The sequence below is a fragment of the Gymnoscopelus microlampas genome, assembly GCF_963454915.1.
Source record: "Gymnoscopelus microlampas genome assembly, chromosome: 23".
Classification (NCBI taxonomy): domain Eukaryota; kingdom Metazoa; phylum Chordata; class Actinopteri; order Myctophiformes; family Myctophidae; genus Gymnoscopelus; species Gymnoscopelus microlampas.
The window spans coordinates 9938241-10010329 of NC_139960.1; the positions used below are offsets into that span (position 1 = coordinate 9938241).

The following is a 72089-nucleotide window of genomic DNA, read 5'->3' on the forward strand; positions in this document are numbered from 1 at the left end:
TCTTCAGCCGGACGGACCTCAGCAGGACCTGCTTCTGAGGCTTCTCTGCATTCTCCTTGTTGCTGGTGCACTCCAGCATCTCCTGGGCCATGGGATCATCGTCCGAGATCACGCCCAGCTGGTCATAGACGCTCACCCGGTGGACGCGCCCGTCGATCTCCATCTCCACCATGCGCTTGGCCTCGGCGAACGTCAGGATCTGCTTGTTGGGCGACGGCATGATGGGCGACGGCGACCTCTGGGGTGCCGGGGCCCGGTGATGCCGAGCTTTCTTCCTCATCTTCAAGAGCCGTGGTGTCGCTGTGGAGAGAGATGCGTTAACAGGCGGTAAGGATTTTTTTTTTTCTCACAAATCCATCCATCTCCTACCAGCTGAGGTGTCACGTAACTCACGTTACAAGTTTTTGTTTACATGGCGCCTTCCATCTTTTAAAATGTAAAAGGCTGTGTTGCTGGTCTTTAAGGCTGTCCCTTTAACCTCTAAAGCCCCATTCATACTTTGTCATGTGATGGTGTCATGCTGCGGAAATAGACGATCTACAAGCGTGTAGATCTGCTATTTTTTGCCTATTATGACATTCCTAAAATAGGGACACCTGGTTGAAAGTGGTTAATACAACCATGACCACCACGTACTCACCAAAATGAAAGCCTACGTTCACAAAGCACCAATACATCGAGCCAGCACAGACGGGCCATCATAGATATTACGGTGCAGGTTTGCGGACACTAAACACACACACTGCTTGCATAGCGCTAAATTTGTCACAAAACAAACATGTCAGGGGGGTAATTAGAGGGCTGAGAGCTTAACTTGTGTTCAGAAGATAAGAACAGGTTGCCCACGGTGACAGCGAGATAAGACCAGCCACGATGCATGAAGTGCATGCTGCTGTCGACTTAACAAAGGAATGACCTTTTTCTGCATGAGAATTTACGCTTTGGTGTAAATCATCACGACCGGCCATTGCACTTGTTTTTCATTGAGTCAGAACAATAGAACATTACTTGTTTATCTTATCCTGACATAGATTACAAGCTGGCCTCAGCTCACACCAAACATACTTCCTAAACGCAGGCAATGAGAGTTGCATGCAACTTTATTTGTTGATGAAGGAAGTGTTTTTAAACATATATAATGTCTGCTGTGGTCTAATCAGTTGTGACCACTACATAAACTTTATTTCAGAAATGCACATCCACTCCAGTGAATCAGGTACGGGACAAACAGAAGGTCTGTGTAAAACAATAACAACAGACTGTTTTCGGCTAGATCAACATTTGATGATCCATTGAAGAAATGTTGACTGTATTATCTTTGATACAGAATGAGAAATTCACACTTGCCACCAGGCAAATGCTGGTGGATTTTTGACAGCAGTTTATAAAGTCTGACTATTTTGTCTCATCTGCTTAAGAAAGTAGGTAGCTGATATATTGCACTTTTACCTTAGCACTAGGTATACTCTTGGTTGCTTGTTTTTACAGAAAATGCACTTAAGACTTCTGGTGATTAGTAGTTTTGTTCCCTACCTATGTTGAATGCACTTATTGTAAGTCGCTTTGGATAAAAGTGTCTGCTAAATGACTGTAATGTAATGTATCCAATCAAACGTAGGCAGATATCCAACACCATTAAAGTGTTTCATGTTTTAAATCATATATATATATATATATATATACAGTATATATAGATATAGATATTAATATATATTGTCAGATTCTTACAGCAGCAGGTGGTGAAATCTGTTAAAAGCATTAGCAGGCGCTTTGGCAGGGGGCCAAAAAAGAAGTTGCGTTTCCTGTAACTGTAACCGTCAGCAGCAACTTGGTTAGTAGTATTTTATCAATGGGTTGCTGAGGCATTTAAACATCATAGAAGGAAGGAGGAGGAGGCCACCACCCACACTAGTACTATAGCAGTGGTTCTCAAAGTGGATTCCAGGCTCTCTCTGGGTTCCTTTCGGGGGTCTAAATTGACCTTTCCAAGTCTGTAACTCTGACAGTATGCAAATGGGACCATTTGGTACCATTTGCATACTGTCAGAGTTAAGGGGAGAGCTCGACATTTAAAAGTTTGAGAAGCATTGCTATACAGAGTAGTAACTAGTGTTGGTGCTGAGCCATTTGGTGGAGAGAGGCTGCAGAGGCTGTTGTTATAAAGCAATTATAACCAGTATGACAGACTGCTGGTGGCCCCAGTAGCTAAAGCTTAATTACGGGGCCACAAAGTACAGACCTACAGCTTTTGAAAAACTTGTAGATCTGTTCTTTTTTTTTTTTAACACAAGCGGCCACCATCGCACTGAAGAGTAGCCTATAAACTGTGGGCTCTTTAACAATAACATTAGCGGAGCGGCTAGTGTACTAGCCTCCCCTTCCCCTTCCCGCAGAGCAAATGGCGTCCAAACAAAAACAAAATTAAAACAATTCAACCAGCTCTCTCTTCCTTTCCTTTCCTCCCTGCATGCATTTTTTTGGGTTTGTTTTGCAGAACGCACTCCTCCAGGATCAATGCAACAACAACAGACAAGAGGCACGAAAAGTCACACACACAGCCATAAGAACCCAACAGAACTCCTTCCAACGATGAGATCTACCCCGAAAACAAGCGACCGACCTGGGCTGTGGTTCTCCTAGTGCAGCGGAGGCGGAGCGGTGGTGGTGGGCCCCGCGGCGGCAGCAGCAGCAGCGGAGCAGCGGCCTCCTCCTCCTCCTCCTCGGCCTCGGCGGTGGCGGGTGGCTCCGTACACCGTGTTCTCATCCGCCCAACAAGGGGCTGCTCCCTCCGCGGCTCTTCTCTCTCTCCCACACAACGAACGAACGGGAGGCCGGGGGGACGAGAAGCGGCCTCGGCCGGGGGTTCGACTGTACAGTGTTGACCGTAGAACGGCGCTCTCTTCACGGGAGCAGCAGCGACAGACAGGGGCTTCTCCTTCTTCTTCTTGTTGTTCTCTCTCTGTCCCGCCCGACAACAATGTAGTGCAGGCTGAAGAGCAGCAGCACGGTGGAGCCACAGAGCTCCAGCAGCGGTAGTGTGTAGTGGTGGTGTATGGTGTGTAGTGTGTAGTGGTACGTTATGTTTGTTCTGTTCTTTCTGACTCCTGGGTGCTGCTCATCCCCCAACCAACCAACACAACAATCGGTGTTGCCAGATTTTTTTTGAGAGAGAAACAAGCAACCATGTCACATGCAGTGGTGTGATCAAGTAAGGACATTTACTTAAGTACTGTACTTATAAGTACAATTTTGAGGTATTTGTTTGTACTTTACTTCAGTATTTCTAATTTCCAATACTTTTTACTTCTACTCCACTACATCTCAGAGGCAGATATTGTACTTTTACTCCACTACATTTACTTGAAAACTTAGTAGTTACTTTTCAGATGTAAGTTATGATATAATGAAACATACATTAACCACTTTAAACCTATTTTATACCTAGGCTATTTGAAAATAGCCGATCTACAAGCTCACAACGCGTCGCATCGCGACGTATTGTGAGCTTTTCAAATATTTAGTACTTTTACTTTTGGTACTTTAAGTACATTTTGATGCCAATACTTTTGTACTTTTACTCAAGTAGATTTTTAATTCTGGACTTTTACTTGTAACAGAGTATTTTTATATTGCAATATTGGTACTTTTACTTAAGTAAAGAATTTGAGTACTTTTTCCACCACTGACCATGTCTAGGAAAACAAGCTCCAAAAGAAGCGACTAGTCCGCATGCATGAGCACTTTATCGGCTATTTGAAAATAGCAGATCTACAAGCTCACAACTCTTGGATTAAAATGTGGAACATTTGGAAAAAACTTTTTTTGAAACATTCTTCTAACAACACCAATGCACCTGGGCACAAAACATTTTCATGAAAATGTGAGAGCCACTGGTTTGAATAATAATAATAAAAATACATTTGGAAGCAAGCCTAAATAAGCAACTATACTTTAGAAACAAGCCCAACAAAAACGCAACTAACCAATATTTACAAGCAACTTTACAGAAAAGCCCAAAGTCGCTTATAAAAGGCCGACATGGCAACGCTGACAACAATGCGTCCCACCCGACGCGACGTAACGTAACCAACGTAACGTAAAACGACTTGACGTCTAGCCACCACCAAGCCCCCCCCCCTCCAGTACGGTGGGGGCTCGCTCTGCGCTTAAGGGGCTGAGGTGGAAAAAGTACTAATTTATTTTACTTAAAGGACAACTTTGTTTTTTTACAACCAATGTTTATGTTTTAGATTGTAATTAAAGTAAATAAGATGAGTGTTAAAAAAATTAAATTTACTGCTTTCTATAGTTTTAGCAATTTTCACAATCTTTTTTTACAGTGTTTTCACAGTGGGCGGGGGCATTCTGTCCGGTGGCTAAATATGTATTTTTTTAACACATTAACCCGGCGTTTTCTTTATTATTATTTACAGTAGCTCTTCTAGCCCCCAATAACTCACATCTGGCCATCTCAGACAGCCGGACCTTTTTTATTGTGTAAAAAAGGCATATTTAGCCACCGGACAGAATGCCCCTGCCCACTGTAAAAAATATCGCAAAAAATGCTAAAACTTTAGAAAGCAGTAAATGAAAAAAAAAAATACACTCATCATTTATTTACTTTAATTACAAGCTAAAATATAAACCTTGGTTGTAAAAAACCAAAGTTGTCCTTTAAGTAAAAGTTAAAGTATCAATACTGCAATGTAGTAATGTCTGTTACAAGTAAAAGTACGGTAATTAAAATGTAATTTTGATTGATTGATTGAATACTTTATTAACAGTTTACAAAAAGGCACAGAAAGTACAGTTCTACTCAAGGTCTGCTAAAAGGATTGAATCCAAGAAAGCACTATGGCTTGTTTCCATTGGGGACCCCAAGTAAGTACAGGACCCCAATTTAGGGTCCTGTACTTGAGTATAAGTACAAAAGTATTGGCATCAAAATATACTTAAAGTACCAAAAGTAAAAGTACTCATTATGCATAATATCACCTTTCACAAGGTATCATATGTATAAAATGTATACAAATCTTTTGAAAATAGCCAAAGTTTAAATAGGGCCGAAGTGGTTAATGTATGTTTTGTAAATAATTCAAATCTACAAAGTAACTATTAACTAAAGTTGTCAAATAATTGTATTGGAGTAAAGTGCATTATTTGCCTCTGAGATGTAGTGGAGTAGAAGTAAAAGTATTGAAAATGGGAAATACTCAATTAAAGTACCTCAAAATCTTACTTAAGTACAGTACTTGAGTAAATGTAATTAGGTACTTTCCACCATTGTCAGTGTCTATGGGTCTGTGGCTTGGTAGCTGGCTTGCAGATAAGTTGAAAATTGCATAAAACCCAAACATGGCTTTATTTTTTGCTTTACAGCCACCATTATAATAATAATACAATCATAATAACATGATGAATGATCAAACATTAGTTAGTTGAAGTTTCTCAACCTACAATAGCTGCTGCCGTTTATTTCAACACTGTTTGAGTCTTTGTTTTTTTATGAATAAAATGTACACACAAAAACGTATTATCATTATTTATTTATTTATTGTTATTGTTATTTTTACACAAATGCCACCCTCATTATAAACACAAGAAATGTGTGAATACACTTACAAATTCAATAAAGGTTTGACATGATCTTTATTTTCAGGCCTTATGGTTTGGTGTGCATGTGTGGGTGGGAGACTGCTTGTCAAACATGCAGGCCTAATGGCCTATGCAGGGTCATCATTAATGGATACACAGGTCACAGGGGGACCAGAAAACACCAATTAGACTATAAATACATGTCTAACCTGACGGGTCTATGGTACAATATTTCAGCATTTTTTTCACCAGAACACCCCCCCCTACATATTGGCCTACATATTTTTCTTACTGGTTTATATGATGTTTTTGCATAGTATGTTTCGATGAATTGAATACACAGGACCCCAAAGGGAACAAGCCATTGTTGCTTTCTTCGGTTTAATCCTTTTAGCACAGGGGTCTTCAACCTTTTCAGGCCAAGGACCCCCTAGCTGAGAGAGATGGGGGAAAAGAATCACACAAAACTGTTAATAAAGTATTCAATCAACCAACCAAACAAATGGTAAAGTGAACAATTAATGACAATAAGGTTGTTGTTGTTGTTGTTGTTTTTTTTACAGACACCCTTGACCACCAGAGGGCCCCTGAGAGAGGACCTTCGTGTCAAGAAACCCCGTCGGTTTATTTTAAATAAAAAAATAACATTTATGTTTTTAATTAAAGCTCAGCCACTACTAGCCCACTCATCATTAGGGCGATCCAGCAGTGCTCCAGCAGCGCGTTTCTAACCGAGAAGGAATGATTTTTTTCATGTGTGTTTAATAATTTGTTTTGTTTTCTTTTGATTTCCCTGTTCCTCTCGCCATGTTGAAGACCCTACACCCCGGTGACGTCATAAAATAGAAGAAAAAAAAGAAAAACATATTCCTTCCAGTGTTGCCAGATTCTGTGAGAGAAACAAGCAACAAGGTCTAGGAAAACAAGCCCAAATGAGGCGACTATGGGCAATGAGCACTTTAAACATATAGACCAATTATTTGTTTACTAACATTTAGACTGGGCGCACAGGTGATTGTTTCACGCAATCAATTTCCAACCTGTTTTTTCGGGGTGCCCTGGTTTCAGCACACCCCAACCCCCTCTTGTGTGTTGGCTAGTGAGGCGCGTCCTAGCGAGAGCTGATAGAATGGGTTTCATTGCGCGCATACTGGTTGCGCGCAAACTGGTTCTCATCAGTGTGACGTCGTCTGTTAAGGGGTCTATACATCGGCTATTTGAAAATAGCCTATCTAGAAGCTCACAACCCTATTTTCAAATAAAAAAGGAACATTTTCTAACAACGCAAATCTTGTATGGGGAGCCCAGGGGGTCCCACTCCCTAGCACAATATAATTTTAATATGTAATATTTAATATGTATTATGGGTCCTTGATTGACATGAACATGTTTTAGAGCCACTGGTTTAAACAACATTAGGAAACCAGCCCAAATAAGCAACCACACATAAGAAACAAGCCCAAAAACCGCAACCCGCAAACTACCAATATTTACAAGCGACTTAACAGTAAGATAAGCCCAAAGTCGCTTATAATAAGCGGACATGGCAACACTGGTTCCTTCCGTCCGACGCTGTTCACGAAAATGCGTCAAGTTAGCCACAGCTAGACCACATGACCACCCAACAGACACCTTCACTTCAAAATAAGATACACTAACAATAATATTGAAATTCAAATCACATCATGTTACGCAGGTTAACAAATGTGTACCATGGTATACCGTATTTAGTTTAGTGTACCTATATATTTACAATGTCAAATTCCTGTTGTAAATGTGTGGTCTATTACAAACATTACAGAACATGTGTGTAATAATGGATATTCAACGTTGTTATTGGCTCTCATTTACAGCCATACTGTCCTTTTATTGAAGGTCCATTCTGTATAGTGTATATCTGTCTGTCTCATATGTCATCATGATTTGTGTGCATGGGGATCTCATCTTAAACAAGCTAAGTGAGCTATCCAGTTTAGTAGACCTTGTATTGTGAATTTGTACTTCCATGTACTGTTATGTACTGTCATGTACTGTTCTCGTGTCTTGCTAAATAAAGTACATCATACATACATACATGCATACATAACGCCCGGGATTCGAACCTGGGTCTCCCACGTGGAAAGCCAACATTTTAACCATTAAGCCAAAGGGATATTCCGATTGCTTGGGGGGGAGATATTATACTTTCAGGCCATGTGTACAAAACTCTCTCTATGTGTAACAATTAATTGTGAAATGTATCTTTTACACCAGTCTCATAAAAGTGGGGTTTAACAACTTCAACTCTAATTCATATTTCAGCTACTCAAAATTAGTGTTACCCCGCTATAATGATCAACAGGCAGGACTCAAGTATAGTAGAAAAATATACAATCTTTATTAGCATTTAGTAAAAATAAGGAATTTCAATAAAACATAGTTTTATTCCAAATTCATTTAAAATCCGAAGTGAGCAATGACAACAACATATAACATTTCCCCAAATGCTTCCCACAAAAAACAGCTTGCTTGTGCTCCACTCCTGATGGCTGCAGGCTTAGAGAGGGGAATCAAATGGGTGAAATCACACGATAACACAGCACCTTACACTTGACCTCAAGGCCAACATTGCAACCAACACTGCAACTCTATAGAGCACAACAAACGAAAAGGCCCAATGCCCTGTTTGCACACGGCAGTCCAAATAGTGTACAAAGCCCCTCACCTATGGCAGCCTAATACAAAGGGAGTTCAAGCAGAGCTGGGTTACGTGTGTTAGCTACGATGGGGAAGATGGTTTCTCAAACAAATAACAAATAAACAAATAGAAATTTGGTCAAACCAGCCAACCAGCTCCGCACTCTACTTATCACCATAAGTCTAACTCTAGGAGCAAAACCATGCTCGATTGCGGTAGCCAGCCAGCTGATTTGTGCCATGTACTCAAACGACAAAGGAAACACTATCAAGAAAAAGGAACAGCGGTCAAACCTAGGCCGCTCACTCCACATGACCCTACAAACAAATGCCAAACACAGTTAACTCATAATACACACATACTGTATCCAAATAACAGTGTGATATTAAAAGTAAAGATAAAACAAACTACTTTACCATGTGACTCTGTAAGGTTGCATGAGTGACTTGGTTCACATTTGCCACACTTCCTCAACTGCAGGTGTACACTGAATGTCAGCACATAAACATGTAGAATGTTACACAGAATCACACATCAGACATCACATGCAGAAATGTATAAAGCTCTTTTCCATGTACATAGAATTATACTCACATTTCATATCCAGTTTACATGCACAATTTCCTGGAGAGACAACACTCCTTGCATGTCTCAAACACATGAACGGTACACACCTGATGATATAATAAACATTTTCCATTTTCCATGTATAACAACAATAGTAAACCAACACACTGTAAAAACAATAAAACACCAAACAGGCTTACCACTCTTCAAGTTGGCACTCAAACAAAACCTCCTCCTCTCACAACACAGTAACCGGCATGGTGTTGTGAGGACCCACAGATTGGCAGCCTCGTACCTGCCTGTTCAGAAAGGCCTTATATACCTGTGTCACTTATGACATCATATAATCTATGCCTCCCTCTAGGTGCTACATTCGCTGATCTACAAGCTCCCAAAGCATCGCATCGTGAGTGACGCGCTGTGAGCTTGTAAATCGGCAATTTTGGTCTTGCATTTTTAACACAAATCGTCTGGCACAAAATGTTTTCAGATAGGGGTCTGTGGTCAAATACATATCACATTTGGTGGTCCTTGACATGAAAATGTTTGAGAACCACTGGTTTACACTCGTCATCTTCTTTCGGCTAATTCCCATCGGGGTTGCCACAGAGGATCATTGGTTTTCATCTGGTTCTGTTTTCTGCGTCTTCCTCTGTGACTCCTGCCATGTTCCGTCGCTCCTTGAGGGCAGACGTGTTCTGAAGCAGCTCAGCAGTTTACCCTTTCTTTCTTAATCTATTACATTCTTCTTTTCTTTCTCTGCCTGTGACTCTTTTGGCCAGGCATGTTTGCAGTCATAGTTTTTCTTTGCACATAGTGGATTAATCCTTGTATTGCTGTACACAACAGTGCTTTGTCTTTTCATTACTCTTTTCCTGTAACTCTGTAACCATAACTGCTGTGCCGCCTCTGGGCGACTGAATTTCCCCCGTGGGATAATAAAGGTATCTATGTATGTATGTATGTATGTATGTATCTATCTATCTATCTATCTATCATCTCAACCTCGCCTCTCTTGCGGGGGTCATTGCCATGTTGGCATGTGTTTGTGGTGGACATTTTTGTCAAATTTGTATTTTTGCCACAGTCAAAATGAAACACATAAAGAGCTAGCCCTGAATGACCATAACATGTCTGTAACTCTGAGAGGGTACAAATGGAATTTGTGCCATTTGTACACTTTGCCACAGACACATGTTTCTGTGTGCGGACATATTGATGACCCTGCTCTCTTGCTTTATCCCCAAACCCTCTTGGACATATTGATGGCCCCTGCTCCCTTGCTTTATCCCCAAATCCTCTAGGTCAGGGGTCTTCAACCAGGGGTCCGGGACCCCTAGGGGGTCCTCAGAGTTACTACAGGGGGTCCACCAAATCTTTGTGTGATATGATTTTTTTTTTTTTTTTACTGTACCTTACTTTTTACGTTACCTTGAATCCTAGCATCCTTTTTCTGAGGAGAACTTTAGTCAAAAATAGCCGATCTACAAGCTCACAACGCCTCACAGCGCGGTTTGGTGTAGAGGGAAAAAAGAGCAGACCAAGTAAAAAAACGTTTATCTGACACAATTTTATACAATTGTATACAATATAGAGGGGGTCCCTGCTTCATCTCTCTCTCAGCTAGGGGGTCCTTGGCCTGAAAACGTTGAAGACCCCTGCTCTAGGTTCACACAATTATTTTTTATTTTTGAGGAGCCATTTCCGGTGTGTTGGCGTCCTGCCACGTGCAACTTTACGCACAGTCTCCCTTTACGACGTCAGAACGTGAATCTCCAGCAGCAGGCAGCCTAGTGTTCACACAGAGAGACAAAGCAACAAAGTGAAATCCCCCTCCTCCTCCTCCTCCTCCCTCCTCGCTGTGGATCAATCAAATGTGTCATATTTTAACCGTTTAGGAGCCAAAACCCCGGTGGTCCCGACCGGATCACATCGATCACGGTACGTATTGTGTGAATGTACACATGATCCACGGTTCTGGGGGGTCTTTAAACCGGCACCAGCTACTGGTCTGGTCCAGATCTGGTCTGGTCTGGTCCAGATCTGCTGTGTGTGTGTGTGGTTCAGTGGGGTTCTGCTGCCTCGCCAGGTTAGCTTCTGTATGTCCGGTGTGTGTGTGTGTGTGTGTGTGGCCTTGTGTTCCGACCTGGACCAGACCAGACCAGACCCTGAGACCCAGAAGAACCCGAACCCAATATGTTTTTGAATGTCGGACGGGCATCGTTGGTCCTCTTTTAGGTGCGATTGACCATTAGCTGGTTCTGGGCTGTTTGTTGGGCTCATGTTTTGTGACAGATTAACGGGTTAAACCCCGGGTCTTGTTTTGTGTGTAAGGACTTTAGTTAGCATTAGGCTAAGCTAGTTAGCTCTGTGAGGATAGCCACCCTGTCTCTCTGACCGTGGAGCTTTATTATTAGCCCCCCCCCCGGCTGATAGAAATGTGAATTATTGTTGTTTGCGGTGTTTTCTTATTTTTTTTAAATGTCTGATACCGAGGTGTTTTTTTTTTAATACAGTGCGCGTGTGTACAGGCACCGTGCGCGTGTATAGACAGTGTATGTGAGTGAGTTGGTGTACCAAGCCAGTGTTGCCAGGTTTTGAGAGGGAAACAAGCAACCAGGTGTATGAAAACAAGCCCAAAAGAAGCAGGCCTCAGGAACACTTTAAAACCTATATACCTCAGCTATTCCAGATCTGCTATTTTCAAAGAGAACATTTTAAAAGAATGTTTTTGAAACATTTTAAATACACAAATAGGGGTCCCTGGCGGCTGGCGCACAATATTTTCAGATCTGTGGCCAAGTTATGTAGGCTAGGCTACATGAAAAGGTTAGAGAACCTCTGGTTCATACAACATTAGAAAACAAGCCCAAATAAGCAACTACACTATTATAGAAACAAGCAGTCAAGCACAAAAAACTGCAACCCGTAAACTACCAATATTTACAAGCAACTTTACAGAAAAACAAGCCCTAAGTAGCTTATAATAAGCGGACATGGCAACACATTGGTGTGGCAGCAGTTGTGGATATCTGCTGTTGTCCTCTCTCTTCTTCAGCCAGGCACACAAACCCGGAACACAGTGTTAATAATAATGATAATTATGATAGTAATAATATATAACTGGTGGATCCTCTAATAATAATAAAAAAAAGTTAATAATGATAATAAATATTTAGAAACTAATGGATCCTGTGGCAGGTAGCCTATCATGTACACATTTATAATATGTGCTGGACTGTTTTCCATAATAAAATGCAAAGAACATTTAGACATTCGTTGTTGTAACAGTAAGTTTGTTCTACATTTTTCTTTAAATAAAACAACTGACTTGATGATATAGCACTTGTGGTTGACCAGACCGATCAGACCTGTCTGTCTTTAATAATAATAATAGGGCTATAATTTAATAAACACCACATCATATCTGCTAGAATATGATCTACACTAGATATTAAGTCACTGAGATGCAAAAAAAAAAAATTGGTTAGGGGTCAAATCAGAAAATTAATCAAATAAAATTGTAGTCAAATGAAATCAAACGTCATGCAACTCCATGCACTCAACAGTAAATAATGATAAAACAACGTAAATAAACTAATAATAATATGATAATAATATAACCGGTGGATCCTCTAATAATAAATAACTTAATGAATTATAATAAAGATTCAGAAACTGGTGGATGCTCTGGCAGGTAGCCTATCATGTACACATTCATAATATGTGCCATTGTAATGCTGGACTGTGTTCTATAATACAATGCAAAATGTTATATATAATATTATAATATTGGATTAAGTCATTTCAAGATGTTTTGTTCGGATTCTGAAGATTACTTGTGCTGTGAGCATTTCACATCATTTTGTTCTTTATTAACTTATTTATGGTCTAATTTGATGATTGCGTAGTAAGTGTGTGTGTGTGCTGTAAAGCCGTTTGAACCAAAATAACCTCTAATGAAGAGTTGATATTACATGAGATTACTTTGTATTAGGGCTGCATGGTCATGGCTAAAATTATCATCCAGATTATTTATTGTGATTATTGATAATTATGTTTGGTGTTATTTGTGCCAAATGGCATGTAGCTGGGATGTTACTGTTCTGTTCTGATCTGATGGATGGACAGATGGGTAGTACAATGTCCTAGCGTCCCTATTCTGGGCATGTTATAGTGGGCGAACATAGCAGGTCTACAAGTTCTTTTGGGTTATTCTTTTGTCACTGTACATGTGTACCTATGTGAAATTTGTCCTCTGCATTAAGACCTGGAACACATCTGTGTCAGTTTAGATTTCTTTGGCTATTCAAAAATAGCAGATATACAAGCTCATAGCGTGGCACCGAGTGCCATGCTATGAGCTTGTAGATCTGCTATTTTAGAAAAAACTGTTAGGATTTAGAAAACATTTTTAAGAATCGCCTCAGGTCTTAATGGGTTAACCCATCCTAACTATTAGGAGCAGTGAGTGTTATTAATACATAACCCATGGAGCAGTTAGGGGTTAAGTGTTTTGCTTAGGGCTCACTTCCACACAAACGTTGGTGGACTGGGGTGCAAACCGGGTTCCTTTGGATTCCCAGGCGGCCTCTCTCTCTACCCAAGCTAGCTATGGTGTCCCCATTTGCAATAAAAATCTTAAGTATACAGGGCTTTCTTGTGTAATGATGAAGAGATGAGGGCCAGGTTCAACCACATAACCACATAAGATGTTTGAATTGATTGCACAAGTTTCATTGCACAACGGAAGCGTAAAATCATGATTTTCGATGATTTGTTTGATTAATCGCGTGGCACTAGTTTCAGTAGTTTGTACTGAAGCCAGCAGATCTTGTCGGCGTTTAGGAAATGGTTTGCGGTGCTTGTGGTCAGGTTGCTGTTATGTCGCACGTTGTCTCATTTCACTATTTGGTGATTGAACAAGTAGGCTAGGTATAATAGTGGACGTTACTGTTACGAGTTGTATGTTGAACACTGATGTCATTGATTTTGGGGCTGGGTAATTTGCTCCAGTTCAAAATTAAGAGTTTGTTTGTTTGTTCTATTGGGAGGCGCTTATTATAAAGACATAAGTATATTAATTTACATTCCACGATAATCTTAATTGGCTTTCTTCCTTCGCCATGCATATAGTTTCCTATGACAATTTTAGCCTGAAGTAGGACATTTGGGGGCAGGTAGACTGAAAGACACCAGAGTTTTTAACCTCCCTTCCCTCAACTCTCTCTCTCTCTGTCGATCTCCCTGCAGGTCCTGTGAGGCGAGGAGGAACCATTCCCATCCTAAATGGAGGAGAAGGACAGACGGGCTTCCTGCGTTCTGGACGGCCACGCACGCACAACGACGACAGCCGCTTGAGAGCTGCAACATCCATGACTACTCCTGGACGGATCACAGACGACGTTTGACAGAGCAAACTTGATTACCCTGCGGAAGGAAATCCTCAGGCTGCCGCTATGGACGGCGAGGAAGAGGTGTCCCATGCGAGCGAGGACATGGTCACTGAACCCGGCGGCTCCGTAGAAAGTAAGAAGAGGGAAGCGAAAGGGACGTGTCTGAAAATCGACGGCCAGGACGGCTACGTGTTCAAGTCCTACACTGTTGCCCCTCACGACACTGCAGGCGAGACGTCCTCTCCCCCTCCCTCGGTAACACTGGTGAACGACACCTGCCCTTCCGTTGAGGGGGCAGCACAAGATTTATCTTCTCAGGTCGACAGACAATTGGAGTCGGAAAACGCGAAAGACGCACATCCGGCTTCTCCGGCTCTTTCAAACAAAGGCATAAACACTGACATGGAGATGAGCATAGAGAATGAACAGTCCGAAAATGGCAACCAAGCAACAATACATATCAAACAGGAGGAGGAGGAAGAGGAGGAGGAGGAGGAGGAGGAGGGGGAGACAAACGGCATGGAGGCGGAAGCACCGGAAGAGGAGAGGTTAGGCCTGCCATTTGAAAGGTTACCGTTTGAAAGCTTCCCGGGCCCGTTTGTCACCCGAGACAACGACGACTACAGCAACCTGCTGAGCGGATACACAAGCACCCTGTACGACGTGGCCATGGACGCCGTCACGCAGAGTCTGCTGTCGTCCATGAGGAGCCACGCTACCCCCAGGAAGAAGTCCCCCGCCTGGAACCACTTCTGCATATCCCCACGAGACAGTACCAAAGCAATCTGTTTATACTGCATGAAAGAGTTCAGCCGCGGCAAGAACGAGAAAGACCTGAGCACGAGCTGTCTGATGAGGCACGTGCGACGGGCTCACCCCACTGTGCTGTTGCAGGACGCGGGAGACGCCTCCTCAAACAACTTGACAGGTCTCCCCCCTTTGTCACTGATACCTCCCTACCCAAGCTCACCAAAAAACGGAGACCTCACGAGCAGCGCCGTCGCTCTTGCATCAAAGAACACTTTACCGTCCACCTCAGCAGCTGAAATCACAGACCCATCATCCAAAGAAACGGTACCCAAAGTCGAGCCAAATCTCGATCTGTGTGCCAACGTCGACGACAGCCCCGGCGGCGCACTCACAACCTCACATTCCAATGAAATCAACAGCGAAGAGGCAGCAGACGGGGGGCTCGAGCGCCTGCCCGGGACCCCGAAAGGTTCGAGTTCGCGTCGGAGATCCGCGGTGTGGAAACACTTCTACCTTTCACCCGCTGACAGCTCCAAAGCGGTGTGCATACACTGCATGAATGAATTCAGCCGGGGCAAGAACGGGAAAGACCTGGGCACGAGCTGTCTCATTCGTCACATGTGGCGGGCCCACAAGGAGGTGGTCATCGAGGAAAATGGACAGGGCAACCACATTCCCCCACCTTACACAAACCCGCCCTCACTCCTCTCCCGCACAATCCTGCAGGACTCGCTGGAAATAAAAAAAGAATCCCCCCTCCCTTCTTCCTCACCAGAAACCATATCAGATGAACTGCCCCAGAGCATAGAGGAGAGCATGGAGGTGAAAGAGTTGTCTGACACAGCCCTGAACCTTTCAGGACACGACTCTTCCCCCAATCTCTCCTTTCTCATTCAGGGGGAGGATCACACGCCTTTGACTTCCTCGCCGTGTGATCTGTCAGAGGGCCCCAGCCTCAGTCAGGAGCATTCTGTTTTCCAGCAAAACAAGAAAATCATGAAACGGGTGAAATCCGAAGTGTGGCACCATTTCATTGTCTCGCCGGTTGACCAGCTCAAAGCACTGTGCCGCTACTGCCCCTGCGTCATCAGCAGGGGGAAGCGGGGTGACTTCGGAACAAGCTGCCTTATGAGGCACCTCATGAGGCGCCACCCAGACGTCCTCAAAAACCAAAAAAGCACCGATGACAAGGAGCCCTCCCCTCACCTCTATACTGCTCTCACTGCAACCGATGCGGTTTCAGCCAAAGAAACTGACAGCCCCGCCAGTGAGAAAAAGCCACACCCGTTGCCTGTGTTCAGTAAAAAGACATCAAAGCTGTGGAACCATTTTTCCATTTCCCCCACTGACCCCACAAAGGTGGTCTGTTTGCACTGTAGCCGCACAATAAGTCGAGGTAAAAAGACTACAAACCTCGGCACCAGCTGCCTCTTCAGGCACATGCAGAGGTTCCATGGACACGTTCTTGAAAGTAACAATAGTAGTATCTCAGGTGATGTGCCGTCTGCTGAAGTTCACGTCAAACAAGAACTCATGGAAACTTCCGCGTTCGAGGAGAACGCCGAGAGGTTCGACGAACACCACCCGGTTGCCAAAAAAATCACCAAACTCATCGCAGAAATGCTTGCACTGGATCTTCAGCCATCAGCCATGGTGGAGAATACGGGCCTGAACAGACTGCTAGAGTACCTCCAGCCTCAGTATTCTCTGCCCCCCTCTTCTTATTTCACCAGCACTGCCATACCGGACATGTACGAACGGGTGAAGGAGGTTGTCCTCACACACCTCAAGGAGGCCGAGGGAGGCATGGTCCACTTCACAACCAGCGTTTGGGTCAGCAGCCAGACAAGGGAATACCTGACCCTCACCGCCCACTGGGCCTCGTACGAGTCGATCGTCAGACACCAGGGCCAGGAGTCGGACTTCCACTGTTCGGCTCTGCTCAGCATCTCGCAGATCGACTGTGACCACGACATGCTGAGCATCCAGAAGCAGCTGGAGTACCTGTGGGACTCGTGGATCGCCTCGTCAGGCCTGAGGAAGGGCTTCACGGTCACCGACGGCAACGCCATCCGGCTGGCCCTGGAGGACAGCGAGCACGTCGTCGTGCAGTGTTTCGGACACACCATAGACCTCATCGTGAGCGAAGCCATAAAGAGCCAACGGATGGTGCAGAACCTGCTGAGCATTGCGCGGAAGATCTGCGAGCGAGTGCACCGCTCGGCGAGGGCCAAGGAGAAGCTCGCCGAGCTCCAGCGGCTCCACCAGCTCCCCGAGAACCAGCTGGTCCAGGACGTGCCGTCCAAGTGGAGGACATCCTTCTTCATGCTCGAGCGGCTGGTGGAGCAGCAGAAAGCCATCGACGAGATGTCGATCGAATGCAACTTCAGGGAAATGATCAGCTGTGACCAGTGGGAGGTGATGCTGTCCGTCTGCAACGCACTGAAACCCTTCGAGGTGGCGTGCAGGGAGATGAGCACCCGCACGGCCAGCCTGGGGCAGGTTATACCTCTCATCCACATCCTCAACAGGAAGATCGACCTGCTGTTCGACGAGACGGTGGGCATAGACAACATGCTCAAGTCTCTGAAGGAGGCGCTGGTGAGCAGGATGTCTTCCACGCTGCACGACCCGCGGTACACCTGGGCCACCATGCTGGACCCGCGGTACAAGACGTCACTGTTCACGGAGGAGGAGGCCGAGCGGTGCAAGCAGGACCTCATCCGTGAACTGGATCTGTCCTTAGCTACCTCAGTCCCACCCAGGCCCCCCCTGCCGCCGCCGCCGCTGCCCAACGGGTGCGGCGAGGCCACCGCCGCCTCGTCCAACAGCGGCCACTCAAACAAGGACAACCTCTGGTCCCTCATGGCCGACATCCGACACAAGATAAAGCAGGAAGACAAGCCAAAATCCTCCGAGCTGACGGTGCTGGAGTACCTGGAGGAAGACATTCTGGATCAAAGCTGTGACCCCCTCGACTATTGGAACATGAAAAAGTTCCTGTGGCCGGAACTCGCCAAAGTGGCCGCCCGCTACATGGGCTGCCCCCCCAGCATCGTCCAACCGGAGACTCTGTTCAGCACGGCCGGCACGATCTGCGCCCCCAATCAGCCCAGGCCTTTACTGGAAAACATGGAGGGCCTGCTTTTCCTCAAGGTCAACCTCCCCATGATTTATTTTCAGTACTAAGTGAGGGGCCATGGAGCATTCATTTGCAAACCCTTTATTGAGGACTGGAGCTTGATTTATACTAAAGGTCTGTACACACCAGAGAGTGTTTATTTCGTACGATGAATTTGTGTTAATCTGAAATGTTTTTTTGTGTCATGAGTACATCCACACAGAACGCAAATATTATGTTCTGACAAAGTGACTTATCTTTTTTCTTTTTCCGAAACGAGGTTGGGGATGTTATTAATAAATAAAAAGCATCAACCTGAATGAACAGTTTTACGCTCCCGGTGTGTAAAGACCTTATAAGTCGTACAATGGTGTCCCGTGCCGAGAATATCAGATCTATAAGCTTATAGATCTACTATTTTCAGTGCGGGATTCCGTCATATGATGGAGTATACATTTTGCATGAGTTGTATAGCTGTGAAATCGGGTATTTTCTGTTGGGCAAACTACGATAGATATCAACATTATACACCGATGTGTGTATTCTTTCTCAATGCAAACCTTGGAGCTTTTATAGAGTTCAGTGTGTACTACTGTTAAAACACTTTGGAGCTGATAATGGTTCACAAAGAAGTGTATCAGGGAGGGAGGGTTTCTCTAGCTGTAGGGGTTAATTGTTTTGCTGTAAATTTGTTTTTTTCTTTTGTTTTTCGTGTGTCTGCTCTCTCCTTGTGCCTTATCCAATACTACTTCAGGTCAAAACGCTGTACATATTTTTATTTTTTAAGTTGAGAAAATCAGTTCAGGAGTATTTTTTTTTTTTGATTAAAAAAAATAGAGGCCGTTTGTTTTCTGAATGACGAAAACATGGCACAAAAAGAAATGCTGTGACTGAAAGATGTTAACTTTATGTTATTTAATAATGCTTACATTGTGAAATTGTGGTTCATGGTACTGTCAGTTAGAAATAGTTTTTTTTTCCTTTTTTTTTTACTGGCAGAGATGTTTTTGAGGTTGTGTAAAATATTGCTGTATTTTCAGATTAAGCCGTTTGTTTGGAATGTCCTATTTGTCTCTTAAGCACAATTTTTAAGTTTATTTCCAAGGGATTAAATTATGGGTTTATTGTTGAGTAAAACAATTGTACTGTACATTTTTATATAAATGACTTCTGAACCTAATTTGATAAATGTTTTAGCTCTGAGACTGGAACCATGGAGTGTGGTCATTTGTAAATAAAGGTTTTCCTTATGTAACATTTGTTTCTTTATTGTCCATTCAGTATATAACACTAATAGATCAGTAATGAATGCACACTAGGAAAACCAAATACTCCTTCATTTCAAAAAGTGATCTATACAATCTACAAAAAACATCAAACAAATACATTGTTTTGTGACACGGAATGCCTGCCATGTTCCCAGAAGATGTAACATTTTTATGGTCTAATAAATGGATATCTATTTATCTTCCTGGCTACGCATGAGTAATAACATTGCAATGGATAATTGGCCCTTTAAAGCACACATTCCTTTAAACATGAAGGAACCAGTAGAACTACTTTACAAAGAATGATGGAACATTGTCACTCCAGTGGAATTACATTCATCTCTCAGAACCGGTTCTCACCACCGGTCCTTGATGGGGTTCCCCAGCTAAATGAATCCTAGGGAATAAGAACCAAATGAACCGTTATGGATCTGTAAAAGGGGGCGTAAGTGGTGTTTTTCTTTTTTGATAAAATGCACACACTGATTTTTGAAAAGTCGTGAAAATGTGTGCAAACATTTTCTAACAAATCTTTGCTTCTGGGGGTCCCTGGAACAAAATGTTGAGATGGGGGTCCTTGACATGAAAAAGTTTGAGCACCACTGATATAGAAGTTTTTCAGAATACTTAATATTTAGAGGACATTTGTAGAACCGGCTTCAGGTCTTAATGGGTTAAATGTATTTGTGTTAATATATATACTGTAGAGTTGCTTGTATTTATTTTGTATCTTCAGAGAGGTGTATTAGTAGTAATCATTGCTATAGAGTTTTTCTCCAGCCCTTTAGTAAACAGAAGACACATTTTGAAGTCGGGACACTAGTTTGATCCAATCAGTAGAGAGAACTCATGCACGATAAAGACAAAGGAACGGAAACACTTTAAAATTGAAGCCGATAAATAATCTTTGTGCTGGTCTCTTTCCAGATTGGATGAAATTTGTGTAACCCACCTGAAAATGTCTGTTTACTAAAGAGTTGGAAAGACGAGGAGACCCCTGTTACTGAACAAAATACTCAAGCAGTGATTACTATGAGAAAATACAGCTATAACCTTCTAACAGAAACTCACACCCCCTTTAAATGAACACTGAGGATTTCACAGTAGATACAAATATCAAAAGGGGGTCTGTGGCCTAATGCCTGGCCTAACGCAGCGCGAGGCGTTGTGAGCTTGTAGATCAGCTATTTTTGGCTAAAGTTCTCCTCAGAAAAGGGATGCTAGGGTTCAAGTGGTTAATGTAAAAAAAAAATCCTATCACACAAAGATTTGGCGGACCCTCTGTAGTAACTCTGAGGACCCCCTAGGGGTCCCGGACCCCCTGTTGAAGACCCCTGGCCTAATGCATAATCTGGGGGTCTTTTAAATTAACCACTTGAACACCATATACTAAACTGAGTTGACAATAGTTCTTACTTCCTCTTTTTTATTTGATCTCTTCACCAAAAATAGCTGATCTAGACGTAGATAGTCTACTTTTGCTGAATGTTAACCTATTATGACATGCCCAGAATAGGGACGCTAGGGTTCGTGTGGTTATGGGGGTAACCGGAAGAGTGGACAGTGGGCACCTAAATATTGTGGGAACCTCAATGTTAAATTGGCTATTGAATTTGGAAAATGGTCTGACATTAAGTATACATGATTTGAACATGCTTGAACATTTGACATTTAAGACTTTTGCTACAAAACCTGTCATTTTCCATTAAATACATTTTCCACGATTCTTTTTACATTTTGGAAGAAATAGCCAGTTTAACATTGAGGTGACCACAATATTTAGGTGCCCTCTTGTGTCCTGTATCCGTTATAAGGGGTGCTAATCACTGTCATTTGCACATCAGCTTATCATGGCAGAAGCTGTGTCGTTCAATGTGTGCGTGCTGCCGTCTCTAAGGTCATACTTATAGAGGAAGCACTGTTTATAACACAAACATGCCGCCCTCTGACAACACTGACGGATATTACATAGCAACATCAGCTTTGGTCTGTTATTTTTGGTCACTGGAAGAGAAAATACCAGATATTAAAGAGCCAAACAGCAGCAGCTGTAGGATGTGTTCAGTCTTTCTCTTGGCTGGGGTGGTTCTTTCGTTCCATCAGTAGGGCTTTGTTCTCCAGTCGCACAGTGAAGGGGGGGAACTGCAGCGTGTTCAAGACTATGTTACTGTAACCTTCGATGAAGGCCAGGGGCTGGTGCGTGCCTCTCAGGAGCTCCATCTTGGTGACGTTGGCCTCCATCAGAAGGTGCGTGTAGGTCTTCATGTCTGGATGCCCGGGGCCTAGGTCTTCTCGCTTGTCGTATCTGTTTTTTGGGGGGATATTTCACACAAAAGGTTGAGTCCTTGGAAGTACAGTAGGCTTTTACAGTAAAGGGCCAGATAAGTGGCTATTTTACTTGACTGAAACTAAAATAAAAACTAGAGATCAGAAAAAGGAAAACTCAATAAAAACTAAAATAAGCAATGAAAAACTAACTGAAAGGAATCGCACATATGTTCATCTTGGTTTGTTTTTTTCAATCCACCATCATATATCTGAATCTGCAATTATTTCAATCCACCTTCTACAGCTTCAATAAATCAAGGCTTTCCTCATAACCTGAAAAACTCAAACTAAATAAAAACTCCAGAAGTAGAGCCAGACCGCTTATATTCAGTCATATTCGGTCATTATTTGACTCGGTACCTGGAATTATGTAGCCAATGTGTCCCGCTTTTTAACCACTTTAAACCTGGTGTCCATATTTTGGCCATGTCATTATAGGCAAACATGTTAAAAAATTGCAGATCTAAAACGTGTATATCGGCTATTTTGGGGAAACAAATGTGGTTAAATAAAGTATCATTTGTGTTTATTTGTTATCCATCAAAACCTTTTTCGTGTTCATTTGTATTTGTCCAAACGTGCAAAATCTTCTAATCAATTTGAAAAACTTCATTTTTACTACTTAGAAGCAAACAAACTAATGGGTGCAATCTGTGATCTAGGTTTCTCCAGAATGGGGATCAGCACCAAAAATGTGTCATTGGGTCAGGCTCTGTCAGGAAGGCAGATGAACCCGCTCACCTCCAGTTCCTGTTCTGCTCCAAGAAGCGAGACACTCCCGTTTCAGCGGTGTAGGTATCGATGTGGACAAATACATCTGAGGGGATAAAAAATATTATCAGTATGATTATGGGCAGGGGGCTGTAAATCAGTGGTTCTCAAACTTACATTTCAAGGACCCCCCAGTTTGATATCAATTAGGCTACAGACCCCCATGACTCGGTGTACAAATGGAACCAAATGGACCCGTAAAGGTCCATTTGGTTCCATTTGTACACTCAGAGTTACAGACAGCTACGGGTCCATTTGGTTCCTAGCTACGGATCATGTAGCTGGGGACCCCCTGGAACCTCCTCAAGGACTCCCGAGGGTCCCCAGACCCCACTTTGAGAGCCACTGCTGTAATTGTATGGAATTTTAACTGTTTTCCAGACCTGAAAAAATATGGACATTTGGGTGAAATTCTTGAAAAGGGCTGGACGTTTTGCTCATAGTAATACATATGAAAATATGACAACGTGCAAAAGATATAAAATAATAAATGAATTTAAAAGAAAAGAAACCCATACATTGTCCAAAGGTGCACTCTAGTGTTCATTGTGAGAACTGCCTGAATGTCAGCTTTCAATTAGAGAAACATTTCTAATTCAAGAAAAGGACTGCATGCATGGTATTACTGCATTTAGTGAAGTGATACAATAATGGTTTAATCGTTCCTGGGTCGGCATTGTGCAAACATTGGCCTAGTAGACTGGAAATATATTTGTGAAAATGGGTTGTTAATTGTTTTCGAGCTTGTAGCTCAAACTTGAAACATTTTAACGACATAAATCTTGTATGGGGTCCATGGCACAAAATATTTGCAGACACATTATTAATTTGTTTTGTTTTTCTACATGAAAAAGTTTGAGAACCACTGGTCTAGTGAGATACATCTTGTTCTTTCCAATTATCTTCACAAAGTGAAGAGAGGTCAGTTCAGTCTCATTTTATCTCAGTGTAAAAATAGTTCCTTACTCATCACATTTTTCAGTGTACAATAGAACCTTATGGATATGCATAAAACCTGGATCGCTCAAAAACTAACTGGACATAAAACATGCAAGTGTCCCTGCCAGTGCTTTGAGATTATCACTTGTGATCAAAAGGTCTACTACACTAATACAAAAAATAGAGATATTATATAAACAATCATCAGTTTGAAAAAAAGTCTGATTATTTGGGAGAAGGGGAAGCACCCTGTATACTTTATGTGGGTGTGTTTTTAGGCAAGTGTACGTGTTTAGTGTAACTAAACTAAATTATTAACCCAGAGACAAATGTGTTCAGAGGAGAAAATATGCTGTATAATTGACCCTTTTCACTACAGCCATTTTTATATGAAATAGTAGGGTAAACCCAGGTGTTACCAATGCTACCAACTCAAACAGAGTCAGGTGTGCTGCACGTTAGCTCACTGGAAAGGTTCTTAGAGAAAGAAAAATATGTTTTCAAATCGATTTTGCACAATTGTCAAAAATGTCATGTCTCAGTCTCACAAAGCAATACCAACCCACTGTGGCTGGCACCAGCCTGTGTAGCTCTCGCATCGCTCGGCCTCCTGGGTAATTGTGGTGGGAGACGTACAGAGAGATGCCAGAGTACGCCGCGTTGGTCAGCAGATGTCCAACCACCACCAGAGAACCCAACTTATACATCCACGACTTCTGGTAGTTGTTCAGGCTACGGCACACACGCGCGCGCACACGCGCACACACACACACACACACACACACACACACACACACACACACACACACACACACACACACACACACACACACACACACACACACACACACACACACACACACACACACACACACACACACACACACACACACACACACACACACACACACACACACACACACACACACACACACACACACACACGCACACACACACACAGTTTGCAGTTAACTTAAGAATGATTTATAGTTACTCCTACGATGTGTTCCACGCCTAAAATAGCCGGTCTACAAGCTCACGTGTTCTTTTCAGCACGCTACAAACAATGCCAATACTTTAAAAAACCCAGAATCAAACTGAATTTAGCATTGCTGAGATTGTCTGATATTATTACAGGAACCCAAACTGTACATGATATAATATATACACATTTCAGTTTACGTCAAGTATATTCATATGTAAAAAAGCCTGGGCACAATGAAGTTTCCAAAATATTTTGTTCTTTCAACATTGTTATTCACAAAAATCAGTGTCTCTGTCATTTCCCCACAGACTTATGGAGGCAATTAGCCATTCCGAACCATGAGGCCCATTGGGGCATAGACCTAAATCTAACTAACCTATTATTAATTTGATTAGCCAGCCAGTACACTGTGAGGTAAGCAACACAACTGCAGCTAATCAAATTAATCAGCCTAATGCCTGCCATGTTTTTAATCTGCTGTAGTAAGACCTGAAGCAGATTCTACAAATGTCAACAGTTTTCTGAAAAACGTATGATCCTATATCAGTGGTGCTCAAACTTTTTCATGTCAAGGACCCCCAAAATGATATGTATTTGACCGCGGACCCCCATCTCAAAATATTATGTTCCAGGGACCCCCAAGAAGCAAAGATTTGAGTTAAAAATGTTCGCTTTAAAAGAATATATATTCAAAGATTTGCACACATGTTCACGATTTTTCATAAATAGCAGATCTACAAGTTTGTAGCGCAGCACTCGGTGCCGTGCTATGAGCTTGTATATCTGCTATTTTTGAATAGCCAAAGTGTAAAATAATGCTTTTTTAGCTCAAATCAAAAAGTGACACAGATGCGTTCCAGGTCTTAATGGGTTAAACAAATCTGAACTGGAAAACAACAACCTAGGGTTTCATGCCCTTTTCACAGTGGTGGAAGAAGTACTCAGATATTTTAATTAAGTAAAAGTAGCAATACCACAATATAGAAATACCCTGTTACAAGTAAAAGGCCTGTGTTCAAAATGTTACTTGAGTAAAAGTACAAAAGGCAAAAAAAAAGGCAAAATTGGCATCAAAATATACTTTAAGTACCAAAAGTAAAAGTACTAAAAATGTTTGAAAATAGAAAATCTACAAGCTCACAACGCGTCGCGATGCAAGCCTATGTATAAAATAAAACAGGGCTGACGTGGTTAATGTATGTTTTATAATATAATAATTGAAATCTGCAAAGTAACTAGTAACTAAAGTTTTCAAATAACTGTAGTGGAGTAAAAGTACAATATTTGCCTCTGAGATGTAGTGGAGTAGAAATAAAAGTATTGAAAATTGTAAATACTCCAGTCAAGTAAAAAAATACATAAAAATTACAGTACTTGAGTAAATGTACTACTTAGTTACTTCACACCACTGCCTTTTCATGGTCTTACATCGGTGGTTTTCAACCAGTGGTCCGGGGACCACCAGTGGTCCTTGAGGGGGTACCAGGGGGTCCCCAGCGAAATTAGTTAAAGGAGGAGTTCACCCAAAAAATTACTTATTTTCTATCAATTGCACACCCTATGAAGCCTTGAACCCATGGATTCTTTTTTGCTTTTGTCGCATTCCTAAGCTAATAATTTGATTCCCGTCTCCTACCGGCTTATGTATCCGGTAGGAGACACAAAGTAGATTATTTGTGTCTCCTACCGGAAATACACACAGTCATCAAATTATTGTTTTAGGAATGCCACAAAAACTAAAATAAATCCATGAAATCAAGGCTTCATGGGGTGTGTAATTGATAGAAAATAAGTCATTTTTTGGGTGAACTCCTCCTTTAACATAGCGTCACAATCATTTTAGCCGCTTAGCTTAGGCTGTTCAAAAATAGCAGATATACAAGCTCATAGCGCGGCACCGAGTGCGCTATGAGCTTGTAGGTCTGCTATTTTTTGAAAAACCTTGAAAAGGTGTGCATATCTTTGAATATTCATATTTTTTTAAAGCGAAAATTAACTGATATCTTTGCTTCTGGGGGGTCCCTGGCACAAAACATTTTCAGATGGGGGTCCACAGCCAAATGTATATCAATTTAGGGGTCCTTTTGGCATGAAAAAGGTTGAAAACCACTGTCTTACATGAAAGAGCAGCCGCGGGCGGCCACCAGGTTGAGCACGGGGACGGTGTAGATGATGAACCGCAGCTCTTTGTGCGGCAGCAGTGAGTAGAGGAGGATGAAGCCCGCGGCGGGCGCCAGCAGGACCCTCATCCTCCTGTCCAGGAGCCCCAGGGGAACCAGGAGCAGCGTGCAGCCCAGGGCCCGCGGCACCGCCGAGTAGAAGTACCACAGGAAGGGAGAGGTTTACTGGGCGGACCAGAGTCAAGGAGAGCTAGCCTCGGAAACCCATGCAAGGGGCAGCGGATGGAAGCATTAAGCATAGATATAAAAACCTAGATACCTCATTGGCCGCTCGCTGCAGTTCATTGGAGCGTCCTGTATCGCGGCCGCCATTTTGGAGAAGGCGAGCTTCTTGACTACTGGCCAATCACAGCTCGTCTTTTCCGGTATTGTCAGAATCTAGTTGTATAAAATTTTATATATATTTTTATACAACTAGATTCTGCCAAGTACCGGGAAAGACGCGCTGTGATTGGCCAGTAGTCAGGAGGCTAACCGATGCCGTCAGAAAAGTCAAATAATGTTGATGTATTAGCCAAAAAGCATATCAATCAGGCTCTTCTTTTGAACATTTAGCTCAAGCTGACTCTAATCTGCAACGAATAAAGCCTGATTAATACTTAGTTACGTGGCAGTGTTGTGTGCGAAAATAGCTGATCTACCAGCTCAATAGAATGATTGTGGATTACATTACAAATAAGTGATAGGTATAGAAATTAAAAAGGGTAAATGATGGACACAATGTACATAATCTGCATAAAGCAGACTCAGAGGAAAGGCAAATCCATACCAGCAGAAGTACTGTGACATGACATAATCACATACATGTTCCTCTGCTCACATAAGAGACAAACCCTCAGCAGAGGCGGAGCAGACACAGAGTTGTACTGATCTAAAGCAGTGGTTCGCAAACTTTTAAAGGTCAAAGACCTCCATAACTCTGAGAGTTACAGATCTGTAAACGTCCATTTGTAACGCCCTCAGGGAACCCCGAGGGTCCCTGGACCCCACTTTGAGAACGACTGATCTAAAGCAGGGGTCTTCAACGTTTTCAGGCCAAGGACCCCCTAGCTGAGAGAGAGATGAAGCAGGGACCCCCCTCTATATCGTATAAAATTGTGTTTCAGATTCAACTTTTTTTGTTTACTTAGTCTGCTCTTTTTTCCCTCTACACCTATGCCTCTTTGCCAAAAATAGCAGATCTACAAGCTCACAACGAGGCGTTGTGAGCTTGTAGATCTGCTATTTTTGGCTAAAGTTCTCCTCAGAAAAGGGATGCTAGGGTTCAAGTGGTTAAGGTAAAATAATAATCAAATCACACAAAGATTTGGTGGACCCCCTGTGGTGACTCTGAGGACCCCCTAGGGGTCCCGGACCCCCTGTTGAAGATCCCTGATCTAAAGAAATACTTTTCATCACACAGATTGTGTGATGGCCCGGGCATGTGTGTGTGTTCATTTCTACGGAAGGATATTCCCCAGTTGGAGCTCTTGTTGAGGATGGTGTTGTACCACAGAACCTGGCCTTCGGGCCACAGCCACTTCCTCCAGAAGAACGAGTCCACGGCGACAGTCAGAGCTGCAGGACGTGATCGAGAGAGTGGATTTTTATTAGTATTAGGTGTAAATGTCAGCGCACGTGTGTTTGTTTGTGTCGTGCAGTGGTGGAAAAAGTACTCACATTTTTTCCTTAAGGAAAAGTTTCATTACTGCAATGTATAAATACTCTGTTACATGTTCGGAATTCAAAATTTACTTGAGTAAAAGTACGAAGGTATTGTTATTAAAATGTACTTAAAAGTACCAAAAGTTATGCAGAATGTCCCATTTCACAAGTTTTCAAATGTATAAAATGTATTAAAATCTTTTGAAAATAGCCGATCTACAAGCTCACAATGCGTCGCGATGCGACGCATTGTGAGCTTGTAGATCGGCTATTTTCAAATGGCCGAAATGAATATAGGGCTGAAGAATATGTTTTGTAATAATAATCCAAATCTACAAAGTAACTAGTAACTAAAGTTTTAAAATAAATGTAGTGGAGTAAAAGTACAATATTTGGATCCGAGATGTAGTGGAGTAGAAATAAAAGTATTGGAAATTGGAAGTACTCAAGTAAAGTACAAATACCTCAAAATTGTACTTAAGTAAATGTACTTAGTTACTTTCCACCACTGCTGCTCACCTAGACACAAAACCCCGGCTGGCACGGCGTGCGAAAACAGCCCCATCAGCCCCAGCCTCCTGCTCAGCAGTGACATCATCAACATGAGACCCAGGAAGAGGCAGAGTTCAGAGCGGAACACGATGATGACCAACGCGGAGAGGCTGATGAAGGAGCCGTTCTTCTGAGCCATCCAGGATGTGAAAGCCAAGAGAACTGTGGAGATAAATGGAGTGGCAGACATCATGCTTGTTTGTTGCTTTTGGGGCTTGTTTACACAGCAGCAGCTTGAAATCAAATCGAATCGATGGAAATCAGCTGCTTTTGAAGCCATGTCTTTGGACATATTCTGTCTCCGACATTGCTGTCAATGACTTGGTTTGTGGTAAAGTTAACACTAGCCAAAAGCCAAATGTTGATCGAGTTTGACTGGCTGGTAAGTAGGCCTGTGAATCGTCTGCTATCTCTCGATTCGATTCCGATTCTTGGGGTCACGATTGCGATTTTTTTCAGATTTTTTCAAAACAAACGATTCTCTATTCAAAAAAGTTTTTTTCCATTATACAAAAATACAAATATATATATATATATATATATATATATATATATATATATATATATATATATATATACACACACATACATATATATATTATTTTTTATCGTCCAACATGATTTTTTTTCCCACACCCCTACTGGTAAGTTTGTAAACCCAACCTGCAACTTTGCCAGGTAACCAGACATCATCACTGAGAAACATTTTATAGCATTTGGTTTCTAAAATATGACATGATAAATTAGTGTCCCGTGAATTTTGGAATGTATTAGTCACTGTGGCTGGTGGACAAATAAAGTTGATTTGCATACTCCAATAAAATGTATCTCCTTGTGAGCTGTTACTGTATATAGTGGAGTTATAACTTGCTATTGTCGCCAAGAGCTTGCCCATGGGGGAATTGGTGGGTCTCTGTAGACTAGACCAGTGGTTCTCAACCTGTGGGTCGGGATCCCCACATGATTTTGGAGGGGTCCCAGATGACAGTTAAGTGACAATTTAAGACCTTTTTAATACCAAAAAAAAAAAAAAAAAACATAACTGCATCTAAAGTAATCAACAAACTATACAATAAAAACTGGTCAAACATTGGCCAAATTGTCAAATAATATAAGAGGCAACATAGCCAATCTACAAGCTCACAACACCTCGCAACGTGAGGTGTTGTGAGCTTGTAGATCTGCTATTTTGCACAATATTCATCTGTGGAACCTAGTCAAACTAAATGTAATGCCTCAACTCCTACAATTCCAAGTGCTTGTCAGGGTGGGAGGTCCCCAGTTCAAATATGATTATTTTGGGGGATCACGGCCTGAAAAGGTTGAGAACCACTGGACTAGACCATGGTCTTAACCTGCTCTACATGTAAAGTGTCTTAAGGCAACTTGTTATGATTTGGCAATGCATAAATAAAAAGCAAAAGCAAAACAATCCCAAGAGGTCACTTCAGTCTATGTACCATACCTATGGGCAGTGCAAATACATTGGGCAGTGTCCTGGTGCTGTAGAACATGAGGTGAAATTGCGAGGCGCAGGTGAGACAGAACAAGCCAGCGACCAGGGAACCAAACTGCTTCCGCACCTCTCTCTGCATGTGCCACAGCGCTCCGATGACGCACGCGCCCAGACAGCCTCGCACTGCACGGGACACACAGCAACAAGTCAGTCTCGTGCACCGGAAGGTTGCAGATAATAGTTACCACGAGGTTTATCAGAGCGTATTTGTTGCACAAAATTTGATTAAGTTCTGTCTAGTGAAAGGATCTGGTGGTACTGTATGCAGGTATCAGCGATTGCACAGGGCAGATATGACAAATAACTGAAATATACTAATAAATGACTTACATATTTAATAATTTTACACTTTAATGACACTCTATGACATTAAACTGAATATCTTTGGGTTGTGGTCAAAAAAAGACCTTTGATCAAGAAAACAACCGACAGATTAAGTGGAAAAAGAAAATAACCGTTAGTTACGGCCGTAATGATTGTCTCCGCCAGGAGACATTGTTTTCACTTTCCGTCCCCCCCCCCTCGGCCAAGCTAACATTGGTCAAGCCTCACGTGACACGTGACAATACGGTGAAATAGTGTCATCTGATTGGCTAGTGACGTATAGCGGCCTATAAATACATGTGTCACTTTGAAAGAGTCTTAGCCTCTTTCAAAGTGAGGTAAGACAGGAATAATCACGAAATGGCTGAGAAATGGCGGATACTGTAACAATTGGATAGGACACTTACACAGACAGGACAGATAGGACACTTACACAGACAGGACGGATAGGACACTTACATAGACAGGACGGATAGGACACTTATACAGACAGGACGGATAGGACACTTATACAGACAGGACGGATAGGACACTTACACAGACAGGACGGATAGGACACTTACATAGACAGGACGGATAGGACACTTATACAGACAGGACGGATAGGACACTTATACAGACAGGACGGATAGGACACTTATACAGACAGGACGGATAGGACAGTTATACAGACGGATAGGACACTTGTGTCATGTTACTATGACACAGTAACATGTTCTATTTTTTGTAAGAATTAGAACATAAGAATTAGAACATTCCCAACACAAGTCTGCTGGCGGAGACTTGTGCTCCGAGGAGCACTTTTTCTAGTTAACATTGATTTCAGAAAAGGTTTCACAGTACAACGAGTACATTCAGTGACAACAGTGCTGTATGAGAGGCGTTGATCAGATAGATAGATACCCATCAGCTGGGTGTAGAACTTGGGGACGTCCAGGAGGGTTGCCAGACACACAGCGGGGGAGGAGAGGGCTGCAAGGACCAGGGGTCCCAGGAAGGTCCGTGGAACAACACCAGGGAACTCCAGATGGTCATACTGGAGACAAACACAGACACACCAATAATAATAATTAGGCTGTTTTCAGCTTCACCCAGCTGATTGCTGCCCACATATTCAGACTTGGACTAACTAACTAAAACAAGCTTTTAGTTAGGTTTAAAGTGTAGTTTATGGGAAAACTTGTATATTTTGTATCAGTAGTACTATTATTCATAATAATAACGTATTTGTATAATTATTGTATTATTAATATTCCCTTTTATTTTGATTGTCTTATTGTAATATATTTTCTTATCTTATGTTTTTATGCCATTATTAAATCTAATGTTATTATTAATATGTGTTCTTGTCACATAATATGAGCCTTGCCTATTATTTCCTTTTTTGAAATTGATCTATATGTCCTGACTCCTGTCACATGAAATGTCCTTCATATCAGTGGTTTTCAACCAGTGGTCCTTGAGGGGGTTCCAGGTGGTCCCCAGCCAAATTAATAGTTAGGAACCAAATTGACCCTTATGTGTCTGTAACTCTAACAGTGTACAAATGGAACCAAATGGACCCTTACAGGTCTGTAACTCTGAGAGTGTACAAATGGAACCAAATGGACCCACATTTGTACACTCTCAGAGTTAAATGAACACTGATGATGGTGATACGGTGTAGATTTGGACCCCCAAGAAATCTAAATGGTTGAGTCCCTGGCATATCTTTTCAAATGGGGGTCCCTGGGCTAATATGTGTCAATTTGGGGATCCTTGACGCGAAAAAGGTTGAAAACCACTGAGCTATATAAAACAAAACAGAATAAACTTGACTTGAACAGGCCTGGCTGTCTGTGTGTAGCATGCAGTGGTCACAGGTGTAAAGTAACCAAGTACATTTACTCAAGTACTGTACTTAGGTACAATTTTGAGGTATTTTTTTACTTACTTAGTATTTCCAATTTTCAATACTTTTACTTCTACCCCACTACATCTCAGAGGCAAATATTGTACTTTTTACTCCACTACAATTATTTCACAGCTTTAGTCACTAGTTACTTTGTAGATTTGGATTATTATTATTATCTGCTATTTTCAAAAGATGTATTATACATTTTGAACTGGTTCATTCTGCACAGTACTTTCTACTATTGATACTTTAAGTCTATTTTGATGCCAATACTTTTAGTCAAGTACATTTCTGAATACTGGACTTTTAAGTAGTTCTATGGACTTGCAGTATTGATACTTTTACTTAAGTAAAACTTGGGAAACAAGCCATATAACTTTTTTGGGTTCAATCCTTTTAGCATCGTATTTGTATTAAACTGTACTTTCTGTGCTTTTTTGGGGAGGGGGGCCGGCTGTTAACAAAGTATTCAATCAATCAATCAATCAATCATCACTGGTATTCACTGGTAGTAGCATGTTAGCTTAGCACAACAACAACAACAACAAATGAATGAAGTCCTCTTGTTGTAACCTGGTGTGTGGTCAGCCTGTGGACCAGGATGTCGTGGGTCGCCTGCAGGTTGAAGCTCTCCTCCACCTTGGTGAAGGGACAGATCAGAAGGTGTGACAGACTGACCAGGAGCAGCAACAACAGCAGAGGAACAGAGGAGATCATCCTCTTCTCAGCCATGACACCTGTATCAGCTTCTCTCACAAAACCTGGCAACACTGCTAGGGCAGGAGCAGTGTTGCCAGGTTTTGTGAGAGAAATAAGCAACCGGATCTATGACTACAAGCCTTTGAAAGTATCTGTCTTTGAAATTATCTATGAAAATCTCAGTATCTATGAAAGTCTACAAGCTTACAACGCGTCGCGATTGTGAGATTGTAGATCTGCCATTTTCAAGAAAGAAAATTTTGGATCAAATTTGAAAAAATGTGGATTTGAAACAACACAAATCTTGTAGCCTATGGGGGAACTCCCTGGTATAACATTCTTTCATGGGGGTCTGCAGACAAATACATATTAATTTGGGGAACCACTGGTTTTGACAACCCCTAAATAAGCAATTACACTAGAAACAAGCAAAAAAAAAACTGCAACCTTACAGAAAAACAAGCCCAAAGTCGCTTATAATAAGCAGACCTGGCAACACTGGGCAGGATGTTGACGTTTGTTCCACTTCCGGCTCGGCTTCAGACGGATGGAACACGTGACACGGTCACATGATGAATGTTTTAAAGATATTTAATTGATGTTAGATCTGAAGATAAACGTTTAATTAATGTGGTACATTTATAAAGCGTTTTAAAAATATTATTATTTGCTATATACAACTTTAAAGTTAAACATTAATGTTATGTATAAAAGGAAAATATTTAATTTAATATTGAATAATAGTGACATTTTAAAATACTTTATTTCAAGTTATTTCAAGACTATTCCCAGAATATTCTGATTGTGTTCACTGTCCTATGCAATAGGAGAGATGATTCCATTGAAATGCTGCTCTTGTTCATAAAAAACAAATCCTCAAATATGTATTTCTTTGTCTTTATCATAGACTAAAATATGTCTTTATTCATATAATGTATGCATGAATGGAAAAGTAAATTATGAACTATCTATTTTGACACCACATATACACATTATGATTATTCATAGCGTCATTATAATCAGTGATGTAAAGTAACTAAGTGTACTCAAGTACAAGTATCATTTTGAGGTCCTTTTATTTTTACTGTAGTATTTCCAGTTTTCAATACTTTTACTTCTACTCCACTACATCACAGAGACACATATTGTACTTTTACTCCACTACAATTATTTGAAAAATTCAGTTACTAGTTACTTTGTAGATTTTGATTATTATTACAAAACATGCATTAACCACTTCAGCCCGCATACTTGCCATTTGAAAATAGCAGATCTACAAGCTCACAAAGTGTCCCTTCGCGACCCGTTGTGAGCTTGTAGATCTGCTATTTTCAAAGCATTGTGAAATGGGACATTCTGCAAAAGGAGTACTTTTACTTTCAGTAAATTGAATTTATAATTGTATATTTCAATCAATGTGAATACTTTTGTAATCAAGTAAATTTAGAATTCCGGACTTTTACTTGTAACAGAGCATTTCTACATTGCAGCATTGATACTTTTACGTAAGTAAAACATGCGAGTACTTTCTCCACCACAGATTAATAATTAAATTCAGTATTTTATCACTCCACGTCTCGGCTGATAGGATATTGCCTAGCCCAGGGGTCTTCAACGTTTTCACGTCAAGGACCCCCTAGCTGAGAGAGAGATGAAGCAGGGACCCTCTCTATATTGTATAAAATTGTGTTTCAGATAAACGTTTGCTGCATTTTTCCCTCTACACCTATAACTCTTTGCCAAAAAATAGCAGATCTACAAGCTCACAACGCCTCGTGCTGCGAGGCGTTGTGAGCTTGTAGATCTGCTATTTTTGTCTAAAGTTCTCATCAGAAAAGGGATGCTAGGGTCCAAGTGGTTACTGTAAAAAAAACATATATATCACAAAGATTTGGCGGACCCCCTGTAGTAACTCTGAGGACCCCCTAGGGGTCCCGGACCCCCTGTTGAAGACCCCTGGCCTAGCTCCTATGGAACCTCTCCCTCCGCTGTAGAGCTCCGAGATGAGGTTCCTCGTTTGATTGGGACATTGTCGCACATTTTCCACTTTACATGTTTCTTACCCCTTTCTGCACATCCTATCCAAAAAGTAAAGCATTTACGCCATTCTCTCAGATGTTTTAAGTTCTAGCGCACAATAAAAGCTATCCAACGAAGTATTTAATTCGCCTCTGTCCTCATCCGGTTACATGTTTTTAAGACATTGCGCAAGAGCTGCGCCCGTAGAGATAACATCACTGATTCCCCTACTGGTCAAATGTTGAATTGCATCTTCTAATGCAAAATATTATGGAACCGGATAAGGACAGAGGCAAATTAAATACTTTCTTCAACTCGTTGGATAGCTTTTATTGTGAACTTTATTTTTATTATTTATTGTAGAACTTAAAACATCTGAGAGAATGGCGGAAATGCTTTACTTTTTGGATACAATGTGCAGAAAGGGGTAAGAAATATGTAAAGTGGAAAATGTGCGACAATGTCCCAATCAAACGGCAGAGACAACGAGGAACCTCATCTCGGAGCTACACAGCGGAGGGAGAGGTTCCGTAGGGGGCGGGGCTAGATATTGCCCATTGTCCCGCGCGTGGCGGATTCGGATTGGTCACGGTTTGATTGACGGGCGTGCCAGCCAACCGCAGCGAGCCACAGTACTGCCTACGAGCATGACGCGGAAGTGTAAAAAACCAACACGCTTTAAATGTCCTCCCATTAAAACCGGCTCCAGCATTATGTATGTAAATATGACTGTATGTATGATCTAATGACGAGCCGTTCACATGCACGCGGACCGCGTTCACCTTCATAGTGGTTGTAAACCTACTGGCGCGTGGCTAACGTGCGTGCGCGTGTGTGTCTGTGTGCGCGTGTGTGTATTGATATGAAACTTTGTATATGAATCGATCGAGCCGGTGGCATGGTGATGATGATGATGGAGAGGAAGATGGTGTTGTTGTGGTGTTGTTGTGTGGTTGTGCTCTTACAACAACACACTGTGTCTGCTGCTAGACAACACAGAGATGTGAAGAGCCTGTGTGTGACGTGCGGGAAGATCACTGAGGACTTCAACAAGGTGAGTCTGTCTGTCTGTCTGTCTGTCTGTCTGTCTGTCTGTCTGTCTGTGTGTGTGTGTGTGTGTGTGTGTGTGTGTGTGTGTGTGTGTGTGTGTGTGTGTGTGTGTGTGTGTGTGTGTGTGTGTGTGTGTGTGTGTGTGTGTGTCTCTCTCTCTGTGTCTGTCTGTCTGTCTGTCTCTCGTTTTCTCTGTCTGTCTGTCTGTGGTTTTCTCTCTCTGTATGCCCCCCCCCTCCCCCTCCCCCTCCCTCCAATTGAGCCACTTCTCTCTATCATAGAGATATCAACCTCACACTGTGTTGTTGTTGTTATTATAGCGGAGGACTTCACAAGATGGCACCACTTGTCCATTTAACTCGATGTACGGGGGGGGGGGGCACCACCTTGTGAGGTTGTCTCCTCTATTATGGCTTGACATACTCAGTTGTGTCGCGTACCAGAAATAGCAGACGTACAAGTTCACGTGCCGGGCTGCAATGTGTCTCCAACTACCCCAACCTCCCCCCATCTGTCTCTCTCCAGCTCTCCACCTGAGCACTCTCTCTTTCTGTCTCTCTCTCCCCCGCTATCCCCTTCTCAACATGAATCCGAGACTCGCTGTACTCATAATTATGTGTTGTGTGTGTGTGTGTGTGTGTGTGTCAGGGCTTCCAGAGGACCGCCAAGCAGAACTTTGGTGGAGGGAACACAGCCTGGGAGGAGAGAGCACTGTCCAAATACGAGACAAGGTGGGAGACGCGTGCGTCCCTGTAGAGCCAGTCAGGTCACCCTGACACAAAACAAACGCTCCTTTTTCAGTTTGTTTGCTTTTTGTCAGCACCAGAGGTCACTCGCTCTGTAGTCTGTACAGTCGGACAAGATGAACAACTCTTTATACACAGTAAAATCCTGAGCTTTAATTTAAAGGTACTATGCAAAAACATTCCAGTGCAAGCGGTGCAGGGGAGAAGTCGCACAGGTAGATGCAGCCGAGCAAGAGGGGCTTGTAGTAGACGGGGAGACATATGAGGTGGTGGACAGTTTCTGCTACCTGGGAGACATGCTTAACACTGATGGGGGGGTGGACCTAGCGGTGACCACAAGGGTGAGAAGTGGATGGAAGAAGTTCAGGGAACTTATGCCCTTCCTAACATCCAAGGCCCCATCCCTGAAGATGAAAGGGCAAGTGTACTCAGCCTGCGTCAGAAGTGGCATGACATATGGAAGTGAGACATGGGCCCTGAGGGTGGAGCATGAAGAGAAGCTGAACAGAGCAGAGATGAGGATGATCAGATGGATGTGCGGTGTATCACTGAGGGAGAGAAAGACCAGTGCAGAGCTGAGACAGAAGATGGGAGTAGAGGCCATAGTGGATGTGGTGAGGAGAGGCAGACTGCGATGGTACGGACACGTTGTAAGGAAGGAGGAGAATGATTGGGTGAAGAAAGTAATGTCGATCAACTTGGAGGGGACAAGACCCAGTGGCCGGCCTAAGAAGACCTGGCAGATGACCGTGTTAGCTGACATGAAAGCACTCGGCATCAATCACGAGATGGCCATGGACCGTTCCCGGTGGAAGAAAGCCATAGCGAGAACCCAGTCCAACCCAGCGGAGCCTGGAAAGCGGACTTTAAACAGATGATGATGATATGCGGAACTAATTTCAATGAATAAAATATTATTTTAACTTATCTGTATGGTACAGCAGGGGTCTTCAACCTTTTCAGGCCAAGGACCCCCTAGCTGAGAGAGAGATGAAGCAGGGACCCCCTTTATATTGTATAGATTGTGTTTCAGATTAAACTTTTTTTTGGTTTACTTGGTCTGCTCTTTTTTCCCTCTACACCTAAACCTCTTTGCAAAAAATAGCCGATCTACAAGCTCACAACGCCTCGCAGCGCGAGGCGTTGTGAGCTTGTAGATCTGCTATTTTTTGCTAAAGTTCTCCTCAGAAAAGGGATGCTAGGGTTGAAGTGGTTAAGGTAAAAAAAAATCATATCATACAAAGATTTGGCGGACCCCCTGTAGTAACTCTGAGGACCCCCTAGGGGTCCCGGACCCCCTGTTGAAGACCCATGTGGTAGAGAATGTTAATGCAATAGAACTAATACATTTACAGTGGTAAAGTATGTTGATACAACTAGTACATGTACAGTGGTTGGAGGTAGCCTCGCGTAGCCAGACAACTATTCCACAATCTCCGAATGCCATGTAGAGTCTGGAACTACACCTCCCCAAAAGCAGAGACTCTTCCATTGAGACATTTAGACCGTGGTGTTGGGTAGGACCAAGTAGTGCTTCCTGAAGCTGATAAGATCCCCTCTGGCCAAGAGGGACCTTCCTCTTGCTTGAGTGGTAGAAATGTCATTTTGGGAGACCCCGGTTCGAATCCTAGGTAGGACATAAAAAGTTACCGATTGCAGCTCTAAGTGAACAAATGAACCCGTAAAATGGATACATTTAACACAGAGGATAAATTCCATATCACATGAATAGAGAATGAAATATTGTAAGCATGATTGTGTTAAAAAAGATTGTAAACAATAATTTCCGTTTCAAACAGTCCTCTCATCTGTTTTCATGGTTTCCTCTGTGTGTCACACAGTGAGATCCGTCTGGTGGAGATCGTGGAGGGACTGTGTGACAGCAGCAGCTTTGAATGCAACCGCATGGTGGAGGAGAACGAGGAGCTCTTTGAGACCTGGTGGTTCAAGAGGTACGTGTGTGTGTGTGCGTGTGCGTGTGTGTCCTAATCCTCCCGCTCAATATTCGCCGCTGACGGGTGCCGCTCCAGCCCGTAGGAGTACGTGCAGTGACAAATATCATCCTCCCCGCCCGACAATTGTGTCCGTATACGAGTGGTTTTCAACCTTTTTCTTGCCAAGGACCCCTAAATTGATAAACATTTGGCCGCGGACTCCCATCTGAAAACGTTTTGTGCCAGGGAGGGACCCCCACAAGTAAAGATTTGAGTTAAAAATGTTCGCTTTAAAGATATATATTCAAAGATTTATACACATTTTCCGGGATTTTTCAAAAATAGCAGATCTACAAGCTCATAGCACGGCACAGAGTGCTGTGCTATGAGCGCACGGCACAGAGTGCTGTGCTATGAGCTTGTAGATCTGCTATTTTTGAATAGCCAAAGCCAGGTGGTTAAAATGATTGTGATGCTATGTTAACTAATTTAGCTGGGGACCCCCTGGTACCCCTCCAAGGACCACCGGTGGTCCCCGGACCACTGGTTGAAAACCACTGCCGTATACTATATGCTCGGCTAAGCTCCGAGCTCCACGGTGAATTCGACTCCGCTGTTGGTGGGCAGGTACTTTACCACTGCGCCACCCCAAGTGCCCCGATGTGTGAAGTTGATCAGATGAGCGGTTTGCCGTGTATACAGGACAGATAGACAGACATAGTAAATACAGAGATGCCTGATTCAGAGATAGTTGTGCCGTACAATTTCAAGCCCTGCTTAAATTGCCATTTTGAGAGTCCATCACTTGTACGGTCATTTCACTCATGTGTCCGTCTTCTTTTCCTTCCTGTTGCAGGAAAACGAAGCACCCAGACCTGCATAAATGGTTCTGTATTGAAAGCATCAAAGTGTGCTGTCCAAAGGGAACATTTGGACCAGACTGCAACGGTGAGGATCAAACGGGACATTGAGGCAAACAGTCACTGACACTTTGCTTTTCTAAGATATATAAGAAGTTAATTATATGAGCTCACGGGACAAGAACATTAGACACGCAGGTCCGTGGTCAAGGTAGTTCTCTGCTGAAAGCAGGGATCAGAACATACTGCAGTTATATCCAAAGATAAGAGAGCCAATGCCATGCCAGCATGAAGTGGTGCCTTTTAGAGCGCCACCAGGAGGCTGACTTTTGTAAAACAACTGTTTTGCTCTTACTCCTTCAGATTCTGTCCAAAAAACACGCAAATCGGTACACAGTATCTCTATAGTCATGTGATCAAGATGGATGTGTCCGATATTTCATATTCCATCCTACTTGCCTAACATTGGCTTCCAAAGTTTGCAGGATAGGTCAGTTTTGAACAAAATTCCTCAAATCATGAACGCAGTGTGCAATTTCTGTGAACCTTTGTACGCACATTCCCACTAGGTCGAGGAAGAAATGCCCCCCTTTTCACATTGGCCTGTTATAGCGCCACCAGCAGGTCTAATTTAGCAAACCACATTTTTGGAACAAAATGCCTCAAATCATGAATGCAGTGTCTGATTGCTGTGAAAGGCCTAGGAAGAAATGGCACCCTTTTCACATTGGCCTATTATAGCGCCACCAGGAGGCCATAATAACCTACCTGACCTGGCGGAGACCTGTGCTCCGAGGAGCACTTTTTCTAATTTCTTTCTGTTTTTCCTGAAGCCTGTGTGGGGGGGTCTGAGAGGCCTTGCCACGGCAACGGAGTCTGCGATGGCGACGGGTCCCGCGGCGGTAAAGGGAAGTGCAGCTGTAACAACGGTTACACCGGGGACTTCTGCCTGGACTGTGTAGACGGACACTTCAACGAAGTCCGCAACGACTCCTACTCACTCTGCACAGGTGAGCGCCAACACACACGTGAAGCTTAAAGCAGTGCTTCTCAAACGCTTCGTGTCAAGGACCCCCCAAATTGATATCGATTGACTCGATTATTCGATGAACCCATTAAGACCTGGAACGCATCTGTGTCACTTTTTCATTTGAGCTAAAAAGCATTATTTTACACTTTGGCTATTCAAAAATAGCAGATATACACGCTCGTATATCTACTAATTTTGAAAAATCGTGATAATGTGTGCAAATCTTTATATATATATATATATATATATATATATATATATATATATATATATATATATATATATATATATATTCTTTTAAAGCAAACATTAACTCAAATCTTTGCTTCTGGGGGTCCCTGGAACAAAACATTTTGAGATGGGGGTCCGCGGCCAAATTCATATCATTTTGCGGGTCCTTGACATGAAAAAGTTTGAAAACCACTGATATAGAAACATACGTTTTTCAGAAAAACGTTAGGATTTAGAAGACATTTTGCAGAATCGGAACCTCAGGTTGGGTTATGTAATAGATAGAATAATTGCTAATTAAATAAGCTATAGCTGCTTTTTTTTGTGTTCTAAGTTTGACGAAACCATGGCAACGGAGAGGCGAGCGACGGGGAGCTGACCTGTGTGACCCTCTCTCTTTCAGAATGCCACGGGTCCTGTAAGACGTGCACCGGGGCCACCAACCAGGACTGTGACGAGTGCAAGGAAGGCTGGGAGGACGACGAGCAGGAGGCTTGTGTCGGTGAGTGAGACGACGGCCCCCAACCATTTCTTATATCGGTGCTGTCGGACAGAAACCTCTCATCTCCATATTTAAACTTGTTGTGTTTTTTGGGTAAATCAACGCTGCGGCCCTGCTTGATCATACTACGGCGTCACACAAAAGCACCAAATGTAGCAGACCTGCAAGCTTTAAATTGCGACGCGCTTCAAAGCTTGTAGATCTGCTACTTTTGATATTCTTTTCATTTGAATCCACAACAATGAATTTTTGTTTTGTTTTTTTGTCAGATGTTGACGAGTGCTCCACGGATCCTCCACCGTGTAAAGAGGATCAGTACTGCCTCAACACAGACGGCTCGTACTCATGTAGAGGTGAGACCACACACTACCAAGCTGCTTCACTGTACAGCAGGGGTGGGCAACTTATATGATGGAGAGGGCCACTATATTTCCACACTCACTGCAGAGGGCCACATTGCATATACTGTCGGGCAATTCTATGTCACACAAAAGTAGCAAAAATAGCCGATCTACAAGCTCGCGGTGCGACGCGTTTTGAGCTTGTAGATCAATTTTTTTATTTGAATCCTGAAAAGTAAGTACGTTTTATTTAATTTCAAATGCATTCAGTTATACTTATGTTAACTTTATGAACTTAAATACAAATATATTGGACATAAAAAAAGACAATCAAATTTTAATACTAGTCATTAAGCTACTAATATAGACTGAAGCTACACTCACACAATCACGTGGAGCATGCGTTCCCTCCCCCTGCGACTAATGGCTGTACATGGGGCCGACGATTGTGTGAGTGTGGCTTCAGGAAGTAAATTCCTAGCCTCGATCTCCAGGCTTTTATTTTTTATTTTTGCTAAAAAATAAAAGCTTGGAAATTCCTGTCCCAGCTGTTGGTACGCAAAAGCGCCTCGCGTCGTCTGATGTGCCACGCATTATTTATTTTGGGTGCGCATTCGCACCAGTTATGTGCACCCCTGAATATATACAAAAGGTCCAGTTCAATACCGACTACATATTCGCCTGTAGACATTTTATGTAATATTATATATGTATATTTGTGATATTGTAATTGTGAAGGGGAATGTTGGCTTCAGAGAGAATGCCTAATAATATTGCTCTGACACACGCATGCACATTTTTTCCCACCAATGTCACATGAATACTGAATGAGCCTGTGTTTGTGTGCTGTACCAGTGTGTGATAAGGTGTGCTCTGGCTGTACCGGGGCGGGGCCGGATAAGTGCCAGTCCTGTGCCAGCGGGTACCACCACGTAGAGGGCACCTGCACTGGTGAGATATCCCACAATGCACTGTTCTGTTTCATTGTTTCACTTACTTCCAAGCTAGTCTCAAAAGGTAGGGTTTTTCTTTTTATGTGACTACGGGATGCCTCTCCAAGTGATGCTCCAAGTTGTTAATAGCTTGTATTCATGTTAATGAATCCCGCCCCAAATGTTTTTTTTTGGGGGGGGGGACCCTTTACAGTTATGTATAGAAATTTCACACCAAAAATGTAGAACATTTCTTAGGACCAAGATTTGGTGGCCCTTCCTACTGTCTGAATATAGAGAGATAACTTTTTATCAGCAAACAAAAAAACAACCAAAAACCTATTACTTACACCTCCTTCAAAGCTTAACCCATTAAAACCTGTGTAATTCTTTTTGCCATATTTTATACTTTATAAAAAATTGCAGATATACAAGCTCACTTCGTGCCGCGATATGAGCTTGTAGATCTGATACATTTTTTTTTTATCGTGCAAATCTTTGAATAGGTATATTTTCCAAAGCGTTCTAAAGAACATCTTTAACTCAAATCTTTGCTTCTGGGGGTCCCTGGAACAAGATTTTGAGATGGCGGTCCGCAACCAAATACATATAATGTTGGGGGTCCTTGAAAGTTTTGAGCACCACTGATATAGCAACTTAAGTTTTTCATTAAACTTAGGATTTAGAGGACATTTGTAGAATCGGCCTCAGCATCTCACAACAGACTTGCATAACAGTGACTTGGTCTCAGCTGTGTGGTTACTGTACCGTTACTGTTCTGAGTGGAGGTGTAAGTGGTTGGTTTTGCGTCACCAGATATTGACGAGTGCTCCCAGGAGGAACCCGTGTGCACCAAGGAGCACCAGGAGTGCATCAACAGTAAAGGGAGTCACCTTTGTGTCTGCGCCAGCGGCTACGAGGAGGAAGATGACGAGTGCGTCCCGACGCCACAACCAGGTCAGCACCGTTTGTCGGTTTAACCACTTAAGCCCTGTTTTATATGTCGTTGTATGACAGTGTCGCACGGTGAAAATAGCCAATCTACAAGCTCACAACGTGCCGTGAGCTTGTAGATCTGCCATTACCTGGTTCTACGGTACAGTATTTTTTCCATACTCACGATTGTTCAAAGACATAACATAATGCTAGAGCCATTTAAAAAAAATGACCAGCTGTAAGACCACAGCCACTGAGTGGTGCAAATATGCGACTCAACTCAAGTTAACAATCAATCAATTGGACGCAACAAGGATGGAAGGTTGACAGACATCAATGATGTGGCCAAGTACAACCTGTTGGCAGCTGCATTTTAGAAAGGCCCATCTTTTGCTGTTTCATTTTAACAAACGGCAGTCTTGATCAAAACAAAAAAGGACATTCTAAAACACTGAAATGTCTGCTGTAGTGTACCGTGGATGTATTGGGACAAACGTAATGTACACATCTACAAAAACTACTCAAAAACCAGTCTGGTTATGCCGAAATAAGCAATATCTTGAGTCACAGTATACGATAGGTCAGGTGCATAACAACGTATGCATAGTCTTAATTGGCCTTGGTTGAAATATGTCAACTTTTTCTTTATTCTATCATCAGAAGAAGAAGAATCTGAGACGCCAGATACCCACAATCCACAGCAGCACGACGACCTCTGACCTCAGCACTTAGGAGCCAATACGGGCGAAATCAGGAAGAACTATTTAAATTCCCATTGGATGCGTGTCTTGGCGCTCCATCTGAGACCACTCCCGTTTTAAACAAAACATTTTAACTACACAGCACTTGCAGAGAAACGCACAGCAGTGCTGTCACAGCAGACGATTCTGTCATCGGACCCTGGATCAAAGACGTAAAGACGTTTTGCAGTGTAGAGTGTCCTGTTTGTCATTGTTGCTTCTCCGTTGTGCTCAAATAATGTTGTCTTTGTTCTTTGCCTTTGTTTAAAATTAATTCTGACAGAAATACGGTTCAATAAAAATGAGATATTAAATTAAATCACTCATGTCAGTGAAGCTATATAATGGTGTGTAGACATTGTTGTGATGTGCCCTGTGCAGTGGTGGACAGTAACCAAGTACATTGAGTACTGTACATTTCTTTGAGTATTTGTATTTTTGGATACTCATGACTTTCACTCCACTACATTTCAAAGACGAATAAGGTACTTTTGACACCATTACATTTCTTTTTTTTTTTACCTTTTTTCCTTTTTTTGGGGGTCCTTTTATTTGTAGTTTTCAGTAGAGACAGACAGGAAACGGGGAAAGAGAGAGACATGGGGAAAGACATGCAGCAGAGATCGTCACGATGCGCTGTAATACTACATTGGAGCATAGGTGACACCACTACAATTCTAGGAAGGGAAGTTACATTATGAATTAACCACTTAAGCCCAATTTCATATACAGTGAAAATAGCAGATCTACAAGCTCACAATGTGTCACGATGTAGTCTCTCGAGTCAAACTGACTAGTCTCTCTCCTCCCTGCTTCCGTTTTGTCTTTGCAGTCACGCAGATTTGTCCTAATGTAAATCCAATCAAAAATGTAGTTTATGGCATTGGGAGATTGTGGGATAGTTGTAATTTAAATCTTATAATATACAACTTTAGAGCTGAAGAAAATGCAAGAACACAATTTGCACTGACATGATGATTTTCAGACCTCAAATGCTCGAGTGTGCATAGATTCTGTTCTTACCCAAGAAGAAATCCTTAAGAAATGTCTTCTTAACCCTTTAAGACCTGGAACGCATCTGTGTCACTTTTTCATTTGAGCTAAAAAAGCATTATTTTACACTTTGGCTATTCAAAAATAGCAGATCTACAAGCTCGTAGCGCGGCACCGAGTACCACGCTACGAGCTTGTAGATCTGCTATTTTTGAGAAAATGTGTGCAAACTGAATATTCATATTATTTTAAAGGAACATTTTTAACTCAAATCTTTGCTTCTGGGGGTTCCTGGAATAAAATATTTTGAGATGGGGGTCAGCGGCCAAATTCATATCATTTTGGGGGTCCTTGATATGAAAAGGTTTGAGACCCACTGACATAGCAACAAAACCTTTTTCAAAAAACTGTTAGGATTTAGAAGACATTTTGCAGAATCAGAAGAGAGAGAGAGAGAGAGAGAGAGGGGGGTTGGATGAATGCTGTATTAGCTGCTGTAGATTGTTCCTACCCGCCCTGGCAGGATAAGAAGAGCTGTGGTCAGAGTAGTGTTGAAGATGAAGTAGGTTGGCTCGCCATCATCATGTCATCTTCAAAACCACACCAGAACACCTCAGTCAGAGAACTCATGGTCTCAGAAAAACCTATATGACATAAAGGCCACTTTAAAATGCATGTATGTAAAAATTACAACCAGCTTAAACAAAACCGCTTAAACAAAACCACTGAACATTACACTTTAAATAAGACACTTTTGAACAAACATTTAACCAGTTTCACTCACCAATTTCAGCAATTTGATTTCAGTCACAGGTTTGTGAATTGACGTCAGCGATCAGTAAAGGAGGTGGAAATCTTAAAAAGCCTAGCACCACAAGTTTTTTAACCGATCATACAATACAATAATGTATCAACATTTGTAAATTCAGGATTTAAACATTTGGGTCTCTGTGCAGACCTGCAGCAGCTCCTGTGTGTGTGTGTGTACCATACACACGATTCACCTGTCTACTGCAGGCTGACACTACTGCTTTAACCAAGCTGTGACTGGTCAGTGATTGCTGATTGCATGGTTTTAAGTTCTCACACGGATTCCATAGAGTCCAGCTTGACTTTCTCTTGGCTTTCTCTTAAGGAAGGACTCCCAGACTTTTCAGGCCGCGACCCCCCAAAATAATCGTATTTGAACTGGAGACCCCCACCCTGACAAGCACTTGGAATTGTAGGCATTCATTGCATTTAGTTTCACTCGGTTCCACAGATATTATTAAAGGAGACACACCATGAATTTAAAAAAAATATTTGATATTTAATATCATATGGTGTATGTCCCTCAAACCATTTTCAAAAGGTTTGAGCCTAAATCAACATTCAGATATACTCATCCCAAGTCAATTCTCTCAGGCTTATAAAGCACTTTCAGCTGCAATACCAAAACGTCCAGTTGGCTAGGGGGGTGCTGTACTGCGGTACTGAGCAATTCTGTCTGTCAAAATACATGGGCAGAAAGTTTGGTGAGGTAAGCAAACTTGCCATTCTGAGACGGCCTGTTCAGACACGCCCATTCTGAAAATCTCTGAAATGAGAATGAATGACTGAATGTTAAAAGAAAATATTTTTTGGGGTACAAGAGACACTGGGGAGCCAAAAAAATACAAAAATAATAAAAAAAAGTGAAATTCATGGTGTGTCTCCTTTAAATAATATAAATTATTAATATTGTGAAAATAGTTTGAACTACAAGCTTGTAGATCGGCTATTTTCATTTATTTGTTTGCCTCTTTCTTACGTAATCTTTGACTAATTTTGTCTTAAAAAGGTCTTAAAAGCCATTAAATTGTAACTGTAGAAATGTGCAGACACCCTGTATACACTTACATATACTGTATGTTGGTTTGTTTACTGTTGAGTGAGAAAACAATACTTGTAGATCGGCTATTTTCAGTGCAATACATCAATACATGGCACAGACCAAGTATAACTCAGACATGACCCATGTGGCTGATGAAGTCAAGCCCTTCAGTAAGACATTTATTGTAAGAGTACAGATTTGAATTGGTCAACCTATATACAGTAGCAACCGAATATATGTTCAGAAGCATCTTCCATATAACCCTGAACCCTAATGTTCTCAGATAAAAGCCTTTAACTTCTTTAAGCTTTTGACTGTCATGTAGAACAGCAGGAACACACATTTAGACTGATAATACGTAAACATCATAGTTTTAGTAAGGAGGAGGAATCCTGTCATGCTGTTTCACAAATCACACATTGGGACTTGTCGTGGCAATCAGTAATCACTCACAGCAGTCATGTGGTTTAAAGCAAGAACAAGCTTTAATCCATGTGCTTGCATTGTGAGCTTTGTAGATCTGCTATTTTCAAGAGATTTTTTTAATACATTTTATACATTTGAAAACTTGGGACATACTGCATAATGAGTACTTTTACTTTTGGTACTTTAAGTACATTTTTATATCAATTTACGCAAGTCAATTTTGAATTCCGGACTTTTACTTGTAACAGAGTATTTCTACATTCCAGTATTGATACTTTTACTTAAGTAAAACATGTGAGTACTTTTTCCACCACTGGTGGAGCAGAGGACCATCTACCTCACACATTTTGAAAGTGTTGTTGCAGTGTCCGGTTATAGCCACAAGATGTCACTGTAGCCTTACAGAATAATATAGGTCAATCTCAGTGTACAGGTACAGTAAGACCATGATTGTCATAGTTTCTACATCTACAAGTGAAGAGGTGTTCATTTAAAGGGACCAAAACGGTGTGATTATCTTTGTTAACTTAGTTTTTGCCTAATTTAATCATGCTCAAGTTTTATAGTGGTCATTAACCACAAATAGCCTATACATTTATGTTTTAGAACATAACACTGTTAAATGTTTTCTGTTGTGAAAAACAACTAAATACTCAAGGACTGAACTTAAGTGCAATTCTGAGGTAACTTTACTTCATTATTCCTATTTTCTTTAATGGGTTTTTGATATATTTTTGGGGCCTTTTTGCCTTTTTTCCGATCAGAATCTGAATCAACTTTATTGTCACATCACAGGTTTACATGTGTAAAGAAGTGGGTGAAATGTGATGTTGTGCGTAGAAAGACAGGAAACGGGGAGAGAGTCGAGGATTGATATGCAGCACATCCGCCGCTGGGCTCGGGAATCGAACCTGCAGGCATGCTGTCGGGCATCAAAGCCTATGTCAGGGGTCAGCAAGTTAGTTTGGCCTCGGGCCAATTTCTCTCTAAGTAAGAACACAATCAAAGGCTTATTTAAGATCTGGAAGAATCAAAACAGTATATGAATTGCTATTTATTGCTATAAAGGTTACCAAAGAAAGATGTGTGTGTTGTAACTGCATACTGTGTGTAATCAAATGTCACAGGTGCAGATAGATTGGGGTAGTCATTTTGTGAAGGCCACATCCTTGAATGAGGACATTTAATTAAAAAGTAAAACAAAAAAATACTCCCTTTTCAACAGAAATAAAAACAAGCTCTTTGTAGTCTCTTCTATAGATATGGAGAGAAACCTTATGAAACACATGTCTGTGAAGCACTCCAACATGGATAAAAACATTCTTATGGTGGGGGTAGATTCTCTATTTCAACATTATAGTAGAATGCTTCTCACACTCTTTAATTTAAAAGATCTCCAGTTGGTATGCAAATGTAGGTCATGGACCCCCATAACTCTGATGGGGGTCCTGCTGAGGGCTACTGAGAGTGTACAAATACAAATTTGATTCCATTTGTACACTCTGAGTTACAGACCTTTTTAAGGGTCCATTTACTTCCAAACTACAATTTAGCTGGGGATCCCCCCCCCCCCCCCGAGGCCTTTCAAGGACCCCTGGGGGTCCCTGTCCTGGACCTCACTTTGAGAATCACTAGCCTAATGTGGGACTGTCAGATATTGTAAATTATTTACAAAATAATTTTCCAGGCCAGATGGAAAATGATTTTTTTCACTGGCGGGCCAATTTTGGCCCACAGACCACCTGTTGGGTCTACGCCAGGGGTCTTCAACGTTTTCAGGCCAAGGACCCCCTAGCTGAGAGAGATGAAAAGGGACCCCCTCAATATCGTATACAATTGTGTTTCAGATTCAACATTTTTTGTTTACGTGGTCTGCTCTTTAGTTTTTTCCCTCTACACCTATAGCCTCTTTGCCAAAAATAGCTGATCTACAAGCTCACAACGCCTCGCATGTTTAGGGCAGTGGTGCTGACAGGTTCTGCTGTTAGCAGAATCTGTCTTGAGAGATTACAGATGGATAAATGAACACTTGGGATTTTACGGTGGGTTTATACATAACAATAGCAGAACCCAAGTGAACTTTTGAGGTCAGTGACACAACAACGGCATGCAATATTAGAGTGATATTTCATGTTTTCCGTCTTAATGAATTGTAGGTAATCGGTTGGGGTCCGCAGGGGCGTCATTAGAGGGTAAACCATTTTATTTATTTATTTTACTTTGTCTTTATTGAAGGTTTACATTGACATGATTACACAAACTCACAGTATGAAACAAACATAAAAAGACATACATTTATAAACATAGTCAAAAATAAAATAAGATAAAAAACAAAACTGAAATGAAAATACAATAAACACACATTTATAACCTTTATGGGGCGTGCACATTTAACCGTTTCTCTTCTATTGCTTCACATCTCTCCTTTTTTGACTTTATACAATAACCATTTCCCCATCTTTTTTGAAAGAGATCTTCCCTTATTTTCAGTTTGAATGTTAATTTGTCCAGGTCCTGAATATTGTCCAAGATGGTTCCCCTCTGTTGATAGTCCGGTATGTCAGTCTTGAGCCAATTCCTGGTGATAGCCTTTTTTTTCCAGCAGCCAGGAAGATCTTGATCTTGATTGGTCTCCTGGATGTACAGTTCCTTCCATATGTCCCAGGTATATACAAGACAAGAATGGTGAATTTCGGATCCTAAAACCTCACATATGACTGAATGTATGATTACCCAGAAAGGCTGTATTTGAGCGGTGTAGCCGCTCCTATAAGTGGGTTTGGGACCCATCCGCGGCGAAAGTTTTTCTTTCCGTCGCGAAAATTTGTCTTTCGCTGTACTGTGATTGGCTGATTGGCTGTGACGTACTGTGATTGGCTAGCGAGACGCATGATGAAATTAATAACTCATAAATAGCACCACTCACTTCAAAAAAAATATGAGCTTGTAGATCTGCTATTTTTGAAAAATCTTTTGATTTTTTTTTTTTTTTTTTCAAAAACTGTTAGGATTTAGATTTTTTTTAGAAGCGGCCTCAGGTCTTAATGGGTTAACACATGTATTGTTGAATCCTTTTTTGATTCCTTCAAGCATGAATACAAAATAGATACAGCTCTGTATTATTATAGGATGTATTTCATCCTCAGCTTTTTTTCTTTTCTTAATGTAGTAATCTCTCATCTGTAAATATCTGAATAAATCTTGATTTGCCAAATTGTATGTGTTCTTTAATTCTTCAAAACTTCTCATGTCACCCCTTTGGATCAATAGGCATATAGCTGCTACCCCCCAGTTCTGTCCGTTGCCTAAATCTTAGATCCAACCCTCCTGGTTTAAATGTTCCATCATATGCAATCCATTTCAACAGACCAAGCTCTTTTCCCAATTTCGGTTGTTTTACAATGGAGTACCATGTGCTCAAAGTATAAGATGTTATTGGATCTAGGTCTACTTTACTCCTTACATTTGCTGGAACCTCTCTCTCACCAATGCTCGTTTGAATCGGGAATGTGAACCCAGGTGTTTCAATACCCTTCCATCGAGCTGTATAATCTGCACTGCGCCAGTAAATAAGTGGACGCAGTTGTGCTTCCATGAAAATATTCTTTTAAGAGGGTAAACCATTTTACTAAGAATGTGACCAGATGGGAATAACCCTCTCTATACCTGAGGCTTTAAAACGATTCATTTATGGTGAATTTTGAGGGCACACATTTTTACTATGAAAATAATTGGTAGTATATTATAGTTTTGGTTCACTATAAACCAAATAGCCTACATTGTTTTGAACATTCACCTAAGGTATGGTATGTGCCAAACTCTACCACACCTGGTACAGTGGTCTTCTCAATGGAAGAGTAATAGAGATTATTATATTAACAGACTTTACAACACAGATGTACTAGTTACATTGTATTAACATACTCTACCATACAGATACACTAGTTACATTGTATTAACATACTCTACCAGATTAGTACTAGTTATATTGTATTAACATGCTGTACTATGCAGATGTACTAGATATATTCTATTAACATACTACACAGATGTACTAGTTCTATTAATAAGGATTGTTTAATACGATTATGTTTTTATCATTAAAATAAGTCTTACGTGATTGGCCCTGAAGCCCCCCTGAAGTATTGTTGCAACGATGCTTTCTTCTGGGAGAAGCCGGCAGGCTTTTGGGCCTGGGTATGGGATCAAAGTGTGTGTGTGTGTGTGTGTGGGGGGGGGGGGGGGGGGTTTGTTGCTCTAACCTGTGTCTCACCTTGTAATCAGCTTCCTCTGGGGTGATGTCAGCCGCTTGGACTTTCACACACGCTCTCTAAGGCGGTTTGGAAACCAGGCCAGTACAGGCCTGTCTGCGCCGGCCGGAGAGGAGGCAAACCAGAGATGTAAACACACACATGCACGCACACTCACTCGCACACACACACACACACACACACACACACACACACACACACACACACACACACACACACACACACACACACACACACACACACACACACACACACACACACACACACACACACAAGCACACACAAGCACACGCACACGCACACACTCACACTCACAACAGTGAGCTCTGTCTATGTGTATCTCACTCTCTGTTTCTCTCTTTCTGTCTCCCTCTATTTCTCTCTCAGTCTGTCTCTCTCCGTTTTTCTTCTGTCTCTCTCACCCGTCTCTCTCTATCTCTGTCTCTGCCTCTCTCTCTATCTCACAGACACGCACGCACGCACGCATGCAACGCACGCAACGCACAACCCTGGATGTTAAAGCCATTCTTAAGTCATACAGTGAGAGAGTATATGAGAGAGTATCAGAAATATTTTCGCTGTACCGCTTGGAGGCAAATTGTGAGCTAAAGTTCATCAATCATCTGAAAAAAAGAGCTATCGTTTTGTTCCCTGAGGAGTCATGTATATATTCTAGTTGTCAAATAATATAAAACATACATTTTACTACGGAGCTGTCAATCATTATGGGATGGCAGCTAAATATAATTTTGGAATAAAATAATCTGAAAACACTTTAGTGTGACAGATATACAAGCAATTAAAGTGAAGCACTGTTGATGTGCATTTCAGGTCATCGCTGAAGGGTATCATAGTCTAAAAGAAATGACTATATTTCCCTTTGACCCATAACTGAACAATTCCCCTTTTCGTCTATTTTGGCCGTTCTTCCCAGGTGTACCTACGATTCCCACAATGCATTTCATGGGCAAGCGTTGGTCTGGCAAATCCAACAACAGGCACGCCCCCAGCCCGTAGGACTCAGCAACAACCATCACCCTCCCCGCCGGGCTCCCCTCCCCTTAACAACTGTGTTTGTGTAGACCAGGGATTCTCGACCTGTGGGAACCACTGCTCTAGACCACTGTTTCGCAGACACATATTTATGGGTCGTGGGTAAATATCCCCCTTTTTTTTATTACTACATAAAAAAATTAATGAATGAATAATAATAATAATATGTATATATATTATTTCAAAAGATTTAAAAAAGTTTAAACAAAAAAAATCACAACTTCTCATCAATTAAAATTAACATACTTTTTTTTTTGGTAACTAATAATGTCCATAAATAAATACAAAGAAATGTTTAAGAAGTAGTGAAAATAGCAGATCTACAGTTGTGAGCTTGTAGATCATGCTATTTTCACTTGTTTGGGTCCTGGGTAAACGTCTTATTTCTCTTGGTTCTTGAGCTAAAAGGTTTGGGAACCACTGCTCTAGACGTGGTGGATAGGTCCTTTACCCCTGTGCCAGTTTGTACCCCAGTCAATGATTAGGATTGGCAACTACCTGACATTCAAATAAAGGCAGTGAAGGCACACCCGGCCGGGTATTTCTGAGAAAAACAAGCTACGTCCAGAAAAAGATAAAATCTCACTGTGTATCGTATATGCACAGTTTTTGTATTATTATATGAACCACTTGAACCGCCAGCATCTATATTCTGGGGGGAACACTAGGAAAAGATTCAGGTTGGGGTTAGTATTAGGATTAGGCATTTAGAGGTTAGGTCAAAGGGTTGGAGTTAGAGTTATGTCTGATTTATATACTGTACTTGTGTTGTGTAGCTCTCGGTGTGCTAGGGTTCAAAAAGTTTTAAAAGAAAGGCTAAAATGTTGATTTCCTCATAAGTAGGCTATAGTTATACAACACGGAGCGTGCGTGTGTGCATGTGTGTGTGTGTGTGTGTGTGTGTGTGAGAGAGTGAGTGAGGGCTTATGAGAGAAAGCCTTCTGGAAGGGGCCCAGGTGATATGTACAGTGTTGACATGTCCGCTTATTATAAGCGACTTTGGGCTTCTTTTTCTGTAAAGTTGCTTGTAAATATTGGTAGTTGCTGGTTGCGTTTTATTGGCGCTTGTTTCTGAAGTGTAATTGCTTATTTGGGCTTGCTTCCAATTTGTTTTAATTATTATTTAAACCAGTGGTTCACAAATATTTTCACGTCATGGAACCCCAAATTTATATGTAAATGTATATTTATCCTGAAAATGTTTTGTGCAGAGAGCCCCGTACCAGATTTGTGTGCCAAATATTTGATTTGATTTGATTTGATTTTATTAGACGTTATACAGGAAAAAACACATGTTACATCATGTTCATCGTAGAAAACGTCAAGGATACAGACACAGAAAAGTCCTGCGACTTATTTTCATTGTGGTCCTTGGTCTGAGACAAACAACACTGCAACAAAATACATATAGGTAGACAGTACAGTAACAAATAGAACAATCAATAGCTACACTACCTACAGCATAAATACATATAATCACATTGCTAACATAAGTGACCCTACTATTCGGCAACATTTTCTAATAGCCATGCTTTGACCCTTATCTTAAAAAGGAGATGGCTGCTGGTGCTCAAATTTCACATTTTAGTTCAAGATTTTTGGAAAATAGCAGTGCGACGGCTATTTTCAAATAGCTGATGTATACAGTACAGTACATAGGTTTAAAGTGCTGATGTGGCCTAATAGTCACTTCTTTGTTTTGGGCTTGTTTTCCGGTCGCTTGGTTATTTCTCTCGCAAAATCTGGCAACGCTGGTGATAGATGTAGGCTACCTCCAGCATTCTATACGGTCCGCGGCGGCGGCGGCAGCTTGCTGTGACATGATCACATAGTTTCCTGGCTGCGGCGTGCCCTCTCCGCGGTGTCACGGAGGTGCTGAAAGTGGAGCGTCCGTCCTCTTTCCAAGCAGCCATGATGGCCATCAAAGCAACTATTTCTCACGCAGCCGTCATCTTTCTATAAAAAGAAGGGTGAGCTACATTCACCTAGATGCTGAGGCGGGTTTCGAGAGCTGACCCGTATTTGTGTGTGTGTGTAAGGGAGGGGGGGGGCGATGATTTCAAATGCGCGAAATATGTGTGTTTCTTATATGAGTCCAGTTGGCCTACTTTGCCAGCAGTCCTGTGTTGAAAGGGAAACCGTTACAAGCGTTCTATTTGTGGCCCTTGACACTGAGCTGTCGTCATGTTGTCAATACGAACTTGTATTGACCCTAGTACCTAGTTACATCACTGGCTGAGGTACAAACTGGCACAGTTGCCAACTACTGTCCCTTGAAATGTGGGGTTGTCCCTTTATTCGAAACTAAAAGACGTGTCCCTTATTGTTGAAGGGACACGCTGTGTTCCTTATGTTTGGGAATCAATCAATGACACACATCTTACAAGTTCAAACAGTTCAAACCTGTATATATACATATACTATAATACAGGTTGTAACCACTTAAACCCTAGAGTCTAGAGCAGTGGTCTTCAACCAGTGGTCCGGGGACCACCAGTGGTCCTTGAGGGAGTACCAGGGGGTCCCCAGAGAAATTAGTTAACATAGCGTCACAATCATTTTTAACCACTTAGCTTTAGCTATTCAAAAATAGCAGATATACAAGCTCATAGCGCGGCACCGAGTGCCGCGCTATGAGCTTGTAGATCTGCTATTTTTGAAAAATCTTGAAAATGTATGCAAATCTTTGAATATATATATTTTTAAAGCAAACATTTTTAACTCAAGTCTTTGCTTCTGGGGGTCCCTGGAACAAAACATTTTTAGATGGGGGTCCGCGGCCAAATGTATATCAATTTAGAGGTCCTTGGCATGAAAAAGGTTGAAAACCACTGGACTACAGGGTTTACCAGTTTACTAGAGGCTAAACAGGTCTAGAGTCTAGACCTGTTTAGCCTCTAGTAAACTGGTCCTGAGTTGTCTCACTTGGACCACTTTCTTTCAACACCAAATATCTTTAATACCTAATACAACTCTTTCATAACCACAAAACAACCATTTCTCTTGTGAGGACCGGGGACATGGTCCTAACAATGTCCATTTCTCACATATACTATTCTTGTGGTACCATTTGGCCCTCACAAGTATGGTTACAAGTACACCACACGCGTGCACGCACGCAGACACACACACACACGTAGTGCAACAGTTTGTTGATTTTCTCTTTTTTTTCTCAGCACGTAAGTGGTCTTTTACATTTGGCTTTCCCAGACCACCTAAAGCTCTTTGTTTCCCTCGAGTCCTTAAAAATGGAACGTCTCTCAACCCCAAAATCAGAGAATTCCTTTTAGCCTGTGTGCCAGCTTGCCCCCCCCCCCCCCCTTTTGTGTAAGTGAAAGTGCCTGTTTGGATTCTCAAAAGGCCACAAAAGTGCACGTCAAGGCCTGCTCGGTGCTCATGTGTGAACGCTCGCAAACGTCCCCCCCCCATGCGTGTGTGTGTGTGTGTGTGTGTGTGTGCAAGTTTGCATGCGGCGCGCACAGCTGGGCGCGTGCGAGTGGTGTGCGAAGCGCTTTGCGGTCGGCCGGGTCGCTGTCAATCTTTTCTTCCTCCCAGCTTTGTAGTGGTTTCCCCCTGCCAGTAAAGCTCAGCTGTGGAACACATGGGCCGGCTGTGGCCAGGGGGTGACCATGAGGACACTGTCAGGGTTACCCAGTGCACAAGGAAACCCACCGAGAGAGAGAGAGAGAGAGGGAGAAAGAGAGAGGGAGAGAGAGAGAGTTGTGAGAGGCATCATGTTCCTGGTTCGATCCCCGGCTCCCCATGTGTTACTGTCGAAGTGTCCTTGAGCAAGACACCGAACCCCTACCTGCTACTGATGAGCAGGTTGGTGCCTTGCATGGTTTCCTCTGCCAGGAGGAACAGTTTTTTGAAAAAAATCTAAAACGTTTTTTCCCCCAAGATTTTTCAAAAATAGCAGATCTACAAGCTCGTAGCGCTATGAGCTTGTATATCTGCTATTTTTGAATAGCCAAAGAAATCTAATGTGACACAGAGATGCGTTCCAGGTATTAATGGGTTAATGTGTGTGTTAATGTGTGTGTGTGTGTGTGTGTGTGTGTGTGTGTGTGTGTGTGTGTGTGTGTGTGTGTGTGTGTGTGGATCTGTGTGTGAATGGGGTGATCCACATTGATTGATTTTATTTTGGTAAAATAAATACAAGATACCACACAATATCACTTCAATCCAGCATGTACACATACAGTGTAATGAATCACTTATTTCCAAGGCGGTTATTGTAAAGTGCTTTAAGGATAAAGGCGATATTTAAATGTACTGTACTTGCCCCCCTCCTTTTTGTCCTTCTACATCAAAGCTCTTAATAGCCGAATCTACAGGCTCAGAAATGTAGTGAGGCTGTGCAGCGGGTAGGAGAGGTGGGATGGGGAGACCTGCTTCTGCACCAGTGCTGGGGGCTGAGGGGGGGTCGCCCATTTGTTTCCGTTGCAAGTCAACGGGATGCTGAGAATCATCGCAGCGCTGAGGTGCTGATCAGGAAGCCAGATGTGCTGCCATGTGCTTTCATTCAGCCACTGCAGAACACCCCCCCACCCCCCATCACCGTCCGGGATGCCAGGGCCTCCCCTTACACCTTAAAACCCGCAACCCCCCCCCCCCCCCCCCTTTACCCCACTGGGTGCCCAGCCGACAGCGATAAAGCCAGACAAATTGAAGGCCCAATGGAGGAGAGCTGGGGCCCGAGTTTATATTAGAGCCACATTAACCCTGATGCCCCTATTTTGGTCAGGAATGAATTAAACAAATCTAAAATTTCACAAAATATATATTTGCACTTTTTGAAAAATAAGTGTAAAAATCAGTACAAGCTCACAACTCGTCACATCACAACGCATCGTGAGCTTGTAGATTGGCTAATTTTGCCATTCTTCATAGGACAAGCTACATACAGTATACTGGAGGGCTCAAGTGCTTATTAGCCTACTTCAATGACGAGCCGATCTACAAGCTCACAACTTTGACATGTGAGCTTGTAGATCTGCTATTTTCCCCAAAAAATCGAGCAAAATGTGGAATATCTTTGAAACATTCTAACAACAATTACGTCCGTGGCAGGGAATGAGTTAATGTCTTACTGTACCACGTGCTGTTTGCACAAATCTGGTACGGGGCTGCCTGGAACAAAATATTTTCAGATGGGGGTCTGCGGACAAATACATGTTAGTTTGGGGGTCCTTGACAATGTTTGAGAACCACTGGTTTCAACCATAATAAAAAACAAAACAAAAAATTGGAAATGAGCCCAAATAAGCGACTACACCTCAGAAACAAGCCCAAAAACCCGCAACCCGCATGTACCAATTATTTACAAGCAACTTTACAGAAAAAACAAGCCCAAAGTCGCTTAGAAGAAGCAGGCATGGCAACACTGACCACTTCCACCCAGCTCTACTGAATCCTGACTGTTGCGTAAAGGCTTCAGACGGAGCTCTGACTGAGTGCCGGCAGTGACCGGCACTCTGTGGTGTAAAGTTACTAAGTACATTTACTCAAGTACTGTACTTAAGTACAATTTTAAGTTTTTTTTTTTACTTCACTTGAGTATTTCCAGTTTTATTTACTTGTACTTCTACTCCACTACATCTCAGAGGCAAATATTGTACTTTTACTCCACTACAATTATTTGAAAACTTTAGTTACTAGTTAATTTGTAGATTTTGATTATTATAATAAAACACATTACCATATATACATTTCGGCCATTTGAAAATAGCAGATCTACAAGCTCACGTTGTGAGCTTGTAGATCTGCTATTTTCAAAAGATTTGTATACATTTGAAAACGTCTGCATAATGAGTACTTTTGGTACTTTTGATACCAATACTATTTTACTTTTACTCAAGTACATTTTGAATACCAGACTTTTACTTGTAACAAAGTATTTCTACATATTTTTACACAGGACCCCATTGGAAACAAGCCATAGTGCTTTCTTGGGTATAATCCTCCAAGCAGACCTTGTATTGAACTGTACTTCTCTGTGCTTCTTTTTGCAAATTGCTAATAAAGTATTCAATCAATCAATAACATTGCAGTATTGATACTTTTACTTAAGTAATAAAACTGATGACTTTTTCCACCACTGCCCGCGCTGTGCGCGTGGCTCCGGCAGGCCGACCCAGGTTACCAAAAGGAAATTGGGAAATGTGTGTCGTGAGGGAGGAAAGAGAGATGAAACAACTGCAACTGGCGGTTTGTGACCTCTGAAAGTACAGAGAGATGAACGGGCCCGACCACACCGCAGAAATCCCTTTGATGTCTGCTTGTTTTCATAATCTGGTTGGCATTTGACATAACAGAAAGGAAGGGAAATATGCAATTTCATAACTTGACTGTTAGGCCACGGATGAGAATGGAAGTACAGAGTCTACAATCACACGACACGATGCTACAGTATACTACTTTATGCACATTGCGATTAGTTAAACGAATCAATTTAATCATCTATAAATAGATATCTATATCTAGTCTAAATCTACAAATCTACATGATTTTTTTTAATACTTTACTAAATTGATTAGTCCGATTAAACACTTGCGAAAAGTGTCACATTGTGTTACAGATCTGCTACTTTACTTTTTCGACTGTACTAAAAAATTACTGACATTTTAATTACTATTATTTTATTCACCCAAAATCTATTATTTCCTGAAAATCGATATAGATTGTTTTAAAATCGCTATTTTTGATTAACTGTTGCACCCATACTGTCAACCCAGGGTAAATTTAGACCAGGAGTTTTTAAAGTGGGGTCCAGGGACCCCCAGGGATCCTTGAGGGCGTTCTGGGGGGTCCCCAGCAAAATGAGTTAATATAGCATCAAAATCAGTTTAACCACTTTGACCCTATATACTGTACATCAGCTATTTGAAAATAGCCGATCTACAAGCTCACAACGAGCCACAACTTGTAGATCTGCTATTTTCAAAACAACTTGGAAATAATGAAACATGGAATCTTTTTTAACAACAATAAATCTTGTATGGGGGTCCCTGGCACAATATATTTTCAGATGTTGGTCCACGGCCAAACACATGTTCATTTGTGGGCCCTTGTGTCACGTGTAAGGCAGGAGTGTTGGACCCAGATGCAGAACACAACAGGAAGGAGAAGAACAGGTCTAATGCACAAGGATTTATCAACAGATCGTGGACAGAGCACCATAACAACGGGTGCATTTCTCCTTTCCGACATGTCGCCTTTCCGACGTTGACTAACCCTATACCTAACCCTAACCCTAACCTTAACCGCACGCGGAAGCCACTAGTCGGAGTGGTGAGATGTCGGAATGGAAGGAGCACCCCCATAACAACTATAATCGAACAAGAGAATTACAAACACAGGGAGGCTTAAATACACAGAGACTAACTAGACACAGGTGAAACAACACTACAATCAACACATGAATGGCTGAGACTGAACAGGACACAGGTGAACTGCAAATGCAATTATATACAGGTGAGACAAGACAGGAAGCGGCAACAAGGCAAAACAGGAAACACTAGGACAACACTACAAAATAACAGTACAAGGAGAACGGGGAACAATGGACCCTTCGCTAAACCCCACCCCAAAAGCGATTGTCCAATGCCAGCTTAGCAACCGTTGTTAGCCTGGCACAGGTCTGGCAAACTTTCGTCACCTGCCATAGCTGTCGATGTTATTTCGCCCGCACACACACACAATCATTTGCAACATAATAGCAAGAACAGGAATACCACGATAACGCTATGGTGACTATGAACCAGCAACAGATTCCACTTATCCACAACTGGAGGGTTCTTTTCCCAAGCTGAAATCTGGGCTTAAACTGGAAGGCTATGGCTGTGCCTGAGTTGTTGAACACAGCTTAACGTTGGGAAAGTTACACGACTCACTCGCCCAGGTGGTGTCAATGATACTAATCACCGTAATCGTAACACAATTCAGAATCCCAGCGCTGCCTGTTTCGAATTCCGCACGTTAAAGTATATTCATTCATTTGTTCGTCTATTTATTAACTGCTACTGTAGTCTTACCCTGCGGTACATGAAAACTCCTGTTACAATCATGGATCAACTTCAACCTGGTGTTTGCACTTTCTCCATTTACGGTCCGTACATCTATATAAACGTTCAGATTTCAAAATATAAATTGCTTATGCTATGGCCACGGATGTCAAAATTATGCACGGGACTCTCAAAAGTACCCGTATATTCTGTGTTGTTCAATAAAAAGCATTTTAATCCGATCGGTGGCCATTTTCTCATAGTTATAATGTATCAGAGTGCAATACACCTACCAACCGATAGGGTCGCTTAGTTGAACGCATATGGAGAAAATGGCCACCGATCAGATTAAAATGCTTTTTATTGAACAAACACGGATTATACGGGTACTTTTGAGAACCCGTACATAAATGTAACATCCGTGGCCATGGGATAAGCACTTTATATTTGAAATATGAACGTTTCTGTAGATGTACGGGCCGTAAATGGAGACAGTGCAAACACCAGGTTGAAGTTCATCCATGACGGGCGAGACAGTCGACCGTCGTGTATCCATGGCTATTACTCCCTCTAACATTTCCCGTGTTTTTAGTTTATTGAAATAATGTCATGCACATTTGTCCAGTGCATAGCCTACTGCAGGCCTTGTTGACTAGATTTAGAAGAGATTTTGAAGCTCTTGCTGCTGAAATGATCGATTATTTTTAAGGGGAAAAGCCGTCATTTAACATGCAAGTCAATGGGTGAGAAGCAAAGTTTGCCAGGCGCTGCCAGGCCTGGGTGTGACTAACTCCGCACCACCAGTCACAGAGTGGAGTGGGTGGGGCTTAGCGAAGGGTCCATTGGAAAGACCTTGACACGAGAATGAGCCTTGTGGAACTATGTGGGATTATTGCATTTTCCTGTGAGCAGCGTTGTTCGATGGTGGGGGTGGGGGTGGGGGGGGGGGGGTTGATGGCCCCATCAAACGAAATGGGACCTTGCATGTGCAGGGTTTGCGGAGGGCCAACGTAATGTGGAACCTGAATTATTTAGTTCATGAGTCATGACACTGTTAAAGTCAGCGAACGAACGAACAAACAAACGGCGGCCAGGCTGGGCTTTCACGGCCGTGCTGGAATAATGGCTTCACTAAACAGTCGATATAGCGTTGGAGCATTCTCCTTCAGTGTGCAACAAGCTGCGAAAGACTGGTAATTGTTCAATAACAACTAATTCAAACCTTCTCAATAATTCATTGCACCGGGGTCCGTGATACCCCTGTGGTCCGTTGTGCGGAAAAGAAAAGAGATGGAGAGCAAATCGACGCGGACGGGCAGAAACCTCCTATCTCCGTACCTCAACTTTGTGTTTGTTTTGCAAATGAATGCCCTTTGTCGTACGATGGTGCCACGCAAAAGTAGCAAAGAATTGCTGATCTACAAGCTATTTCTGAGAATGTATGTAGGTGAAACAGAAGTCTGTCTGTGTTTTTATATTGAACCAATGAAAAGCATTAACACAAGCTTGAGACTAAATAATAACTACATTGGATCCACTGGAACAAAAGGTTCTTTTCCCCCCGTTTCCTGAAAAGCGACCGTTTTGGACGTACAAGGTTTCCACCCGACCGCGAGGAAATAGCACTGGCTAGCACATTTAGTTGATGAATCAGTGTTACTGGTTGTGTTCTCATGAGCTGGCATGTCTCCGGTCATGGCCAGGTGCACACAGTACATTCCTCACTGTCCATCTAACCACTTAAACCCAATATGCATCGTTGATCGGGGTCCCCCAGGGGTCTGTACTGGGCCCCCTCCTTTCATGTCTTCTACACCAGATCTCTCCTCTCCAGATCTCCAAATACACTTGCACGATGAAGTATAAAATAGGGCTTAATTGGTTAACTGATTCAGTCGATTATAAAATATCGCACTACAAATTTTCTGCGTCCATTTGTTGATATTTTAAAAACATAACGTGTCAAACAAAACCTCTCCTCCAAACCAGTGTTGATTTCGTCGACTAAAACTATGACAAAAAAATGCTCGTCGACTACCTTTTTTCACTGACGAAAACTAGATAAAAACTAAGCTATGATGACTAAAACTAAGACTCAATATAATGACAATTTCATCAACAAATAAAAACTAGACTAAAATGTTAGTGAGGGAAGTAATTTTATATTTGGTTGCACTCGTGTGTTGCGCTATGAAAACAGCAGATCTACAAGCTCACAACGCGTCTCGCTGCGACGCGTTGTGAGCTTGTACATTTTCAGCATGCATCAAAGTGTAAAATCAGCCATCACGACGCCATCAAGGCACCGACAAAATACATTTTAGTGGACTAAATCAACTGTAGATTTAGTCGACTAGAATCTTATGATATTTAGTCGACTAAAACTAGACAAAAACTAAAACATTTCAGATGACTAAAATATGACTAAAACTAAATGGAATTTTATTCAAAAGACTATGACTAAAACTAAATCAAAATGTGCTGACAAAATCTACACTGCTCCAAACAGGATGGAGGAGAGGTGGGGTGGGGAGAGGTACACGCCCACCTCCGCTGTACATGGACATGTACACTGCAGCGCAGGCAAAGACACGGTGGATTGATGTTGGCCTTTGATCTCGGAGCCCAGCGTGTGCGTGTGCGTGCAGGTTTTATCGAGTACACGTCTCTTCGTGTACATCTGCAAAGTGTTCGTATGCATGCATGTGGGTATATACCGTATATATGTGTTTGCAGGCATGCATCTGGGTAAATGCATGAGTGCATTTTATCTGCACTGTGTGTGTGTTTGTGTTACAGAGCCTGCACATGTCTGCGATCGTGCATGCTTACATGTGTGCATACAGTACTTACGTTAGTGTGCGCGTGTGTATACAGTACGTGTGTGTGTGTGTGTGTGTGTGTGTGTGTGTGTGTGCGTGCGTGCGTGCGTGCGTGCGTGTAAGTGTGTGTGTGTGTGTGTGTGTGTGTGTGTGTGTGTGTGTTTAGCTCTTTGTGACTGTGTGTTCTGGCCTCTGATCTCTCACAGCCATCAGGACTGACAGAAGACAGACGGTGACTTTGAACTTCCACCAGGTTTTCTTCTAGAAGGAGAGGGACTGTCTTCCACCTTCACAACATCTCGGATTTGTTTGTCAGACTATACCCAGCAAACACAGGGCCGTAGACCAGTGGTTCTCAAAATGGGGTCTGCAGGCCCCCCGGGGGTCCTTTAGAGGGTTCCAGGGGATCCCCAGCACAATTAGTTATTATAGCATCAAGATCAGTTTAAGCACTCTAACCCTACTTTGTAATTCAGCTATTCGAAAACATGTAGGCCTAATAGAGCATCGCAGTTCGGCCACTTCCTGGTGCCGGAAGTAAATACTCGATGCATTTTTCCCATTGACTTTTCCAAAAATATTTATATCAATCAATTTAAGCCTAGAATCAAGCTATCCAGGATAGCGGTGAATCATGACCATAAAACCTTTTTTTCTGTGATTTTTTAAAATTTTATATTTAATGATATGATATACTATATTTAATAAATACCCTTTGTTTTGCCATATTAAAAAAAGTTTTTTCACAGAATCAAACATTTTATGGTCATGATTCACCGCTATCCTGGATAGCTTGATTCTAGGCTTAAATTAATTTATATAAATATTTTTGTAAAAGTCAATGGGAAAAAGGCATTGAGTATTTACTTCCGGCACCAGGAAGTGGGCGGGAACTGCAACGCTCTATATAGAGCCGCTATTTTCGAAAGATTTTGAAAAATCTTGAAAAGTTGTGAAGAGTTTGGAACACAAATATTGTCTTATGGGTTCCTGGCACGTAATATTTTCAGATTGGGGTCCGCAGCCAAACATATATAAATCCCTCTACCCCCGCAATCTTTTTTTAAATGTTCCCAAAATGTTTTTTTCCCCAAAATGTTCTAAAATAGCACAAATATTTTCCGCTATTTGTTTTACGACAAAGTATATTGGTTTTCCTGTAACACGGTTAACAGATTTGTTTCCACTAATCGGGCGGCAATTTGTACGGCAAAGCTTTTATTTTTAACACCTGCACAGCAACACACAATACGTTATTAGTTGCCCCCACACCACATCAAAGGCAGGTTCCACTCTGACACTGCTGGCTGGGACTTCAAAGTCACGGGTCTTTTCCTGACCCCCCTTCACTGTAAAAAAATAAAAAGCAGCCCTTACAACAGCTGTAAAACGGTGGCTGAAGCAACGCTGTTGTAGCACGTTGCCGTAGTTACTGCGCAGTGTTGACACTGCAGGGTGTAAACAGACTTGGAGGTGAGTGTGTGTGTGTGTGTGTGTGTGTGTGTGTGTGTGTGTGTGTGTTGGGATGGACAGGCGTACCTAACTTTGATTTTGAATGGGGGAGCACAGATAAATCCTCCTCGTGCGCGGTCATGTTCCATATCTCATATGCGACGACAACAGATGCAAAAGTGGACGCGACACTACTGTTTGTTTTGGTAAATTAAGTCATATACAGACATCTTTGTCCAGAGGGACACTGATGGACATCTAGAAATAAGTATTGGTCACCCCAGCTTTTTGTCTCCGCCAGGCGGAAAGGCATGGCGAGAGAGTATGTTTTACCCTCCGTCCGTCCTTCCGTCTGTGTGTGTGTGTGTGGGTGTGTCCTGTCTGTGTGTTACCAGCTAATCTCCGGCACCGTTGACCCGGTCGCTGCGAAACTGTGCACACCCACTCCCTGCATGCCAATTCAGAACCTCTGCCCCACATTTTTTTATTATGTATTGGCCATAGTCTTCTTTCCACTACGTGTGCGTGCGTTCGGGTGCTTAAATGAGTGCTTGAAGTTCGCTTAAAAAATATTAACATGCTCACATGGTTAGCTGTGGGGCTCGAGCCCGTGCTCTCCGTGGCTCTATGGCTCAGGCGCCAGTGGGATGGAGGGGGGGAAACCAACACACACTCTACAGAAAATATCAGCTTTAGACCTCAAGACACCTCAAAATATTTTGTTCCAGGGACCCCCAGAAGCAAAGATTTGAGTTAAAAAAGTTTGCTTACAAAAACATATCCACAAAGTTTCCTAGGGCATGGTGGGCATCACTTCCTGTCAATTTGATCCCTGATACCTGATCAAATGGACAGGAAGTGATGCCCACCATGCCCTTTAGGAAACTTGTGGATATATTCAAAGATTTGCACAAATGTTCACCGATTTTTCAAAAATAGCAGATCTACAAGCTCATAGAGTGATTTGAATAGCCGATGTGGATAGCGGATGTGCTATGTAACTAAAATCTATATTGACACAGATGCTTTCCCGGTTTTAGTGGGTTAACAAGCGGTCTAGCCGACGCATCGTGGCGATTCTCTTCTGAAGGTTCATGTGCAGGTATACACTGCAGTGGACTCAAACAGCAGCCTGTCCCACAGGATAGCAGCACCAGCATTGATCAAGTTATACTCATTACTTAACCCATTAAGACCTGAAGCCGATTCTACAAATGTCTTCTAAATCCCAACAGTATTCTGAAAAAAAGTATGTTTCTATATCAGTGGTGCTCAAACTTTTTCATGTCAAGGACCCCCAAAATGATATGTATTTTGCCGCCGACCCCCATCTCAACATATGTTGTTCCAAGGACCCCCCAGAAGCAAAGAATAGAGTTAAAAATGTTCGCTTTAAACAATATATATTCAAAGATTTGCACACAATTTCACAATTTTTCAAAAATAGCAGATCTACAAGTTCGTAGCGCGGCACTCGGTGCCGCGCTATGAGCTTGTATATCTGCTGTATTTGAATAGCCAAAGTGTAAAATAATGGAGTATGTGCTTTGTCCCCCTGCCCGTTTTTTTTGTTGATCTGCACATATTTAATCTCTTCGCCGACAATAGCCGATCTACAAGCTCACAACGCGTCACAAGCTTGTAGATCTGCTATTTTAAAAGAAAATATAATAATAATAGTAATAATAATAATAATAATAATTAATAAAGAAAAATAACTATGCCAGGGGTGTGGCTAACATACGTTCTTAATTAAATAGTAAAATTGTGATATTATGAAACATAAAAATCAAACATAACCAGTCTACATTTCCCAAAAGGAAATGCATGTATTTAATGGCAGAAGCAGGGATACAACATATCCTCGCCGGCCATAAAAATGAATGATCAGAGAGAGGTATCCAAAGCAGAGTCATATGGATCCCCCCTGTCCCCATCCAACACAACAAATCCAACCCTGGAGCTCATTTCCTGGGCTCTTATCATCTCATACAGCTCTGTTTTCTCTGGACGGGACGGGACCCCTGCACGGGACCAGTGGAAGGGGGATCACAGGAGAGCTCTGCGTATAGGAGATGGCACGGCTTAACTTGTGATGACCCCCCCCCCCCCCACACACCCACCCCTGTCTCTCCTTGGTGGTTATGCAACAAACAGGGCAGGTTGTGGTCAGGGTGAGGGTCATGCCACGTTCACTTCAACCACTGTTTTGACCTCTTTGTTGTTTTTGTGGTCTTACTCCAGGGTAGCCTGGTTCCAGACGAATCTGCCGTTGCAAAATTGCATTGCACTTTAGCCCTCGGCAGATTAGGTCTGGCCCCCCTCAATATAGAGATTTAATTTCTCTCCCTCCGAAGTCGTGAGGGACCAATCAGGGCCCAGTATCCAAATGTGGGCGGGCTTATCACCTTATTTGGAGCAATGACGTACAGTACAATGCAGGAGACTCATTTTCAGTTTTTCACAACAAAGATGGACGCCGCCATAGCATCGGTAGTAAACGCGTTAGAAAATATTTCTTTTCTAAAAGACGAACAAACAATTGCCCTTAAAGCTTTTGTTGGAAAGAAAGATGTGTTAAGAATAGTTTCATCTGGTTACCAGACTAAATACGAGTGGAGCTAGCTTTCGTTGTTTACTATTTCAGCACCGGCGCTTGTGTGTGACGTAGCAGGAAGCACTGCTCTGATTGGTTTTAGGTGTAACCAATAGAGTCCGTTTGGATCTTTTTGTAACCACCCCTTGGGAAAAAAATCTATCGTTGATAGGGACCAGACTAATATCCACGCAGTGTGTCGTGTGATATTGTCTGGCCACGCGAGGCTAACTCCAGGGCTCAACTTGGGGGGACTGGATCGCAACTGCCCTAACTAATGGAAATATTGGTTTATTATTATTAGGTCTGTTTCTAAGAACATACAAAAAATAAAATGAAAATACAATTAAATACAAATATAAATAAAATACAAAAGAAAAGACATGAACGATGCAAGCCGGAACGATATAAGTTGGGAATGCATGCCCCACCCGGTTATGACATTAGGAAAATGAAACACAATGACTGTGTTGTTACATGTAATGTAACATCGTAATTATCCGTTAAATAAAATGTATTTAACTCATATTGAGTCATATCAGTCTGTCATCTCTGTGGCTGCCTGCACTTCTCCTCACAACTGATTGGATCAAATTGGTATCCTGACCTGAAAATGTGTGTTCTGGTTACAGGATCAACATGTGCAATTGGAAGTGGTGAAACAAAAAATGAGCAGACAAAATTGGAACAGGAAATAAAAGTGGATAAATAAATGTTCTATGTGGAGCTCCTTCTCCCAAAAGGATACAATTGGTATCCAACCTGAAAATGTATTTTCTGTTTATTAAAGAGCTAGAGAGATGTGGAGACCCCTGTTATGGAACACTCTATGGCAATGATCAGAATAGGCTATAGCGTTAACCTTTTAACAAACAAATATTTACAAAGAATATCATCACCTTTAACTACTGCAGCTGTCCATCTGCTCTTGTCATCAGTATCAAATTCCTCAGGTTTGGCAGAAAGAAATCTAAAGCAGAGGCATGGATTCCTTACCCCAATTTTCACCAAATAATTGGCAAAAGAATTTAAGATTTTAATGATAAAATAAAAAATATTGATATTATTATTGTGCTGGAGCTCTATTGATTCATCATTCAATTAATTAAATAATCATTAAATAAACTTGCTCCGACAATACATGGCCCACCCATCTGACCACTTAACACAGCAGTTGAGTGGCTGCCGTGTTAAGTGGTCAGTGGTTAAGTGGTTGAGAATCACTGAACTAAATACCCATTACTGTGCTTATGGTAATCTTTAATTGCATAATTATAATATCACACCATATGCACTCCTGTGACGTTCACCAGCAAAAAAAACTAAAACAAATAAATAATACATACATTTTAAAGAAAAAATATCTCGCTACAGTCTATCATCTCGAAGATACATATAGCCACATTTTAATGTCCGGAGCGAATCTCGCAAATTGCTAAACTGATCAGCTTCACACTTTGTATGCACACTGCCAGTAGGCAGTGTTGTAACTCCACTAAATGTTTTCATGTACGTTTTATATTTTTGAAATATTTAACTTTAATAATATTTATAATGGAAGTCAGTATTGGGGCTGTAATCATGATGAAACCCAGGACAAATTGTATATTTGAAATCTTTAACCTAATCTTATAAAATGAAAGTTAATGGCGTGGTCAGAATTTTAGAAATTATTGTGAAGATTATGAGTTTATGTGAAATACCGCTGTGTTGGCGGTACGGCGTACTTCTGAAAAATAAACTGTTGCAACTCCAAAGGTTTGATTAAAGTTCCGGAATGAAGAAATCTATAGGCCAATGTTCAATCATAGACTTAGCATCACCTACTGGCAACTGCAAGTTATTGTCTCAATACTTTAACAAACTACTCCTATGTTTGGAATCGTTTTGCTCCACCGGTAACAGCACGGTACCTGCCATTCGTCCCAATGTGTACAAAGGTGCGGGAGCCCGATCATTTCTGCTTGCAGCTATATTCATTTCTTTTTTAGTGGGCTGTTCCTTTTCCTGTTGCTGTTGGTAGTCATGGCTGCCAGTTCCCATCTGATGTTATGAGGGAGTTCCGACTGCTCCAGACGGTACTGAATAACCGCTAGCTTGCACAATGTCTTCAGGCAGGGACTTAAATCCAAGATGAACAGGTCATCGGGTGTGCTGTATCCTCCAAATAGGATAATTCGGTCTCCCACCATGCAGCAGCACATAAAGGACATCCTGGTACAAGGGCCGTTCCCCTTCAGATGAACCTTCGCCCAAGAGAATGTCTTTAGATTGAATTTCCAAAAATCATTGAAGCTCCGGGTGGCGCCACCAAATATGTACAGCTCTCCATTGTAGGCAAAGGCTGAATGACTCCACCGTGCTTCGGGAAGAAGCTGTGCTGAAGGCATGCTCAGCCAGCTGTTGGTCTCTGTGTCAAACACTCTGATATTATGGTAGGGGTCCACGTCATGGTGCCTTATGCCCCCAAATAGAAACATCTTTGTCCCAATGATGGTGGCGGAATGCCAAAATGAAGCAGGTGCCTGCCAGCTTCCAGTGTTTATCAAGGACCAGACCATTGTGGTGGTGTCCAACTTGTAGATGTCAGTGCATCGGGTGCATCCTCCGTAGATATACATGACCTGCCCCAAGACACAGGCCGAGTGGAAGTACCTCGCCTCCGGAACAGTCCCGGAAACATCGGGCTTGAACCATCTGTGGGTGTCGATGTCAAACGCATAAAGAACGTTGCTGTCCTCCCTCGTGTCCTTGCTGCTCCCTCCCCAGATGTAGATGGTGTCTTCTATCAGCACGGCGGTGTGGTCATAGCGCATGGAGGGAACCTCGAGGGGACGTTCTCCACTTTCGGCTGTCACCGGGGGCAACTTCCTCCAGCGCAAAGACACGGTGTGGAAGATGTGCACGTCAATCTGACCCATGTTGTACTGGTAGGTCTCGTCATAACAGTACCCTCCGAATGAGTACACCCTGTGCCCCACTGCTACAGCAGCCTTATGGTATCTCTTTGGTTCTCCTTTGAGATACACCGTCCACTGCAACATCTCACACAACAGCACTCAACCTTGTACGTACATGTATTCCTTGTGTCTGGTTATGTGAACTCATGCACGCACTGCCATTATATGGGTACGCTGGCACGATGTCACATGAAGCCCGGCCAATCCGGGAAGCCGCTGGGTTGGGTTGGCCAATCAGGGAAGCTGATGCCTGTTGTCTCCCCAATCCCACTACAAGCTGTTGCATACAGACAGCTTCATGCTGTGTTTGTGTGTTTGTGAGTGTGCAGCTGTGTGTGCCATGCAGGCCCTGGGGGCCCCCAAATAATTGACAAAACACAAAGATTTTAATGACAATATAATATTTTAAAAGGTCATGGTATTCTTTCTTTAAAACCTTAACAAATGAGGTTTCATTGTGAACTTAAAGTATATACTACGTTGGTTCCACTGATCCAAGCCGGAACGCAATCGATTGATTGGTGATTAAAATGAGCACTCTGACCACATAACACAGCAGCTGAATGGCTTTGATTGATTGATTGATTGAATACTTTACATGTTTGTTAACTGTAGGGCAGTACCGTCAATAAAGCTCTGCTAAAATGAGTCTCTTTTACTCAATTCATCAACAAAACATATAATACATGACATATCGGTAACAACAGCAATAGTATCAATATTTACAGAAAAAAGAGCAGTGGGGAAAGGATGCCACTCCCATGTGGCTTCTTCCGTGGAGCTGGCTGAGGGCGTGGGTGGGCCGTGAACGCTTTAGAGATTTTCAAGAGGGTCCTAATCCAGAAAAGTTTGGGAACCACTGATGCACCATCAATGTCACATGCTAGGTCCCATTGACCCCTTCCTACCTGAAAGCCCCCCCCCCCCCCCCCCACACACACACCATTATAAAAAATGCCTCTGGTGATAAACCTTCCCCATATTTGCATACAGGGTCCTGATTGGTGCCCCACAATTTCGAGGGCAGCTAAATCCAATCACAACCGAGCGGGGCCAGATTAATCTGCCGAGGGCTTTTCTTTTTGGAACTGGCAGATTCGTCTGGTTTTCAGGCTAACACCCTGCACCCTA

General features: G+C 42.2%; 5 protein-coding genes across 7 annotated transcripts in view; 2 read left to right on the forward strand and 3 right to left on the reverse strand.

Annotated features, from left to right (window-relative positions):
• brd1a (bromodomain containing 1a) overlaps positions 1–2980 on the reverse strand; it is a 19576-nt gene extending 16596 nt beyond the window's left edge. For both annotated transcript variants that reach the window (XM_084050411.1, XM_084050410.1), the window contains exons 1-2: positions 2621–2980; positions 1–300 (exon numbers count right to left, since the gene is read on the reverse strand). The exon at positions 1–300 is cut by the window's left edge and continues 1093 nt beyond it. In XM_084050411.1, the coding sequence (XP_083906537.1) occupies positions 1–280 (280 nt within the window). In that variant the 5' untranslated portion in view covers positions 281–300; positions 2621–2980. The remainder of the gene's footprint in view (positions 301–2620) is intronic.
• Positions 2981–10621: 7641 nt separating this feature from the next.
• zbed4 (zinc finger, BED-type containing 4) lies at positions 10622–18296 on the forward strand. Its single transcript, XM_084049398.1, has 2 exons — positions 10622–10780; positions 14093–18296. Exon 2 carries the CDS (start codon positions 14299–14301, stop codon positions 18172–18174), a length of 3876 nt encoding a protein of 1291 aa, XP_083905524.1. The 5' UTR covers positions 10622–10780; positions 14093–14298; the 3' UTR covers positions 18175–18296.
• A 616-nt stretch (positions 18297–18912) lies between these two features.
• On the reverse strand, positions 18913–33239 carry alg12 (ALG12 alpha-1,6-mannosyltransferase; the record flags this gene model as incomplete). The annotated part of the gene is given in 10 exon segments (XM_084049400.1): positions 18913–21679; positions 22444–22519; positions 23975–24144; positions 26516–26739; positions 26741–26742; positions 28021–28134; positions 28741–28935; positions 30239–30412; positions 31517–31649; positions 33081–33239. Coding segments are annotated over 10 exon segments (1491 nt in total). The 3' UTR covers positions 18913–21435.
• A 2644-nt stretch (positions 33240–35883) lies between these two features.
• On the forward strand, positions 35884–44968 carry creld2 (cysteine-rich with EGF-like domains 2). Of its 2 annotated transcripts, none has more exons than XM_084049882.1 (10): positions 35884–36279; positions 36924–37006; positions 38863–38973; positions 39812–39903; positions 40649–40825; positions 41480–41578; positions 41848–41931; positions 42775–42870; positions 43668–43817; positions 44451–44968. In XM_084049882.1, the coding sequence occupies exons 1-10, from the start codon at positions 36124–36126 to the stop codon at positions 44504–44506; spliced, it is 1104 nt and encodes a 367-aa protein (XP_083906008.1). In that variant the 5' UTR covers positions 35884–36123; the 3' UTR covers positions 44507–44968. The 2 variants fall into 2 exon arrangements, with proteins under 2 accessions (XP_083906008.1, XP_083906009.1); XM_084049883.1 differs by having other exon boundaries at positions 43668–43808; positions 44448–44967.
• A 25006-nt stretch (positions 44969–69974) lies between these two features.
• On the reverse strand, positions 69975–71042 carry LOC311040090 (kelch domain-containing protein 3-like; the record flags this gene model as incomplete). Its single annotated transcript, XM_084050161.1, has 1 exon — positions 69975–71042. The coding sequence occupies one exon, from the start codon at positions 71040–71042 to the stop codon at positions 69975–69977; it is 1068 nt and encodes a 355-aa protein (XP_083906287.1).
• Between the last annotated feature and the right edge of the window lie 1047 nt (positions 71043–72089).

What these genes read in the sequence shown, in the direction of transcription:
- zbed4 (XM_084049398.1), top strand. Translation starts at nt 14,299, where the DNA reads ATGGACGGCGAGGAAGAGGTGTCCCATGCGAGCGAGGACATGGTCACT.
- creld2 (XM_084049882.1), top strand. Translation starts at nt 36,124, where the DNA reads ATGGTGATGATGATGATGGAGAGGAAGATGGTGTTGTTGTGGTGTTGT. An exon ending in CTCCTACTCACTCTGCACAG is followed by an intron (nt 40,826 to 41,479) that starts GTGAGCGCCAAC and finishes TCTCTCTTTCAG; the next exon opens with AATGCCACGGGTCCTGTAAG. An exon ending in CGAGCAGGAGGCTTGTGTCG is followed by an intron (nt 41,579 to 41,847) that starts GTGAGTGAGACG and finishes TTTTTTTGTCAG; the next exon opens with ATGTTGACGAGTGCTCCACG.